The sequence below is a fragment of the Sorghum bicolor genome, chromosome 7 (assembly GCF_000003195.3).
Source record: "Sorghum bicolor cultivar BTx623 chromosome 7, Sorghum_bicolor_NCBIv3, whole genome shotgun sequence".
Classification (NCBI taxonomy): domain Eukaryota; kingdom Viridiplantae; phylum Streptophyta; class Magnoliopsida; order Poales; family Poaceae; genus Sorghum; species Sorghum bicolor.
Genome location: NC_012876.2, coordinates 47,310,252 through 47,382,340, shown reverse-complemented (window position 1 = coordinate 47,382,340; position 72,089 = coordinate 47,310,252). Strand labels below are relative to the sequence as shown.

Genomic DNA, 72,089 nt, shown 5'->3' with positions numbered 1-72,089 from the left:
TTTGTGCTATCGTGGGAAAGAACTTGTTTAAAATGACTTAAGCCGGGCAGAGTTTTGCAAGGTTGTAGTAACTCCGTCTGTGGCAGCTAAGGACCGATCGTTGTACGTCCTCTTGTCATGTTGAACGCATGCCTGACACTTAGTTAGCCGGATAACTCGTTCCGACCGCGAAGCCTAGTAGTATGACTCAGGCCGGAAGACCGGCAAGTATAAAGTGCGCACTACCGGAGGAAGTGCGGTGTGCGGGGGACCATTGGCGTAAGACCAAAGGCAGGTGAGTTAAAAGTCCTGACCTCCCTGGCAGAGTGGTAGCCCTGGGAGTGCGGCGCTGATCGGAGCCGCGATTCCTGAGTCATACCAAAGGTGACCCGCTTGCTCTCCGACGGGGGATGCTTGGGTGAGTGCTAGGAATAACCCTCCAGCTGGATAGGAATCGATTTGAATCGCCGTCTCTCCCAGATAGTGAGAACTTGACAGAGCAGCGACAAACGTAGCATTCAGTAAGTACAATGGTTCTTGATAATGATGTTGACGATAGCAATGAAGAACATATGATGAACTTGATATGGTTATTATTGCTTGCAATAATCAAGTGAAGTGCTTAGTCTAGGTCCTAATCTAGTGATAGGCTATTCATGATTAATATAATGCTTTTACACATGATGTAGTAATCACTTAAGCTTTTGGCAAATGTCAAGTCAAGCCAGCTACACTTTATACTCAGACTTGCATGATCCTTGGTGTCTTCTATGTTTCACTAGACGGGTAAGTCTAGCTGAGTACATCCTCATACTCGGGGTTTATTCCCACCTGTTGTAGATGATATCTTTTATGATGGCTTCTGCAAGACCTATCTCCATCCCACTGGGGATGAGGACTAAACCATTGGGCACGGTGCTCTAACGACTTCGTACCTGTTGCTTTTGATGGATGGCATGAGACTCTGGCAGTAACAAGAACTTATCAAAATGAATGTGTGTTGTAAACTATTTTGCTTCCGCTACTCCAAAAACTTGTGTTGTAATAACTAAGTAACTCCGATGTGGTGTCGCTTCGACGGCAATGAATGACTATGTAACATTCGCTGTGTTATGTTGAACTATTACGATCTTGGTTTGTTGCAAGTTAGTTTGAAGTCCTTCATGATTTCAGTTGACTACCGGGATTATATGGGCTCAAGTGTGGAAACTTGATTGCTAGTCGATCGTTTCTACACTTGAACTCTTATAATTTGGTCGGTTCTATGACACTTTGCTTTCCGAAGGCAGGAGGCCAACCATCGTTCTTCTGTGCAGTTGATTTCAAGTTCTCCGGCATGGTCTGCTGAAGACTGGTCGTAATGCTCGACTCTTGGGGATCCGAAAGCTACGTCGGAGGGGAGCACTGCCTCAGCCCCATAAATCATAAAATAGGGGGATACGCCCGTGTTCCGACTAGGCTGTGTTCGGAGACCCCAGACCACTGCCGGTAGCTCTTTCATCCAGCACCCCGGTGCCCTGTCATTTTCTGTGTACAACCTTTTCTTTAGTGCGTCGATAATCATTCCATTGGCTCGCTCGACTTGACCGTTGGCCCGAGGATGAGCTACCGACACGTACTTTATGACTATGCCTCTGTCATCACAGAAGGCCCAGAATGTAGTGCCGGTGAACTGAGTGCCCAAGTCAGTGATTATGCTATTGGGAACCCCGAATCTATGCATGATTTGATTGAGGAATTCCACAGCCTTCTCAGAAGTGGCTTTGACTAGTGGCATCTACTCGATCCACTTTGAGAACTTGTCGATTAGCGCGAACATGAATTTGAAATTGCCGGGGGCCGGTTTGAATGGCCCGATCATGTCAAGACCCCAACAGGCAAATGGCCAAGACGACGGAATCGTCTGGATCTCATGAGCGGGTACATGGGTCCGCTTGGCGAAGAACTGGCACCCTTCGCAATGCCGGACCAGTTTCTCGGCGTCGGTGACTGCGGTTGGCCAGTAAAAACCTACTCGAAAAGCCTTTCTGACCAGTGTTCTAGAGTCGGCGTGGTTGCCACAGGACCCAGCATGTATGTCATCTAGCAGCTTGACGCCGTCGTCTTGAGTTATGCATTTCAACCAAGACTTCTGAGTTTGTGTTCTGGCGCATAAGCTTACCGTTGACCAGTATATAATTCTGGGAGCGCCGGATAAGACGCTCGTTCTCCGTTTTGTCTTGAAGGCCCAAACCGTCCGAGAGGTACTTAATGAAAGGAGTGCGCCAGTCGTTGTCACTGCTGTCGGATTGGTGTCCCCTATGAGCAGTGTGTCTCGTTGGGTGGCTTGTCAACCAGGTCTGATTCGACGCTGTTGACGGTCCTTAATGCTCACATTTAACCATCAACTAATCATGGAAAAGGATCTAAATGGAACCAACACCTAGACTTAGGGTTTTATCTGACAGAATTCCACGAGTTTTGGTGTTTGTCTATTTCTGCAGGGGGTTATCAGGAAATACGGAGGAAAGGCCCACACGTCGGGTTTACAAAAGATATTAACGTGCTGCGCAATTATCTTACATCTAGAAGACTCCAGAAGCCACGAGACCGAAGCGGAGGCGAAACGGGGCCAGAGACAGGGCGCCCGCCCTGTCCTACTGGGCGCCCGCCCACCTCCTGAGTCCAATCAGGACTCTGCTTTGCGGGAGATCTCCACCGACCTAAAGGATCAAGGACAACCGTTCAATCTAAGTCGGTTTGATCCAACGGCCCATATTCACTTGAAGGGACTATAAAACCAGACCCCCCTGGCCCCTGGAGATCATACCTCTTCTACAGAATCAAAGCTAGGGTTTCAATTATTCATCCAAGTAGAGAGGATCCCTCTAGTTCTTCTAGTTCTACCTCTAGTTCATCTAGATCTAGTTCTAGTTCATCTAGTTCTAGTTCTAGTACCTCTAGTTCTAGTTCTAGTTAGTTCTAGTTGTAATCTAGAAAATAGGGAGAGAGAAGAGGAGAGCGGAGGAGGAGCCGGATCTGTGGGATCTTCCTCAACATTATACTTTTGCAGCATCTGGTTCGTTCTTCATCGTTCTCCAGGTTCTTCAATTCATAATTCCTGAGTTCTTTAATTACTTTTATTTACATTCAAGTTATTTATTGGATTCCCGCTTGCATCAAGTGCTCTAGTCTTTATAACGCTAGAGTAGTAATTAATAGATTAGACGTGGTGTTTAGTCTTGCAATTACCTGGAATTGCACCCAATCCTATGGATTGTTGTGGTAGCCCTAGGGTAGTGACAGCCCTAACGGTCGACGTATTCCACCACGTTCGGATCGGTGTTTGTAGGACCGTAGTCGGAGCTTCCTAGCCCCCTTCTCATCTCTTTCTGTGGTTAGTGTTCTGATGTCCCGATATAGATAATCTTGAAGTAAATCTTGATTCTTAGATCAACTAGAGAACTCTCAGGAAACTTCCTCTCTTCCCACCAAAAAATAATTATATAGTTATCCTTGGGCGATCTTGGATCTTAATTAGTACACTCACGTTCTCTGTGGAAAATCGATACTCTGGAATACTCCCGGGTGAAAGCTACATCGGTATCCGTGCGCTTGCGGATTTTTCTGTTTGCGTTTAAAATACCCAACAGACGCTTGGTGTGAGAATGTCCTGAACAAAAACACCTTGTGGAATCTGGGCCCGGGATGATCCTATCTTTGACAGCGCATCTGCTGCTTGATTCTTGTCCCGGACCACGTGGATGTATTCTATGCCATAAAAATTTGATTCCCACCTCCGGATTTCTTTGCAGTAAAGGTCCATCTTCTCATGAGTCGTGTCCCACTCTTTATTTAACTGGTTGATGACCATGGCAGAGTCACCGTACACGTAAAGGCGCTTGACTCCTAGTTCGACGGCCAGTCGGATGCCGTGCAGGCATGCTTCATACTTGGTGATGTTGTTGGATGCTGGGAAGAGGATACTAAGGATGTAGCATAACTTGTCCTTGTTTGGTGAAATGAAAAGGATTCTAGCGCCAGCTCCATTGATGTTTAAGGACCTGTCGAAGAACATTGATGAGTGATCGAAGACATCTAGAGAGGGTGGTGCATTGAGATCCGCCCATTCCGCGACGAAGTCGACCAGGGCTTTAGACTTGACGGTTGTGCGACTTTGGAAATCCAAAGAAAATGGGCATAATTCCATAGCCCACTTTACAATTCTACCGTTGGCGTCTTTGTTGCGCAAGATGTCCCCCAACGGAAAACTTGTAGTAACTAAAACGCGATGGCCATCGAAGTAGTGCTTCAGCTTCCTGGAGGTGATTAAGATGGCGTAGATTAATTTTTGTACCTGGGGATACCTAGTCTTGGATTCGTTTAGGACTTTGCTTATGAAGTATACTGGTCTCTGGACTTTGTAGACGCGGCCTGGTTCATCCCACTCGACCACGAGCACAGTAGAGACGACCCGATCAGTGGCTGCTATGTAGAGGAGCAGGTCCTCGTTAGGTTGAGGCGCGGTGAGAACAGGTGGTGAACTGAGGAAAGTTTTGAGCTCGGTGAATGCGACGTTGGCCTCTTCTGTCCAAGAGAATTTTTCTGATGCTTTTAGTAGCTTTAAAAAAGGAAGTCCTTTTTCTCCCAGCCTAGAAATATACCGGCTGAGAGCTGCCATGCATCCAGTGAGCTTTTGAACATCTTTTACGTTTCTTGGTGGTCGCATATCGAGCACCGCCTTGACTTTTGAGGGGTTTAGTCGTATGCCGTCACGGCTGACAACGTTGCCGAGCAGTACACCGGAGGGGACCCCAAAGATACATTTTTTGGGGTTAAGCTTCCACTTGTATTTGTTTAGTGCTTTAAACGTACGATCTAAGTTGTCGATCAGGGTGTTGGCGTCCCTGGTTTTGACAACGACGTCGTCAATGTAGGCTTCGACGAGATCGTCACGTATCTCGTCTTGGAGGCACTGCTGAATGGCACATTGATAGGTGGCTTCGTCGTTTTGATCTGGTCATCTTCTTTTAATGAAATCTGGTGGTTACCAGAGTAACAGTCAAGGAAGGAAAGTAACTCGCACCCGGTCGTTGAATCGACCACTTTTTCTATGCGAGCAAGACCAAAATGATCTTTAGGACAGTGTTTATTGAGATTGGTCTAATCAACGCACATTCTCCATTCATTATTCTTTTCTCCTATATGGACCGGATTGGTGAGCCAATCGGGGTGATACACTTCTTTAATAAACCCGGCTGCTAAAAGTCGTGTAATCTCTGTCCTAATAGCTTCCTTTTTGTCACGAGCGAACCGTCGTAGCTTCTGCTTCATTGGTCTTGCGGTCTTCGAGACGTTTAAGGAGTGCTCGATCAGGGTTTGTGGGACGCCGAGCATGTCCGTAGGTTTCCATGCGAAAACGCTTATGTTGTCCCTTAGAAACCTGACGAGCGCGTCTTCCTATTTGGCGTCCAGATTGGCCCCGATGAGAGCTATCTTCTCTGGGCTGCCGTCGACCAGTTGGACTTCCTTGTGGTCCTTGGACTTGGTGCTTTTTCTTGAAGTCTCCTGCTCTGGTAGTTTGAGCTGGTCGGCTGATATTTGAGTTGCTTGTGCTACCGTTTCTGCCATGCGAATCGAGAGGTCGATTGCCTCAGTGATCTTGAACCTTTCCTCTTCGCAGGTGTATGCCGTGTAGACGTTGCCTCTGACGGTCAAAGCGCCATTCTCGGTTGGCATCTTGAGGACCAGTTAAGACTAGTGCAGAACTGCCATGAACTTGGTGAGCGAAGGACAGCCTAGAATTGCATGGTAGGTCCCGTCAAAGTCGGCGACCACGAAGTTGAGAAACTCTGTGCGGAAGTGGTCTGGTATCCCAAACTGGACAGGCAGCATTATGTGGCCGAGGGGTACTGAGGTTTGACCTGGCAGGACACCCTAGAACTGAGCGTCATATGGTTTCAGCTGCGTCGGAGTTAGCTTGAGAGCAGGGAGGCTGTTGCGAAACAGGATGTCGATGGAGCTACCGCCGTCGACGAGCACGCGCTCAAACCTGACGCTGTTGATGCACGGTTCCAGGATCAACGGGAAACACCCTGGTTCTGGGATGGCAGCCCACTGGTCCTGTCTGCTGAAGGAAATTTCTCGGTGTGACCAGGGGGAAATTTAGGGTCGGCGATCAAACCATCGGTGCAGTCCACATTGAGGCAAGCCCTCTTCAAGAGTTTTCTTTCTCGTTTTGACTCGATGGAGACTTTTCCTCCAAAAATGGAGTGTACCACGTCGGTGGGACTGACGTATTGGTGCCAAGGGTCCCTATCCTGGTCATCGTCTTCGTCTTCCTGACTGTGTCTGTCCTATTTCCCGTTTTTTCTTGGCGGCGTCTCTCTAAGCGGCCCGCTGTGTGTCGATGCTTCTGAGGACACGGCATTCTTCCATCGTGTGGTTGGACTTGGGATGGAGTTGGCACGGTCCTTTCAGCGTCTTGTTGTAGTCTTCCTAGTAGTCGCGTCTTCCGTTGGGGTGCTTGACTGTGTTTACCTCGTGATCACCGTCGTGAGGTCGTTTGCCTCTGAAATCGTCACGATTATCACGACGCCTATCCCACCCTTCTCGGTGGTCGCGGTTATCGCCACGGCGGGGATTCCGGTTGTTATATTTATATTTGTTCTTCCTACTATGAATATGACTTTGATCTATTTGATTATATCAGAATTGACTTTATTCCATTTGCTTATGTTCTCAATTATATTGTTCTTAGTCTACTTTGATTATATGCTTAGCGTAATTAGATTAGAATTATGTTTATGCAAAGAATCGTATAGCGCTTACTAATTAGGCTGATTGGTAAGTGATAGATATTGTGTAGGCAAGGTGCCTAGACCGTATTTATCTGCGATTACCCCTCATAGTTCGGAGTTTGAGGTAGATCGCGGGAGTGACAGTCCTATTGAGTCCTTTGTATTCCTTCTCTCTAAGGCTTATAGAGCACCATTATTATAGGGAAGTGATTGCTCTGTTCATGATCTTTCTTGCTAATATCACTATGCATAGATATAACCTTTTCTAGTGATGATGCTAGGTGTACTTGCACTAATCAATGTATGCTTTGACAGTATAGTTAGAATACATAGGATTTATTCTTGTAGACCATCCTAATGCCATGCTATTGCTATGACTTAGAGTACTCTAATTGAGATGATTATCATGCTTATATTATGGCTATGAATTCTTATTTATCATCTGTCACTTATTATTCATATTCATATATTTATCTTATATGACACTTACCCTGCATGAGAGATAGATAAAGACATGGTTAAGGTCTCCTCTGATTACATGCAGTGCTCATTGCTCATTATCCATTGCAAGTGCCTTCCCAGTGATAAAAATATAAATAACAATACCTAGAATACTCCTGGTTAAAATGCTACATCGGTATTATCTGTGCGCTTGCGGATCTTTATTTATTTATTTATTTATTTATTTATTCCTAGAAAAGCATATAGATTTAATACCAGCACTTCTACATCATGTTAGGGATGACAACCTAGCTTAAGTGATTTAAGTAATTTTGTTGTCGTTGTTAGGTGAAAGGATCGAGATGCCCAAGAGGGGGGTGAATTGGGCTTCTCTAAAAATTTAAGCAACCTATAAGCTCCAATTCAACCCCTTGTGCCTAGTGTGACTAGAGAGCTATCGGATAAAAGTTTTACAACCTAGTTCCAATCCTATTCTAGAAAGGCAATTCTAGGAATGTAAAAACTCAAGGTAATTGCACAAGGTAATTGCTAGAAAGTAAAGGAGTAGTGGAAGAAAGTGCTCAGCGATGTTTTGCCGAGGTACCGGAGAGTCGCCACTCTCCACTAGTCCTCATTGGAGCACCCGCGCAAGGGTCTTGCTCCCCCTTGGTCCGCTCAAGGACCAAGTGCTCTCTACGGGCTGATTCTTCGACACTCCGTCGCAGTGAATCGCCCAAAACCGCTCACAAGCTTGATACGAGCCACCCACAAGAACTCCGGGCGGTCTTCGTGCCTCCAATCACCACCAAACCGTCTAGGTGATGGCGATCACCAAGAGTAACAAGCAATGAACTCTCACTTGACCCAAACAAGGCACTAGAGAGTGGTGGATGCACACTTGACTCTTGGAATTCAACTAGAGAAGCATTCTCACAAGAAATCTCTCAAAACTCAATCCTCTCTCGGCTCTTGCATCTCTCTTGATCCACAAAGTGTTTCTCAACTGTTCAAATGGGCAAGAGACCTCCCATGGATGAGGTGGAGGAGTATAAATACACCCCATGAAGCCTAAGGGTCGGCCAACCGTTTTACACTGAAAACTGGGTCACCGGACGCTGTTGATGTTGCACCGGACGCTCTACACCGAGCATCCGGTGACACTCAACGGCTAACTATACTTGCCTCTGACAGGTCACCGGGTGCTACTTCCCAACATTTGGTGCTACCGTCCGGTGCTCGGAGGAACTTTACATCCTCCCTGAGTTTAGGACCGGACGCTACCCGACGAGTCCAGTGCTAGCGTCCGGTGACCTTGGTCACTCTGTGGACCTCCCTGGGTTTAGGACCGAACGCTACTCGGTGCGTCCAGTGCTAGCGTCTGGTGCCTAACCCTAGGCACTCAGCACTCTAACGGCTAACGACCTCACTGGACGCACTCACAGAGTGTCCGGTGCAGCGTCCGGTGCATGCTTAGGCACCCAAACTTCGTCAAAACACGACCGTTCCAAAACAAAGTTTGTTCCTCTCGATCTAAGGACTATCTCTGAGCTGCCTAGTGCTAGGTTTACCAAGTGTGCACCACACCTAAACCTAAATCCTTGCCTAAGTCAAGCTACTAGATCAAAGCCCCTCTTAATAGTACAGTCAAAGGAAAACAAAGTCCTAAACTACTCTAAGTGCCCTTCTTCACAATATGGCACTTAAACCTAGTCTAGTCTTGACGATGTCCAACCATCCTTTGAAAACCGAAACGATTTCCACTATTAAGTAGGCATGTATGTCCCTATTTATCATGTACCTATTACCATGACCTCACTAATGACTTTGCCTCTGCAAAACACTCGTTAGTCACAGTAATCAACATTGTCATTAATCACCGAAATCATTATTGGCCTAGATGATCTTTCAATCTCCCCCTTTTTGGCGATTGATGACAATAACCTTGAGTATGAAAGAAATGAGGTTTTCAAATGACTTGATTTCTATAAGCATGAGACAATAAGAACACAAAAAGATTAGGCATGCTTATATCAACCAAGTCTATCATCCTGCATCCAAATATATGAGATTTATACAACAGGATATAATCACATATGGCTCATAGAACATCGGAGTAAAAACACGGAAGCAAAGTAATATGAGCCAACCACATGACATAAAGATATCACAGATAAGTAGAAGTCATGTCTCACACAAAAAGTATCTCGCAAAGCTAAATAGTATCTCACACAAATATGCATAAAGGTAAACATGATGCATGAAGTAGCACACAAAATATCAAAATCCCTCACTAGCTCTAGCTCCCACTAACTATCATACTCTCAACTCTCTCCCCCTTTGGCATCAAGCGCCAAAAACCTAAGACGAAGGAGGTGGAGGCGGAGCAGTGGAGTCCCTCGGCACGACCTGAAACTGAGTTGCATCATCTGATCCATCGGCCGTCGACTCGGATGAAGTAGAGTGACCCTCGGAAACTGCTGGAGCTGGAGAAGTGGTCCGGGTCTGCTCGGTGGGCTCTAAAGCTTTCACTGGCTACGCTGGCTGCTCAGGAGCTGGCACGAACTCTGTAGCTATGGCTGATGTCTCTGGCTCTGTGGAAGAAGGTGCAAGCTACTCGGACGAAGCCACTGACGACGACAGGCGCTCAATAGTGGTGACTGGGAGCGTAAAAGCTGCAGGAGCCTGCAGAGGTGAAGGCGTAGGGTCACCAGTCAGAGCACTGTACGAAAAGCTGACGTGTTGCCCTGTCGACGAGTCCAACACTAGCTGTGACACTTTAGCTGACTAAGGAGTGAAGCCTGAGCGTAGTGGGGTAAACTGGGGCACCTGCTCAATGCCAGAAGAGATAGCACCCTGAGAGACCTGGTGCTGAGGAGTAGAGAACGGCTGACTTTGAGCAGGGAGCTGAAGCGGTGGCTGGGACTGACCCTGAAAGCCACTGGGCTGTGGCACTAGAGTCGGAGGCCTGACTGACGAGCTGCCTGGAAGCTGAATCTACGGTAACTGAATCCCTAAAGTGGCCATAAGAGCGGCCATCATCGCAGTTTGCTGTGCCTGGAACGCTAGCTGCTACTCCTGGAAGGTCAGAAGCTATCTCTGAAGCTCGTCCTGCCTGGCCTGCATGGCTGCATTGATGGTAGCCTGATCCCTGTCCATCCTAGCCTGCTCCTCAGCTGCCCTCCGCTGATCGGCTCTCATCCCCTCAACAATAGCTAACAGAGCTGGATCTGTGGCACTGGAAGAACCTCCTGCCTCGTGGTTGTGCTGCCTCGGAGGAAGATTTGGCATTGGGAGACAATAATCATCATCTGAGCTATCTAAAGCAAATTTGAACTCCTCCTTGGCCTCAGCATCTGCAAAAGCTCCAATGGCTATGTCCTGCTCCTCCTCTATCTCTGGGACTGCCCTTGAACTGCGGGTAGCCCTAGGTGAAGGTGGTGGCACCTGGCCGCATGGTGCTAGAGGAGGAGGTGGAGCTCGAAGGTCATGATACGCTCTCAACATCTGTCGGGGGTCGTAGTGCGGGAAAACTATGTCAGAGTCTCTCAGCTCTCTCTGAAGGTGAGCTAGAAGAGGCTCAGGCCTAGCATGAAGAATAAGTAGGGTGATCCAATGTGCGTACCGCAACTGACGACGACCCCAGAAGCCCTCTGCTATGGTGTCCTCAATCTCTGACACTATCAAGTCCCACAAGTCAAAAGGCCGCTAAGCAATCAGATGAGCTACCAACCACTGCTGGATCCTGGTGAAGCCGTCTCTATAGCCTGTCCTAGGAAAGAGTCTTCCTCAACACAAAGTCAAGGATCCTAGCTGGGCGTGTCAAATCACCCACGGTTCTGCTGGAACCCTCACCAAAAGGCTGACAGAAGCAAGGAGCCACAAAGTCAACCGGTGGAAGAGCACCACTATGAGGTCATCGAGGGGGCTCAAAGTTCCCGTAGCATAGCTGATGGATCCGGGTGGTAGAAGCTGTCAATCATAGAAACTCTCTAGCCCTCTGAGCTGTCACCCTATAGTCTGTCCCTGCTAGTGCGTAGTGGATGTAGCTATGATCTAGAGCAACCCACACTGAGGCATAGAACTCACGTACCCACACCTCACTGTAGGTACCTGGCAGAGCAAGCAAGTCCGAGAGACCTATCAGATAGGTGAAGTACTGCCTAATGTCAGCACCTACCACGTTCCCTAGCACCTCGAGGTCTAGCACCCTGTGCTCCCTAAACTGGGTCTCTGAATGGACAAATGCCTCATACATATCCTCCTAGACCACTGTGTAGAATCTGGCACTAGCCCTCTGATCCCGGGCTGCTGGAAACCAGGTGGGAAACAGAGCAAACCTCAGTTCCTGGATCTCTCGAGTGGGGGCCTGGGTACAGTCCTTATGTATCCTGACTGGAGCTCGTCGTGGAGCTGGAGTACCACATGTTGGGGTGGAGCGAGCCGACGAGGTGGACTGCCCCTGTGTACCAGTCTGGGAGGCGACCAGGGTATGAGTGCGAGTCGACCTCTGAAGGGGCTGCTCATGCTGCTGAGCCTCTGTCGGGCCCTCTGTCTGGGCCTCTTCCTCAGTCTCTATCTCCTCCTGTGCGGACTCAGTCACGTCTATCCGAACACGCTGACCCCCTAGCATGATAGTGCCAAGTGGAGTCCCGTGTCGTGCCTCAACCTGAAGAACTGCACGCCTCTGTTGTGGCGTGAGATCAGCCCCGATCCTTAGGGCACCTGAGCGTCCACCCCTCTCTACTGCCTCTGCTGCTGCTGCCACTGTCTCGGCCACCTCGGCCTCTCTGTCACCGGCCTTCTTCTTCTTGGTGGCCAGCTTCTTGCCTTTGCCCTTCTCTGCAGCTGAAAAGCGACGGGGAGGATCCCCTCCACCATCACCTCCTAGAGAGCCACCACTGCTAGTTGCCAGACCACTGACGTTTTTGCAATGTGCCATTGCAAGAAACTTACCCTGAACCACTGCCAACAACTAAGCAGGCCTCAATCCGTGCTTGTGGGCTTGGCCTCGAGTTCAACTGACACTGCCAAACTGAGACCACGTGCTACAAGAAATAGAATGGATAGGTTATACATAAGAAAACATAATAGCTAGAGATGAGAAAACCCTATAGATCGCAAGATTAGATAAGGAACGGGCGTGAACTGCTTACGATCCGATGTCGAGATGCGTTCCGGATGAAATATCTCGATCGGAATCCGCCGGAGAACACGAAACGACTCCTCAAGGTGCCATGATGATAGAATGAGGGAAATCGTCGTTAAAACAACAGTTAGATTCGTTCACACATAACCACAAACACCTTGAGGGCAGGGGATTTCAATCTCACCTCAAACCCTAGAAACCTCATGAGATTGGAGATCCAGTGCGAAGAGAGGGAAGGAGAAGGCCTTGGACGTGATCTGGCCGTCGGGAGGGAAGATCCTTGGGGGTAAAACCTTCACCGATGGCAGCGGAGCTCACGGCGACTCGGCTAGGGCACGGCGCTGGTCAAAGTCGCAGGGAGAAGAAAGAAAATTGTCACGCTGAGAAGGACCATGCGCGGGTTATATGTGCTCGCTGAGGGGTCATCGGACGCTCTTAAAGGGGCACCGGACACGTCCGGTGACCATCGGACTAAAACACAGAGAGCTCCGCAAAAATCCCGACCACCGGACGCTGGACGTAGCGTCCGGTGCCTTAGGGCACGCCTGGCAAACCACCGGACGCACCTCAACAGACGCTAGGGAGACACTGTTCCAGCGTCCGGTGAGTGCTGTCTAGCAGACTCACCACATCGGACGCACCGCGGGAACATTCGGTGCATCGTCCGATGCACTCCTGGCCTGATTTTCAACAGAGAACTTCGCCTTACTTTTACCCAACCAAGTTGCAACTTCAAGAAGACTCAAATAAACACAAATTGAAACTGGTATGAGTGACCTCTCTCAAACCCTCAAATTTTCACAAATATTTAGCCTTAGGCATAGTAGTTTTTATGAAAATAGTCAAGTGAAAAGCACCAAGGAGCATCGTGTGGCCATAAAGCTAGGGGTTTAAATCATAATGAGCTTTGAATGCTCCCCCTATCTATGGACGAACACGCAGATGCTAAAGACATAATCAAAAAGAAATGGTAAACAAACAAGCATGCATATGATATGTGGTGCAATGCAATACTTGAAAATGTAAACTAATGCTTGTCAAGTTTGATCCAAGGTTAAGCTTTTTCACGCACACACGGGGGTTATCTTAACCATGTTAGACAAGCCCTACTCACAATTCTTTTTGTATTTTTATTTTGGGTATGCATGATATGCAAAACAAAAGCTATTTACAAGGTCAACACACAACTTCATTTTTTAGTGAAGTTAGAGAGATCAAGCACATTAAGTTCATTTCTCAACATACAAAACCTAGCTTCATCTAGGGGTTTTGTGAAGATATCTGCCAGTTGATTTTCCGTTCCCACATTCTCTAGGGATATATCACCTTTAGCAAGATGATCCCTAAGGAAGTGATGACGGATGTCAATGTGTTTTGTGCGCGTGTGTTGAACCAGGTTGTTTGCAAGTTTTACGGCACTTTCATTGTCACACAACAAAGGTACTTTTTCTAGTACTACTTCATAGTCTAGCAAAGTTTGTTTCATGTAAAGTATTTGTGCACAACAAGCACCGGCGGCAATGTATTCCGCCTCGGCCGTTGACAAAGCAACACTATTTTGTTTCTTTGACATCCAAGAGACAAGTGATCTACCTAGGAAGTGGCACCCTCCGGATGTGCTTTTTCTATCAATGCGGCACCCGGCATAATCGGAATCGGAATAGCCTACAAGTTGGAATCTTGCACCTTTGGGATACCACAAGCCTAGGCAAGGTGTGTATTTTAGATACCTAAGAATTGTCTTGACGGTAATCAAGTGAGATTCCTTAGGCATAGCTTGATATCTAGCACACATACACACACTAAACATGATATCGGGCCTAGATGCGGCGAGGTAGAGTAGACTGCCTATCATGGAACGATAGAGAGTCTTGTCAATTGGGATACCTCCCTCATCCAAGTGGAGATGCCCATTCGATGCCATGGGAGTCTTGATTGGCTTGCAATCCATCATCTTGAATCACTTGAGAAGATCTTGTGTGTACTTCTCTTGAGAGATGAAGACTCCTTCCTTTATTTGCTTGACTTGAAATCGTAGGAAAAATGATAGCTCGCCAATCATGGACATCTCAAACTCCTTGGACATCAAATCACCAAATTCCTTGCAAACATCTTCATTAGTGGAGCCAAAAATAATATCATCAACATAAACTTGGCAAATGAAGATTTCCCCATTCATTTTCTTGGTGAATAGTGTTGTGTCAACTTTTCCAATCTTGAAGCCCTTCTCAATGAGGATGTCCTAAGCCTCTCATACCAAGCTCTAGGAGCTTGCTTGAGTCCATAGAGAGCCTTGGACAACCAGTAGACATGCTTGGGGTACCTAGGGTCTTCAAAACTGGGGGGTTGCTCAACATAGACAAGCTCATTAATATAACCATTTAAAAAAGCACTTTTCACATCCATTTGAAACAACTTGATATCATGACTCGATGCATATGCAAGTAGGATACGGATTGCTTCAAGTCTTGCCACCGGTGCAAAGGTTTCACCGAAGTCAAGACCTTCCACTTGTGGAAAGCCTTTTGCCACGAGGCTTGCCTTGTTGCGCACCACCTTGCCTTGATCATCCTTCTTGTTCCGGAAGACCCACTTTGTACCTATCACTCTTGCATCTTTAGGTCGCTCTTCAAGTGTCCACACATGGTTGCGAGAGAAGTTGTTCTTCAACTCCTCTTGCATGGCAATGATCCAATCCGCATCACGAAGAGCTTCCTCTATAGTCTTTGGTTCATCTTCAAGAGACACAAAAGTGTGATGTTTAATAAATGAAGCATGTCTAGAGCGTGTAGTTACACCACGTGATGGACTCCTGATGATGAGATCGTGAGAGTGATCTTGAAGTAGATGTGATGATCTTCTTGGCGCCACTCGAGGGGTTGCTTGGGAAGCATCAACATCTTATGCTTGTGCCACCGCTTGCTCATGAGTGACTTGAGTGTTTTCATGAGCATCTCTCACATCCTTGTCTTCATCTTGTGGTACATGTGAGGTGGATGGGGGCTCAATGATTTGCACATCATCATCTTCTTTTGGCTTGATGTCTCCCACCGGCATGTTCTTCATGGCATCCCTCAATTGTTCACCACCTACGTCATCAAGATTATCACTTGCTCCTTGGGAGCCATTAGTTTCATCAAATTCAACATCAAATGTTTCTTCAACCATGTTTGTGGCAAGGTTAAAGACCCTATATGCCTTGGACTTTGATGAATAGCCAACCAAGTAGCCAATGTCACATCTTCTTTGGAACTTTCCCAAATGTTGGCGCTTCTTGTAGATATAGCACTTGCACCCAAACACTCTACAGAATGAGACATCGGGCTTCTTCCCATTGAGCAACTCATATGGTGTCTTCTCTAGGAACTTGTGAGGAAAGAGCCGGTTTGATGCATAGGATGCAGTATTGATTGCCTCGGCCCACATCTTCTCTGAAGTGTTGTACTCATCAAGCATTGTTCTTGCCAAGGTGATCAATGTTCGGTTCTTTCTTTCTACAACCCCATTTTGTTGGGTGTGTATGTTGAGGAGAACTCATGTTTGATTCCCACTTCATCACAATACTCTTCAATGTTGGTGTTGTCAAACTCTTTGCCATTATCACTTCTAATCTTCTTGATCTTGATATCAAATTAATTTTGGGCATTCTTTGCAAACTTCATGAATATTGATGCAACTTCAGCCTTGTCTTGCAAGAAGAATGTCCAAGTGTACCGGGAGTAATCATCAACTATGACTAAGCAATATTTGTTGCCTCCAAGACTAGCATATGTGGTTGGTCCAAATAAGTCCATGTGGAGTAGCTCAAGCACTCTTGAAGTAGAGAGATAGGCCTTGGTTGGATGGATGTTTGCAACTTGCTTGCCGGCTTGACATGCACTACAAATCTTGTCCTTTTCAAAAGTCACATCCTTCAAGCCTCTAATCAATTCTTTCTTCATCAACTTCTTGAGTGTGCCCATTCCAACATGAGCTAACATTCTATGCCACAACCACCCAAGGGAGGTCCTGGTGAATAGGCAAGTCTTGACATCAACTTCATCGGATGACAAATCAACTACATATAAGTTGTTGTGTCAGAAGCCTTTGAATACCATTTCATTGTCATCCTCCTTGGTCACTATTACTTCCTTCTTCTTGAATAAACATTCAAAACCAAGATCACAAAGTTGTCCAACCGAGAGCAAATTGAAACTCAATGATTGCACATAGAGCACATTGGTGATGGAGTTGTCATTTGATATAGCCACCTTTCCTAGACCTTTGACCTTGCCTTTTGAATTGTCACCAAATGTGATCTTCTCTTGGTTGTCAACATCTTCATTAAGTGAGGTGAACATCTGGGGATCTCCAGTCATATGTTGAGTGCAACCACTATCAATTACCCAATGTGATCCACCGGTCTTGTAGTTCACCTACACACAAGAGATTAAGCTTGAGATTTAGGGACCCACATTTGCTTAGGGCCCTTGACCTTCTCTACTAGTTGCTTTGGCACCCAAATCTTCTTTGGCCTTTGCTTATTGGGCGGCCCCATAAAGCTAACCTTGACCTTGCCACTCTTGTATTTCCTTACAATGTAGTGAGCATTGAAGGCAAATGGTATAGCATGCTTAGGCAAGGGTGGTGGTAGTGGTGCCTCACACTCATGAGCAAAGTCTCCTTCTTGACCACATTCAAAGCATCTCTTTGGCTTTGGCTTGCTTGGTTGATCATGAGTGGCTAGTGATTTGATGAGCTTTGTTTGATGACCCTTGTAGCCAATCCCACTCTTGTCCATCTTTATGACAGTGTTCATGAATAGCTCACTTTGAAGGTCCTTCCCTTTTGTGAACTTAGCTAACCCCTTGGTTAGATGTTCCTTCTCTTTCTTGAGCTTGCTATTCTCTTGAGTTAGCTTCTTGATGATTGGGTCATTGTTGCTTGCTAACTCATCTAAGATGAAAGACTCATCTTCTTCTTGCTTGTCATACATCAAACCAAGCTTGAGATATTGATTCTCTTCTTTGAGCAACTTGTTCTCATATGCTAGCTTCTTGTCTTGATCAAGTGACTCAATCACAATTGTGTTGTGCTTGGGTTGCTCTTGCAACTCTTTCTTGAGCATGACATTTTCTTCCTTGAGCTTGATAGTGTCCTCATAGCTCTAGGCCACTACCACTTTCTTGCCCTTGCAACTAACACATTTGCTTGTGCTTTCCACAAATAAGTCATCGCAATATGTGGCTACATCAAGCTTAGCAACATGGTTAGTAGCAACATGTGTATCATTGATTGCAAGATCATAACCTATCTCAAGGTTGTCATAGTTTGCTTTTAGAGTTGTTAGCTCTTCCTTCAAAGCTCTATGTCTAGTGATAAGCTCATCATGAACACTCTCAAGTTTATCATGTTTTTCTTTGAGCTCTTTTAAAGAGAGTTTGAGCTCCTTGAGCTTAGTGGTCATGATCTCATTTTGATCTCTAAGCTCATCACTATATTTAAGCTTTGCTAGAAGTGATTCATTTTCAAGTTCAAGTTTTTCATTTTCACTTCTAGTTTTTCTTATGACCTTTGTGTATTTGTTTAGCGATTTTACAAGTTTGTCATAAGATGGTGATTCATATTCACTATCACTCTCACTACTCTCATCCTCACTTTGTACCTTCCGATGACCCTTGGCCATGAGGCATTGTTGTGTAGAGGATGTAGATGGTGGTGATGATGATGGTGATGAAGCATCAATAGCAATGGCGGCAACCTTCTCATCATCACTTTCGTTGCCGGAGGAGTCACCACTTGTGCTTTCAATGTCGGTGAGCCAATCACCAACAATGTAAGCCTTGCCATTCTTCTTCTTGTGGTACTCCTTCTTCTTGCCACCTTTCTTCTTATATTGCTTCTTGTCGTTCTTCTCTTCATCACTTGAATCATCTTGCTCTGTGTTCTTCTTCTTGTACTTGTCCTTCTTGGGCTTTGGACATTGGTGAGCAAGATGACCAAGATCACCACAATTGTAGCAATCCATCTCGGAGATGGGCTTTCTCTTGCTACTTGTGAATAACTTATTCTTCTTAGAGTCAAAGTTGACTCCATTCTTGTTGAGCTTCTTCAACATCTTGGTGGTTCTTCTCACCAAGAGGGCAATGGATGCATCATCATCACTTGAAGTTGATGATTCAACTTCAATCTTCTTGGCTTTGCCCTTGTGAGAAGCTTTGAGGGCCAAGTCCTTCTTTTCCATCTTGGCCGATGAGGAGCCATCTTGGGGGTTTATGTGCATATACATCTCATGAGCATTGATCTTCCCCAATATGGACGTTGGTGTGGTGGTGGAGAGGTCACCTTGATGAAGCACGGTTACTATGTGTCCATATTTCTCAATGGGGAGAACACATAGTATCTTTCTTGCCACATCCGCCACACTAATTTGATTGAGCCCAAGTCCATTGAGCTCCTCTACAATGACATTCAAGCGAGAATACATTTCATTAGCATTTTCTTTAGGAAGCATCTCAAATTTATTAAGCTTGTTCATCACAAGATGAAAAAGCGTTCCTCGCGTTCACTCTTTGATCCCTCGTGGAGTGCACAAAGTTCCTTCCATAGAGCATGGGCGGTTTTGTGGTTCCGAACGCGGTTGAACACCTCTTTGCAAAGAGCTCTAAAGATGTGATTTTTGGCCTTTGCATTCCACTTCTCGTTTTCTTGTTCTTGTGCAGTAAGAAAGGCGTCCTTTGCTGGAGGGGTAAACCCTTCGGTCACGGCTTTTAGGCACTTAGTGTCGCATGCCTCAAGGTATGACTCCATCTGTATTTTCAAATACGGGAAGTCATCCCCGTCGAACATGGGTGGCGGTGCATCCCCGTTAGACATCTTTCTCTAAGTGGTGAAGCTTAAATAATGAGCACTAGGCTCCGATACCAATTGAAAAGATCAAGATGCCCAAGAGGGGGGTGAATTGGGCTTCTCTAAAAATTTAAGCAACCTATAAGCTCTAATTCAACCCCTTGTTCCTAGTGTGACTAGAGAGCTACCCTATCAAAGTTTTGCAACCTAGTTCCAATCCTATTCTAGCAAGGCAATTCTAGGAATGTAAAAACTCAAGGTAATTGCACAAGGTAAATGCTAGAAAGTAAAGGAGTAGTGGAAGAAAGTGCTCAGCGATGTTTTGCCGAGGTATCGGAGAGTTGCCCTCCACTAGTCCTCGTTGGAGCACCCGCGCAAGGGTCTTGCTCCCCCTTGGTCGCGCAAGGACCAAGTGCTTCGGGCTGATTCTTCGACACTCCGTCATGGTGAATCGCCCAAAACCGCTCACAAGCTTGACACGAGCAACCCATAAGAACTCCGGGCAGTCTTCGTGCCTCCAATCACCACCGAACGGTCTAGGTGATGGCGATCACCAAGAGTAACAAGCAATGAACTCTTACTTGACCCAAAGACGGCACTAGAGAGTGGTGGATGCACACTTGACTCTTGGAATTCAACTAGAGAAGGATTCTCACAAGAAATCTCTCAAAACTCAATCCTCTCTAGGCTATTGCTTCTCTCTTGCTCCACAAAGTGTTTCTCAACTGTTCAAATGGGCAAGAGACCTCCCATGGACGAGGTGGAGGAGTATAAATACACCCCACGAAGTCCAAGGGTCGGCCAACCGTTTTACACTGAAAACAGGGTCACCGGACGCTCTGCACCAAGCGTCCGGTGACACTCAACGGCTAACTGTACTTGCCTCTGATAGGTTACCGGACACTACTTCCCAGCGTCCGGTGCTACCGTCCGGTGCTCGAAGGAACTTTACATCCTCCCTGAGTTTTGGATCGGACGCTACCCGGTGAGTCCGGTGCTAGCGTCTGGTGACCTTGGTCACTCTGTGGACCTCCCTAGGTTTAGGACCGAATGCTACCCAGTGCGTCTGGTGCCTAACCCTAGGCACTCAGCACTCTAACGGCTAACGACCTCACCGGACGCGCTCACAGAGCGTCCAGTGCAGCGTTTGGTGCCTGCTTAGGCACCCAAACTTCATCGAAACATGGCCGTTCCAAAATGAAGATTGTTCCTCTCGATCTAAGGACTATCTCTGAGCTGCCTAGTGCTAGGTTTACCAAGTGTGCACCACACCTAAACCTAAAGCCTTGCCTAAGTCAACCTACTAGATCAAAACGCCTCTTAATAGTACGGTCAAAGGAAAACAAAGTCCTAAACTACTCTAAGTGCCCTTCTTCACAATATGGCACTTAGACCTAGTCTAGTATTGACGATGTCCAACCATCCTTTGAAAACCAAAACGATTTCCACTATTAAGTAGGCATGTACATCCCTGTTCATCGAGTACCTATTATCATGACCTCACAAATGACTTTGCCTCTACAAAACACACGTTAGTCACAGTAATCAACATTGTCATTAATCACCGAAATCATTAGGGGCCTAGATGCTCTTTCATTAAGGATAGGTTTAAAAGTCTATTTTTAGTAATTGTGTTAAGAAGTGTCAACAACATTCACAAAACTAGAACACCCCATGAGATCAATATTATAAACAAGGTTCTAGTACCACTTGTGAAACAACTAAAAGTCTAGTTACACTACCTATGCATACTAGTTCTTTATTTCAACAATCAAACCTATAACTAGCATACACCACACAAGCAAGGCATCAGAGAGAAAACTTGTAAAGCTAATGCTAATGCTGGCAAACATATGTGATGCACATCCAAATGCAACAAATAGGTTTACGAGCTTGCTTGCCCTACTTGTGTGCTTCAAAATTTTAATTGATCCCCTTCTTTTATCATGTTAGTCCCCTATCTTTGTACTTCTTTTGTAATTTCTATTCCCCTTTAACAAACCTTTGGGAAATTCTCTCGCCCTTTGTCATTAAAGACCACTAAAGGTGAGCTCCAATTTTAGATAGGTTAGTGAAACCATGCGAAGTGAGATCATTTTCCCAAATTGGTCCAATCTAGATTACTTGCCTAAGATATTTAACTTGGTTTGATCCAAGGACAAGCATTTTCACACCTCCAAATAAGGGTTATCTTGTACCATGTTGAGTTAAACTCTTATAGCTCATATTCTAGATCAAACACACGGATTGCAAGCGCAAAAACATGTCATATGCTACCACTAGATCAAGTCAAGCATAGAAGCAATAGTGGTACCATACAAGCATCAAATTCATTTGATTTTCATGAATGAGCCTAATACATGTAAGGAATGTCTAGATGCACTAAGCAAGCCCTTAGCATAGGATGAATGGCATGTCAAACAATTTTACCTTGCTTTGCTCAAAGGAGAGAGATGTCATATAATGTGGGTGCATCAACACATATTTGAGAAGTCAAGTATGTTCAATTCTTTCCTAAGCTTGCAAAACCTCTTCTCATCAAGTGGTTGGTGAATATATCGGCAAGTTGATCATTGGTGCCTATACTCTCAATGCAGATGTCCCCTTTTTGTTGGTGATCTCTTATGAAGTGATGGTGGACATTTATGTGCTTTGTTCTTGAGTGTTGAACTGGGTTGTTGGTGAGCTTCACGACACTTTCATTGTCACATAGCAATGGCACTTGTTTGAAATTTATTCCAAAATCCTTTAATGTTGCCTTCATCCATAGGATTTATGCACAACAACTACTGGCCGCAATGTATTCTGCTTCGGCAGTTGATAGTGGAACACAATTTTGTTTCTTGGATAACCATGAGACAAGTGAGCTTCCCAATAGTTGACATGTTCCCGATGTGCTTCTTCTTTCAACTTTGCATCCTGCATAGTCCGAATCAGAATATCCAATAAGTTCAAACTTTGCACCTTTGGGATACCACAAACCAACATTTTGTGTATACTTCAAGTACCTCAATATTCTCTTAAATCACTTTCTCTAGGTGAGTCTTGGAATCTTGCACACATGAATACACTAAACATGACATCCGGTCTTGATGTGGTCACATAGAGTAGGCTTCCAATCATAGACCGATACAACTTTTGATCCACCATATTTCCACTTGTATTCCATTTGTTCCCATTGGAGTGCTAATTAATTTTGCATCATCCATACCAAACTTCTTGAGCATGTCTTTTATGTCCTTGCCTTGACTCACAAATGTGCCATTCCTTAATTGCTTGATTTGAAGACCAAGAAAATAACTAAGCTCTCCAATCATTGACATCTCAAATTCATTAGGCATCATGTTTCCAAACACCTCACAAAATTCATGATTGGTTGATCCAAATATGAAATCATCAACATATATTTGCAACACAAACAAGTCCTTGCCAATCTTCTTGGTGAAGAGTGGTGTCAACCTTGCCCATCTTGAAACCTTTAGAGAGTAAGAAATCTCTCAATCTCTCATACCATGCTCTAGGCGCTTGCTTCAAACCATACAATGCCTTTCTTAGCTTGTAAACATGGTTGGATTTCTTGTCATCTTCAAAACTAGGAGGTTGCTCAACATAGACTTCTTCATTGATATAGCCATTGAGAAATGCACTCTTCACATCCATTTAATATTGCTTGATGTTATGTGCACAAGCATAGGCCAACAAGATCCTAATTCCTTCCAATCTTGCAACCGGGGCATATGTTTCACCAAAGTCAAGACCTTCAACTTGAGTATAGCCTTGTGCTACCAATCTTGCTTTGTTCCTTACAACTATCCCATCTTGATCTTGCTTGTTGTGAAAGACCCATCTAGTACCAATGACATTATGATCACTAGGCCTCTCAACTAATTCTCATACTTGATTTCTCTTGAAATTATTAAGCTCTTCATGCATAGCATTAACCCAATCAACATCTCTCAATGCTTCATCAATCTTCTTTGGCCCAATGTCAGACACAAAGGAGAAATGCACACAAAATGATGCTAGTCTTGATCTAGTTTGCACTCCTCTTTGTATGTCACCAATGATATGATCCAATGGATGATCTCTTGCAATATTGGTTGGTTGAAGTATTTGCACTTGATTGCTTGCATTTGGTTGATCTTGAGATGATGTACTAGCTTGTTGATCTTGCACTTGTGTACCGCTTGTACTAGCTAGATTTTGATTATGAGAACCACTAGCTTGCACATTAGAGGTAGGAAGCACTTGATCTTTGTCATCTTCAACATCAATCAGCTCCCTAGGCCTTAAATCACCAATATCCATATTCTTCATTGCATTGGCCAATTGAGTGCCTCTCACATCATCTAGATTCTCATCTTCCTCTTGAGAGCCATTAGTTTCATCAAACTCAACATCATGCACCTCCTCAAGAGTACCACTAGCCAAATTCCAAACTCTATAAGCTTTGCTAGTAGTGGAGTAACCAAGCAAGAAGCCTTCATCACATTTCTTTTCAAATTTGCTCAAGCTAGTGCCTTTCTTCAATATGTAGCATTTGCAACCAAAAACCCAAAAGTATGCAATGTTGGGCTTTCTTCCTTTCTAGAGCTCATATGGTGTCTTTTCCATCATTGGGTGACAATAGAGTTAGTTGCTATAGTAGAAGCTATGTTGATTGTTTCGGACCAAAAGGAATGACTCACACTGTACTCACTCAACATTGATCTTGCCATGTCAATCAAGGTTCTATTCTTCCTCTCAACAAGACCATTTCATTGTGGAGTGTACTTGGCCGAGAATTGATGCCTAATGCCAAAGTCATCACAAAGCTCATCAACTCTTGTATTCTTGAATTCACTTCCATTATCACTTCTTACTTTCTTGATGGTTGTTTCAAATTCATTGTGTATTCTCTTGACAAATGATTTGAAGGTTGCAGAAGCATCACTCTTGTCACTAAGAAATAATCATGTGTATCTTGTGAAATCATCACCCTCCTCGTTCCTCTTCATCGCGAGTCTTTGGTTTCCCTCTCTCGTGACCAGTTTAGGGTTTGAGGTGAGTTGTCTATACCTTGGACTCCAGGTGTTTGGTTTTATGCCAGAATAGATTTGAACATTGTTTTTGACGACGTTCTCATATGTTTCACCTTTGCAGCACCTTGGAGCTTCGTTCCGTGTTGTCCGGTGGACTCTGATCTCATCTCATCAACTGGAACGCGTCTCGTCGCAGGTTGTAAGCCGTTCTCGTCCGTTCTTATCTATTGCTTGTGATCTTTAGGGCTTTCTCTCCTCTAGCTATTATGTGTGCTTATATATACCCTATCTATTCCATCTATTGCAGCACATGGATCTCAATTGGCAGCTTGTTAGTGACAGTCGAACTCGAGGCCAAGCCCGCGACTATGGATTGAGGCCAAGCCTCATGAGTGTCAGTTCACCAGCTTTGGGCAGCATTTCAGGATTGTGTTTGTGAGTTCTTGCAATGGCACGTTGCAAAAACGTTAGTGGTCCGACTGGTGGTAGTGGTGGCACTCCTGGAGGCGATGGGGGAGATGATGTACCCCGTCGGTTCACAGCTGCAGAGAAGGGCAAGGGGAAGAAGGTGCTGACCAAGAAGAGGAAGGGTAGCGACCGAGAGGCAGAAGTTGCCATGGCAGTAGCAGCAGCAGCAGAGGCAGCAGAGGCAGGTGGATGTTCAGGGGCACTTCGGATTGGATCCGATCTCATGCCCGCCCAGAGGCGTGCAGTCCTGCAGGCTGAGCAGCTGCACGGGACTCCACCTGGCACTATCATGCTAGGAGGTCATCCAGTCAGGATTGATGTCCGAGAGCCTGGACAGGAGGAGACAGAGACAGAGGGACAGACGCAGGCAGAGATAGAGTCACAGTCGGAGGAGCAGCCCCTCCGTAGGTCGACTCGCGCTCGTACTCAGGCTGCCTCTAGGTCTGGTATGCAGTGTCAGTCATCTACATCTGCTCGCTCCACTCCAGCTCCCGCACCAGCCTGGATCCACAAGGACTACACTCGAGTACTTACTTGTGAGATCCAGGAGCTGAGGTTCGCGCCCTTCCCCTCTTGGTTTCCAGCTACTAGGGATCAGAGGGCACAGACCAGGTTTCACATTGTGGTTCAGGAGGATATGTACATGGCGTATGTCCATGTTCAGGCTTAGTTCAGAGAGCAGAGTGTTCTGGACCTTGAGGTGCTAGGCAACGTCGTTGGTCCGGATATCAGGCTGTACTTGAGCTACCTACCAGGACTTGTCGGACTTCTCGCTTTACCAGGCACCTACGTGGCGGAGTGGGTGCGAGAGTTCTATACGTCAGTGTGGATTGCACCAGATCATAGCTACATCCACTATGCACTGGCCAGCACTGACTACAGGGTGACTACTCAGTGTGCCAGAGAGACTTGGGGTCTGACAGCCTATCACACTAAGATCCACGAGCTGTGCTACGGCAGTTACGAGCCCCCGCGGCATCCTCACGGTGGTGAGCTTCCTAGAGTGGACTTCATCTCACCGTGCTTCCGTTAGCCTTTCATAGACAATTCCAGCTACTCAGTTGGAGGTCTCACTCGTCCTGCTCGCATCTTGGACTTTGTGATGAGGAAGACTCTTGTTCTGAGGCTAGACTACCGTGACGGATTCACCAGGATTTAGCAGTGGCTAATTGCTCACTTAGTGGCTCAGAGGGAGTTCGACATCTGGGATCTGATTGTGTTAGAGATTGAGGACACCATAGCTAAGGGGTTTAGGGGCCGTCGTCACCTACCATATGCACACTAGATTACTCTTCTGATTCTTCATGCTAGGGCAGACCCTCTTCCATCACACATCTAGAGGGAGCTGACAGAGACAGTGACTATGTTCCCGCACTATGACCCCAGGCAGATGATGAGAACACACGTGGACCTTCATGCTCCAGCACCCCCTCTTGCACCATGTGGCAGAGCTCCACTAGTCTCCTCTAGAGTACTCGCAGTTCAGGAGCAGTACCAGAGACAGAGGAGGAGCAGGACATAGCTATTGGCTCAGTGGCAGATGCAGAGGCCGAGGAGGAGTTCGACTTTGCTACTGATAGTTCTAATGATGACTATCGCCTTCCTATTCAGATCTTCCTCCTAGGCAGCATGACCACGTGGCTGGAGGTTCCTCTACTGCCACTGACCAAGCCCTGCTAGCTATTCTTGAGGGCATGAGAGCGGACCAGCAGAGGGCAGCTGAGGAGCATGCTAAACATGACAGAGAGTAGGTTGCTGTTAATGCAGCCAGGCAGGCTAGGCAGGATGAGCTTCAAAGACAGCTCTCTTCTTCCAGGAGTAGTAGTTAGCATTCCAGGCCCAGCAGACAGCCTTGATGGCAGCTCTCATGGCAGCGACAGGGATCACTGTACCACAGGTGCAGCTTCCATGCACATCCACTGTCACGCCACCGACTCCAGTTTTACAGCCCAATGGGCTTCAGAGTCAGTCTCAGCCTCCGCTCCAGCTCCCTGCTCATAGCCAGCCCGTTTACCACTCCTCAACAACAGGTGTCTCAGGGTGCTATCTCTTCTGTCTTTGAGCAAATGCCTCAGTTTACACCTTTGCACTCATGCTTTACTCCACAGTCTGCCTCTACCTCTCGTTTGGTCTTGGATTCTTTAGCAGGGCAGGATCTGTCATTTTCTTATAGTGCTATGACTGGCATGCCTACTCCACCTCCACAGCAGGCTCCTGCAGCTTTTACACTGCCAGTTACCACTACAGAGCATTTGTCATCGTCTGTGGCTTCATCTGAGCAGCTTGCACCCTCGTCTACTATACCAGAGACCTCAGCGACAGCCACTAAGTTCGTACCAGCTACTTCCACTGGACCTGAGACTCAGACAGTGACCCAGACAGGTACTAAGCACACTGAGCCGACCTAGACTGCTTCACCAGCTCGTCCACAGTTAGAGGGTCAGACAGCTTCGTCAGAGTCCACTGCCGATGGCACTAATGATGATACACCTCAGTTTGATGTAGTGCCACGAGACTCCTCTGCTCCACCTCCACCTTCAGCTTCTTAGGTTTTTGGCGTTTGATGCCAAAGGGGGAGAGAGTAGAGTATGTTAGACTTAGGGGGAGCTAGTGAGTGGGTCTCTTTTGATTCTTTTATGTGCTACACTTCATGCATCCTGTTTATTTCATGCATTTATGAGATACTTTGCTTGTGAGATACTTTATGCTATGGTTGTGAGACATGACTTATGCTTCATGATAATATATTCATGTCATGTGTTTGGCTCATATTGCTTTGCTTCCACGTTTTTACTTTGATATCTTATGAGCCATATGTTTTTATATCCTGTTGTACACATTTCAGATATTTGGATGTAGGATATGAGGCTTGGTTGATATAAGCATGCTTAATCCCTTTTTAATCTTATTGTCTCGTGCTTATGGAAACAAAATCATTTGAAAACCTCACTTCAAACATACTCTAGGTCGTTGTCATCAATCACCAAAAAGGGGGAGACTGAAAGCATCTAGGCCCCTAATGAGTTTCGGTGATTAATGACAATGTTGATTACTATGACTAACGTGTGTTTTGCAGAGGCAAAGTCATTTATGTTAGGTCATGGTAATGGTGATCGATGGACTAGATCGTTCATGCCGACTTAATGGTGGAAATCGTTTTGGTTTTCAAAGGATTGTTGGACATCGGCGGGACTAGACTAGGTCTAGGTGCCATATGGTGAAGAAGGGCACATAGAGTAGTTTAGGACTTTGTTTTTCCTTTGACCGTACTATTAAGGGGGCATTGAGCGGGTAGCTTGACCTAGGCAAGGCTTTAGGTTTAGGTGTGGTGCACACTTGGTAAACCTAGCACTAGGCAGCTCTGAGAAAGTCCTTAGATCGAGAGGAACAAACTTCGTTTTGGAAATATCGCATTTCGATGAAGTTTGGGTGCCTAAACAGGCACCGAACGCTGTGACCGCGTCCAGTGGTGCTGACTCGAGTCAGCAGAGTCTGGGTGCCTAGGGTTAGGCACCAGACGCACGCACCGGACTCGCCGGGGTGCCTCCGGTCCCATACCCAGGGAGGTCTGCACTTGACCATCACACCGGACGCGGGCACCGGGCCCACCACTGTGCGTCCGGTCTCGTACCCAGAGAGGGTTGCAGTTTACCCTCACACCGGACGTGGTCACCAGACCCACTGTGAGTGCGTCCGGTGTGTTGCAGAGGAGGTACAGTTAGCCGTTAATGGGGCACCGGACGTTCTGTGTAGCGCGTCCGGTGCAACATCAAGCGCGTCCGGTGCTCCCGTTTTCTGTGGAATTCGGGTGGCCGGCCCTTGGACTTGATGGGAAGTATTTATACTCCTTCACCTCATCCATGGGAGGACTCTTGCCCATTTGATTAGCTGAGAAACACCTCGTGGTGCAAGAGAGAAGCAATAGCCTAGAGAGGATTGAGAATTGAGTGATATCTTAAGTGAATCCTTCTTTAGTTCAGTTCCAAGAGTTCAAGTCTGCATCCACCACTCTCTAGAGCCTTATTTGGGTCAAGTGAGAGTTCTTTGCTTGTTACTCTTGGTGATCGCCATCACCTAGACAGTTCGGTGGTGATTGGAGACACGAAGACCGTCCGGAGTTCTTGTTGGTGGCTCGTGTCAAGCTTGTGAGCGGTTTTGAGCGATTCACCGCGACGGAGTGTCGAAGAATCAGCCCGTAGAGAGCACTTGGTCCTTGCGCGGACCAAGGGGGAGCAAGACCCTTGCGCGGGTGCTCCAACAAGGACTAGTGGGGAGTGGCGACTCTCCGATACCTCGGCAAAATATCGTCGCGTTCTTCTTGCTCTCCTTTACTTTCTAGCATTTACTTTGAGCTTTTACCTTCATAGAATTGTCATGCTAGAATAGAATTAGAATTATGTTGCAAAAATTTTATCCGGTAGCTCTTTAGAACACACTAGGCACAAGGGGTTGAATTGGAGCTTATAGGTTGCTTAAATTTTTAGAGAAGCCCAATTCACCCCTCTCTTAGGCATCTTGATCCTTTCCGCAATTACTCAATTAGCCCTGCGTGCTATAGATTCAGGAGGCGGAATATGCTAGAATATTTCGCCACTATCACGGGTTATTTCAGTAATGAATCCTAGTTTGGAATCCATGCCCTATATAAAGGGATTATAATTGCTCCTGAGTTAGTTGGAAGCAGTTGTTGATACCTCTTCAGTTCTAGGGTTCTGAGCTCTTTCTCTCCCGTTTGTTTGTCAAGTCACCTGGGCCCCTCGCGGCAAGAGTGGCCTCTACTAATCTCTGCTGTCGGAGGTGCTCCGAGCCCCGCCAACAGATCTCGAGTAAATAAACCACTTAAAAATTTCTTGGACTCGAAGCTCCACTTTCAAAGTTCATAGATCAAGTTGATATATAGGCAACAGAGGCAATAGCTAATGGACCTACGGTGCATAAACTCTTGTAGATTTAAACGTTATATTGATTATTTTGGTACCAAGATGGCTTCAAAAGAAAATGTTATGGATAAAAGGTTACATATTTCACCACTGAATACAATTCTTATATATATTTTTTCTTCATATGCGACTATGTTGAAAAAATTATAAAACTCTGAATATGAGCTATGTAAGGGTGTGAATAATTGCCACGATTTATCCACTAGCTAGTGCAACATATTTTAGAAAACTCATAACTTCTTCATATAACACAATATTTATACATATATTGTAGATACCTAGGAGATCTATAATTTTATAGTTTACAATATTTTCGTATAGAAACATCATGATACACAAATAACCGATCCAATGTTCAGATCTAAATACACATCGTTATATTTTTATCAATTTCTTTATGTATTAAAATTACCTCAAATAAGGTCATGAACTGGAAAGTTGTAGATAATTCTTTTTCTATAATTACTCTCGTATAAACTTTATAGTCTTCCGAGTTAATATATAAAAATTATGCTTTTTTTAAGATGAGCTGATAGGAAAAAAAACGGCAGTAACTACCAACAGTAACCATTCCTGCCGCTGCTGCAGGTAAATCGCATGATCAAATCGGCATGTATCAATCCATCAAAGAAAGAGCAATACAGCTTACCATCACAGACAACAAAAGTTTAAGAATTTAATGGACTAATGATTACATGCATGCTACAGTAACTCATGCGGGAATAGTCAGTTAGCTCCTTCACCTCAATAGTTTCGGACGCGCCAGATGGCCAGATCTAGTTACCAACACGCAGGAAAAACATTCAGTGTTACATTTGCACAGGGGCCGATAGCAGCGCACATAGGTTCAGATGCGTCCCCGCTCTTCAGCATGCATGTCGACGATCCCATTGAAACCTCGGTAACTCGGGCACTTCCAAAACTTCTACAGATCATTTTTTGGTTCATCCTGCAACAAAATTGAGCTTTTGGGTTTACACGACAGAATTTTTTGAACGAAGTGTTGATTACAAATAAGATTTGGCCATAACATGCTCAGAAACAATCATCTTTGGTTCATGCTATATTCATGACAATAGCTAATACTGTTTCAAGAAAACCCTAAAATAGTAACTGTTTACAAACTGAGACTTCCACAGCATCAACAAGGAATGAGAATGGCTAGTGACAGTATCCACTACCAGTAACAATTTTATGAGCCAAGAAATATATGTTGTGCAGTGGTAGAAGGGCCAACCTTCATCTGCAAGTTGGCAGTTACGTCTTTACTCTCACTTTTCAGGTTGTCAGGATCCTCTGTATCAGAGTCATAAGCTCCTCCGCTCCATAATCTGCTGCGCTGAGCTGGCCTCTTATCCATGTCCTCCTCTTTCTACAATGCAAAATACTCAAATGGGCAAACAAGAAAAATGCAAAGAGAGCATAAACAAGGAATTGACAATGGCACGAGAGAAACCTCCTCTGGAGCTTCAGGGTCTGACGGCCTGTCATGGAATTGAGTGCTGGGAACATGTTCTATCTTTGACAGGCTCTCCAATATCATGTTCCTGCAGATTTGAATAGAAAGGTTAACCTGCAGTCAGTACACAGGCAGGAAGACATGCATAGCATCAGATATAGGTGTCCACATTATGCACCATTGAGAAATGGAATTGTAAGAACATGTCAATGAACTGATGTAATATCAATCCATACACAACAGAAGAGAGAATTTCTCAGGAGGCATAGATCACAGGGAAATTCTACCATTCATGGTAATGATGAAGCAGTTACAAGCAGAATATAGAAACTCTGAATTCTCAATGAAATGCATAAGAAAAAAGACATATAAAAAGATAGGATCGATGATCCTACAGTGACTGTGGAGGGCGTAGGGGTATGAGACCGGTGGCCAGGGCTTGAACCCCCAGCAGCAAGTCGGCACCGTGAGGGAGCGAGAGTGAGAGATGCAGGGAGAAGCCCAGCAACAATTCTGTTGCTTTTCTTGATTATTCTCAGGGTAGCTCACGGAATACATTGCCATTAGGCAGCCCAATCACCCCTTAATTATCTCACAATCGCTCTTGCTAAGCTTCTAAATTAGCACCAGCTAATGATGCGCCCTGGATTGCCCTCAATTTGGCGCCAATCTAGCCACTTTCCTGATTTGCTGTGCTTGCCATCTTTGCTCTGCGGTTGAATGTCTTGCCCCACATGACCTCTCTCCCACCTCCGCAAACAGCTCATCCTTGAGCTGGACGTTGGGGTAGACCTCCTTGAAGTTCGGCAGCTGTTCCCATGTAGCATCATTGAGGGCCATGCCATGCCACTGCACCAAAACGTGCCAGACGCCCCGGCGAAGTTGGGAGCTCAGGACGAGCTCCGCAGCAGGTTGCAGACAGCCGTCGTGAATGGGCAGCACCGGCGGTGGTGTGAACAGAGGGTTGCCACGGTGGAAGATGTCGTGGAGCTTGGCACGGTGGTGTGAACAGAGGGTTGCCACGGTGGTGTGAACAGAGAAGCACGACGTGGAAGATGTCGTGGAGCTTGGCACCCTCCAACATTTGAAGACGATAAGACACCTGCCCGAGGAGCTCCAACATTGAGGCGCACTGGGGCTCCAGCTCGTCCTTCTGGAGCTGGGGGTTAGCAGTAGGAGCGAACAGCCACTGGTGCTGCGGATGCAATGGTCATAGGGGCGCACCGGTGGAAGGCTGTGTGGCTCCATGAAGACCGCGCTGCACTGTTGTAGGAGGCGGTCCAATAGTGGTTATTGTGTGCCTGGACGATGGTGCACAACAGTTGTCTCACCAGAATGCCTGGCATTGGTCCTCATAGTCCCAGAGAATGGGGCCCAGACTCCTTGCGGTCGATGCTCATGGCGATGTTGCGAGCGACACAGTCACTGTTGGCCACAGTTGCCCACATGTTGGCACTGGACGAAGTGACCAACTAGAGGCGGCACATGACCTTGGCGTTGATGAAGTTGTGTGTGGAGTCAGAGTCAAGCCACGCAAGGAGGCGGTGGCTATGGACATGGACGTAGAGATGCATGGTGTCCACCGTGTGGATGTTGGCGATCCTGTGGGAGGGACATTACAGGCTGGTTGGCGATGTCCTTGGCTGCCAGCACAACAGCCACATTCTCACCGCGTTGTCATCAATGTAATCTGAGGCCTCCAGGAAACCACACACATACGGCTCATCACAGTTGTAACATAGCCCTTGGCGGTGACGCTTGGCCATCTCAGCCAGGGGTGGTCGGTGCTGCCTGGGCAGCCGAGGCACCTGCAGCAGGGCGCGGCGGGACAGGGACGACCAGAAATAGGTGCTACAGAAGGTGAATGGTGTGCTGGGCTAGCGCCAGTGTCATGGCCTCAGCCCAACGCTCATACGCTCGGGCAAGGTGCATTCCAATTTAAGGTCTCTTGGCTCCCGGAGTTCGACATTGATCAGGATGTGCTCCGCATGACTGCCCACGAACAACTCGGTCGTCTGGGCAGGCGCCAAGTTCGAAGTATAGCAGTGCAGTGCATTGAAGTGCTCGGTATACTATTGGGCCATGGAGGCGAACGGTAGCCGAGCTAGTTTAGCCAGCCGATTGGCGCGGATGGCCAGCCCGAAGCGCAGGTGACATAGGTCCTTGAAGCACTCCCAATGTGGCATGCCCTCATCCTGCTCCAGTGTGTAGTTACCATGAATGGGCAACACCAATGAGATGGTACGACGTGAGACAAACATGATCTGACACAAGGGTGCGCTAGCTTCCAAAAAACCGCTCACACCGATTGAGCCAGTTCAAGGAGTCTTTGGAGTCGTCGAAGGTGGCGAAGTCCAGCTTGTAGAAGCAGGAGAAGCCAGCCCCATCCCCGCACCATGCGCCTGCTCGTTGGGGACACCGATGAATGGCAGCCCAAACAGAAATGTTGTGCCCCCACGGATGGAAACACCACACCCTGCCCGAAAGCAGAGGCACCCGGGGTGGTGAAGGTAGACGTCCATGCCGTGAACATTCTGAGGGAGGGTATTGGGAATGGAAATGAGGGAACTGTATCTGGTGGATGGGCGTTGGCAACGTAGCGAGCACCATGGTTGTGATAGCAGCACCTGGGACGGAGAAGGCCATCGTCCCATAGCCACTGTCGACCATCTACTTCGCTAGGTCCGCCAGGGCCTTCGCCGTGGCGTCGAGCAGCTACACGAGAGGGCCCTTCGGCTGCTTGTCGCCTCCATCTAAGCCTAGCATCTCTGATACGAGATTGACAAAATCGAGGATCCTACTACGGAGGGCACAGGGGTATGAGACTAGTGGCCGGGGCTTGAACCCCTGAAGGCGAGTGGGTGCCGTGAGAGCGTGCATGAGGGAGCGAAAGTTAGAGAGAGGCGCATGGAGAAGCCCAACAACAATTCAGTTGTTTTGCTTGATTATTCTCAGGGTAGCTCACGGAATACATAGCACTTAGGCAGCCCAATCACCTCTTAATTATCTCCCAAACACTCTTGCTAAGCTTGTAAATTAGCACCAGCTAATAATGCACCCAGGATTGCCCTCAATTTGGTGCAATCTAGCCACTTGCCTGATTCGCTGTGCTTGCCATCTTTGCTCTGTGGGTGAATGTCTTGCCCCACATCAAGGTTCGCCTAGGCGGCGACTAGGCGGCGATTAGGCGCGATTAGGCGCTAGGCGAAGCCCGTCGCCTCGACTATGGCCATAGTCGCGCTTCGAGGCGCTGGGCGGCGCGGAATCGGAGCTGTGCGGCGCGGAGGCGCGCTAGGCGGCGCATAGGCGGGCGCGAGCGCGAGCGCGGCAAATTTGGCGCGCCAAATCGGGGAGCGGGAGGATTTCCCGCGCGGCCACGAAACGGAGGCGCAGGAGGAATAGAAGGGAGCGCGGCGCCATTCACTCGTCCCCGAGTCGGATTTGGTCGTCCCCGCCGCCGGTCCTCATCGTCGGGCGACCTCCTTGCAGGTCCTGCTCCTCCTCTTCTCCTCATCTTCACCTCCCCTGCTCCTCCAATCTCTTCCCCTGCTCCTCTCCGAGTCGCCCCCCGCCGGTCCTGCTCCTCCTTCCGCCGGTCCTGCTCCTCCTCTGCTCCTCCCCTGCTCCTCCAGGTTCGTCCCCTGCTCTTCCTCAACTTGCCGCCGCTGCCCTGCTCGTCCTCGACTGGAACCCCTCCCCGCCGGCAACCACAAGTCCCCAAGGTGAGCTCCCTTCCCTCCCATGCTCCTCTCCCAGCTCCTCCCCTGCTCATCTCCCATCTTTGCTCTTTGCTCTTTGTTCAGTAGCATGCACATTAGCTGGTGCTCTTTGCTCTTGTGCTTTCAGCTGTTTCATGTGTCAGTGTGTAATAGACTAATAGGGTGTCAGTATAGTCATATATATAATATATATAATTTATGGCTATATTGCCAAAACGCCTAGGAAAACGCCTAGGAGCGTCTAGGACCGAGTACTCCCGACTAGGCGCTAGGCAATGGGTCAGCGCCCCGATTACGCCTAGCGCCTAGCTGAACTTTGCCCCACATGACAAAACATTACACTCCAAGTGCTCAACAACAAAGCATCTAGAACAAGTTCCAACAAATGGATGTCTTAATGACAGCAAACAGTACACTTACTTTATGTTCTCCAAGTCCTTTGTAGTATTCTGGTTTTCAACACTTTTTGGTTGGATATGAAGAATATAATCAGGGCCAAAGTATTCATAGTAATCATTGTAAGGCAGCTTGTTATCAGGTTCAACTCCAACAGCAACTGCGGTCTGCGTTACAACCCAATTCTATCAGCACTGACATGTGAAATTCGAACACATCTACCACATTCAGCTGAATTTGGAATAAGAGAGAAACAATACCTCATAGCACCAGCAGCGTGCAACGTTTCTGATGGTGTAACCTCCACCACCTAAAACCATCATAGGAACATTGTACGACCTAAGAAACCGGAGGCAGTCAGCATGACCCTTCACAGACAGGTTGAAGCAACCTAACCTGTCTCCAGCCAAAGAGTCAGCTCCGCATTGGAGGACAACCACGTCTGGCTGATAAACCTCCATAACTTTCTTAATGATGCATTGGAACAGATCACGAAAGGTGGCATCATCGATACCATCACTCAGGGGAACATTCAGAGCATAATGCTTCCCCTCGGCAGCCCCAACATCAGTGATATGTCCAGTACCAGGGAAAAAATCCCCATACTTGTGAAAAGAAACTGTCATGACTCGGTTTGTAGTGAAGAAGGCCTCCTCCACGCCATCTCCATGATGGACATCAATGTCTACATATAGCACACGCTGGAACAAAGAGATATCATAGCCATCAGAATTATATAATCAAAGTACATATGTGGCATAGTGTGTATGAATGCTAAAATAAATTATAGACTGAAGAAAAGGTTGACACGAAGCATATACAAAGGAAACCTGATTGTTTCTTAACTATCATATTTGTCGACAATCCCTTCAATTATATTAGTATTTACCTAAAATGCTTACAGATTATGCATAAATCAGTGAGGATATTTCATAAGGAAACATATACCTAAACAGAACAGAATCGTCTTACAGCACTCGAAGTGGCAGAAAACTGGATGAAATATGTATTTACAAGAAACAGACTGAAATGATGGAATAGAATCATAAACCAGTCACCAACAGTCCAGCATAGTGTTTGTGTGATGTGGGGCCATCAGTACAGCCGCCGGCCTCGAACACGAGGTGCAGCACAGGGCCATGAAGAGGCCAGGACGGCTGGTGATTAAGGCCTATGCGTGGCTCAAGAAGTAGGAGAGCAGTCAAGTAGTAATTAGCCGGCTCTAGTTAATGCCTGGCATTAGAATCAAGGAGCTCAGCTCCTATAAGATGTAACCAGCTACTCAGTTATGATCAAGCAATGAAGTGATTATCTCTAACCTCTCATCTCCTGCTATCTCCAATCTCACCCCCCTGCTGTCAGGCGCCAGGCACACCCTGGCGCCCCCATCTCCTACCTCTAGCTACAACCTGCGCAGCCAAGGTCCTCCTGAGCTAGGTGTGGAGGCCCTTGACAACTTGGTATCAGGGGTCCGTCGATCCTCCGGCCACCGTTCTTCCACCTCCACCCCATCGTCCCCCACCCACTCCTCTGCTTCATCAACACCAGCCACGTCTGAAGCCTCCATCGCTGAACTAAGTCGGCAAGTCGCCGAACTGACCAAGGGGATGGCCGCGATGCAGCAGCAGCTGATGACGCTGCGTCAGCAACCACCACCTTCCTCATCAGCATCGGGCGCGCAGCAGTTCGGCGAGAACAGGGGCGATCGACCGCCCCGATTCCAGAAGCTGGATTTCCCCAAGTTCGACGGGAAATCCGACCCGCTGGCGTTCATCAATCGCTGTGAATCATACTTCGTCCAGCAGCGTATCATCGCCGAGGAGCAGGTATGGATGGCATCTTACAACTTGGAAGGCAGCGCGCAAATGTGGTATATCCAGGTGCAGCAGTCGGAAGGCACTCCTTCATGGCGGCGCTTCTCCGAGATTCTCAACCTCCGGTTCCCCCCCCCCCCCCCCCCCCTCCGCTCCAATCCAATGGGGGAGCTGATGGCCTGCAAGCGCACCGGGTCGGTCTCCGACTACCAGGACCGGTTCGAGGCCTTGCTGCCGCACATCGGTCCCTTGGAAGAGGAGCAACGAATCCAGGCGTTCACGGCGGGTCTCGGGCCGCCGCTCAGCCACGACGTCGAGATGCAGAACCCCCAAACACTCATCGTGGCGATGAGTCTGGCGCGCAAGTTGGAGATCCGCGAGCAGAGCACCTCGGCGGTCGCCGCGGCTAGCGCTTCGGCGCCTCGACTCGCGGGCCGTGGGCTCCTGGCGGATCCGGCCCAGCCACTGGCTCTGCCCGCGCCCCCCCAAGTGGGCGGACGGGTCCCTGCGCCGGTCTTCAAAGGCCGCCAGGTGCAGCGGCTCACCCCGACGGAGATGGAAGACCGCCGTCGCCAGGGCCTCTGCTTCAATTGCAACGACAAGTACTCCCGTGGCCAAAACCGAGTCTGCCAGCGCCTCTTCTTCCTGGACCTCACCGAGGAGGAGGATCCCGCAGAACTGGAGCCGCTGGTCAACCTGGAGGACCCCACGATCTCCCTCCTCGCCATCGCCGGGGTCCGCACAAGGGACACGATGCAACTCCACATCAACCTAGGCGGCGTCTCGCTGCTAGCCCTGCTAGACTCCGAATCGACGGATAATTTCGTCGCGGCCGAGGCAGCAGCCCGCACCTCCCTCCGCCTCCAGCTCCACGGCGGTATGAAAGTAACCATGGCTAATGGCGAGCTGGTGCCGTGCCCAGTCGTATACCGTGCAGCGGCGTTCTCCATCGAGGGGACCTCCTTCGTCGCCGACTTCTTCGCACTGCCCCTGGCGGGCTATGATGTGGTACTGGGCACCCAGTGGTTGGCCACCCTAGGGCCTATACTCTGGGATTTCGGCGCCCTGTCTATGACAGTGCAGCACCAGGGGCGCGCCGTCTGCTGGAAAGGCGTCTCCGGTCCGTCTAGACCACGCCTGAAGGCCTGCCTCGACACCGACCCCTAGCCGTGCTCCTAGACCAGTTTGAGTCCATCTTCACCGAGCCATCCGGCATGCCACCGCCACGGTCCCGGGATCACGCCATCACCCTTCTCCCGGGGTCTGCACCAGTCGCTGTCCGCCCGTACCGCTATCCAGCTGCCCACAAAGATGAGCTGGAAAAGCAATGCGCGACCATGATGCAACAAGGGCTGATCCGGCGCAGCTCGTCCGCCTTTTCCTCTCCGGTGCTGCTAGTGAAGAAGGCGGACGGGTCCTGGCGCTTTTGCGTCGATTACAGAGCTCTCAACGCCATCACTGTAAAGGACGCCTTCCCCATTCCGGTCGTCGATGAGCTCCTGGACGAGCTGAACAGCGCCCGATTCTTCTCCAAGTTGGACCTGCGTTCCGGCTATCATCAAGTCCGGATGCAGCCGGGCGACATCGAGAAGACGGCTTTTCAGACTCATGAAGAGCTCTATGAGTTCCTCGTCATGCCCTTCGGCCTCTGCAACGCGCCAGCAACGTTTCAGGCCTTGATGAACGATATCTTGAGGCCCTACTTGCGCCGGTTCGTGCTGGTCTTCTTCGACGACATATTGATATACAGCTAGTCCATGGCAGAGCACCTCGGCCACGTCCGCGCCGTCCTCACACTCCTCCAGCAGCATCGACTCTTCGTCAAGAAGTCCAAGTGCGCCTTTGGCTCCTCCTCCATCGCGTACTTGGGCCATGTTATCTCGGCCAACGGCGTGACCATGGACCCCGCCAAGGTCCAGGCGGTGGAGGACTGGCCAGTACCCCGTTCAGCACGGGCAGTTCGAGGATTCTTGGGGCTGGTGGGTTACTACCGCAAATTTGTCCAAGATTTTGGCTCGATCGCCGCCCCCCTCACTGCCCTTCTCAAATAAGAGGGGTTCTCCTGGTCTGAAGCAGCAGCAGAAGCATTCCAGGCCCTAAAAAAGGTTGTCACTACAGCCCCGATACTGGCGCTGCCCGATTTGACGCTCCAGTTCATCGTGGAGTGCGATGCGTCCACTTACGGGTTCGGGGCTGTACTGCTGCAGGGGACACATCCCATCGCTTTCTTCAGCAGGCCGGCGGCCCCAAGACACCAGTCCCTCGCCGCCTACGAACGAGAATTGATTGGTCTCGTCCTCGCCATCCGCCACTGGAGGCCTTACCTTTGGGGTCGGTGTTTCCTGTTCCGCACTGATCATTACAGCCTTAAGTTCTTACTTGATCAGCGTCTTGCCACCATCCCACAGCATCATTGGGTGGGAAAGCTCCTGGGCTTCGATTTTTCGGTGGAATACAAGGCTGGCTGCTCCAACACCGTGGCCGATGCCCTATCCCGCCATGATACAGAAGAGCTGACTGCCATGGCAATCACTGGGCCCTGTTTCGACTTCATCACACGCCTCCGTCAGGCCAACGAACAGGACCCAGCTTTGATCACCCTCCGCGAAGAGATCCTCAACGACAAACGCTCTGCGCCATGGGCTGTCATTGACGGCCTGGTGGCGTTCCAGGGGCGCCTCTACAAACCTCCAGGCACCCCCCTGCTCCATGAGATCCTGGCGGCTATGCACGACAATGGCCATGAAGGTGTGCAACGCACGCTGCACCGTCTTCGCCAAGACTTCCACTCCCCCAATCTGCGTGCCGTTGTGCAAGACTTCGTGCGTGCTTGTGCAACATGTCAGCGCTACAAATCAGAACACCTTCACCAAGCAGGTCTTTTGCTCCCCCTGCCAGTACCTTCGGCGATTTGGGCAGACATTGGCATTGACTTCGTTGAGGCTTTACCAAAAGTCGGGGGCAAATCTGTTATCTTGACAGTGGTGGACAGATAGAGTAAATACTGTCATTTCATTGCCCTCGCCCACCCTTAATCAGCGGAGTCAGTGGCCCAAGCTTTCTTTTCTGAGATTGTACGTCTTCATGGCATTCCCCAGTCCATCGTATCAGACAGGGACCCGGTGTTCACCTCCATATTCTAGAAAGAACTGATGAAGCTATCTGGAATCAAGCAATCAAGCTGAGGATGACGACTGCATTCCATCCTCAGTCTGATGGCCAAACTGAAGCTGCCAACAAGATCATTGTGATGTATCTCCGCTGCATAACAGGGGACAGGCCACGGCAATGGCTTCGCTGGCTGCCATGGGCAGAATTTGTCTACAACACCGCATTCCAAACTGCGCTAAAGACCACGCCGTTCGCCATCATCTATGGCCGCGATCCACCCTCCATCCGTTCCTATGAACCAGGAGAGTCCCGGGTCCCCGCTGTGGCCAAGAGCATGGCTGCCCGTGACGAACTGCTGGGAGATGCACGCGTGCGCCTGGAACAGGCGCAAGAAGTCTACAACAAGCACTACAACAAGCATCACAGGGAGGTCCACTTCGCGGTGGGTGACTGGGTTTGGCTCCGTCTTCGCCATCGCCACCCAGCGTCACTTCAAGGCACCACCAAGGGCAAGCTGCGCCCCCGCTTCTACGGCCCCTACCGCATCACCGCCATCATCAACGAGGTCGCATACCGACTGGAACTTCCTGCAGGCGCCAAACTGCATGATGTGTTCCACGTCGGCCTCGTCAAGAAATTCGTCGGCACACCTCCATCAGCACCACCAGCTGTGCCTCCTACCCACCACGGCACCACTCAGCCAGTACCAGACCGCGTCACACAAGCAAGACTGGCAAGGGGCATGCGCCAAGTCCTGCTGCACTGGAAGGATGAACCTGCTGCATGAGCAACCTGGGAAGACTTGGAGAATTTCCAGGAGCGCTACCCCACCTTCCAGCTCAAGGACGAGCTGCTGATCGAGGGGGGAGAGATGTGATGTGGGGCCATCAGTACAGCCGCCGGCCTCGAACACGAGGTGCAGCACAGGGCCATGAAGAGGCCAGGACGGCTGGTGATTAAGGCCTATGCGTGGCTCAAGAAGTAGGAGAGCAGTCAAGTAGTAATTAGCCGGCTCTAGTTAATGCCTGGCATTAGAATCAAGGAGCTCAGCTCCTATAAGATGTAACCAGCTACTCAGTTATGATCAAGCAATGAAGTGATTATCTCTAACCTCTCATCTCCTGCTATCTCCAATCTCACCCCCCTGCTGTCAGGCGCCAGGCACACCCTGGCGCCCCCATCTCCTACCTCTAGCTACAACCTGCGCAGCCAAGGTCCTCCTGAGCTAGGTGTGGAGGCCCTTGACAGTTTGCAGTTTAAAAGCAAAAAACCACAATATGAGAGGCATCTATCTTGCACTTAAAATGGTCAAAATATCCACCCTGATGAGCAATAAGCATGTCCCAAAAAAACATTTCATGCCTGTAGACTGATAAAAGTAAAACTATGTCCAGGAAATGTGAATGATATCCAAGTCATTTAGTATCAGGAAACATATATTTCTATTGTTAGAATTAGATTCCCTGGGGGACCACATTCACCATTTATTAAATCTGTAATATACACTCCTATACCAAAATTGGCGCTTCCAAGTTACCAAGCATAAAATTTGAATATATCTTCTGCCATCTCAAGGATAAGCCATCAGCAGACAGAACAGAGCATGCAATGAGTAAATATAATACCTGAGTTTGTTCAAAGTAGGCACAAAATAATAGTTTCAACTTTCAAACAAAGAAATAAAAACTGCTCTCTTTGGCGCTATGACCAAAGGACAGTTTTGAACACAATAGCAGAGTAACCAAAGAAACTTCAACTTGTCGTTTATACCTTTTAAGATGGCTACAAACCCAAATAAAGTTGTGATGACCGCAGAGGCAGTCTAAAATCACACAGAATGTGGTCAAGTTAAACATGCAAGGTTATACACACATACTGGGCCAAGCCCTCACTAATAGCATAAAATAAACATATCCACATACGACACTTCAAAATGGCATACACACCATTGCACAGTTCCTTAGAACTCCTAGATTCAGTGGAAACAAACAGCTTGAATAAAATTTATCCCATGGGGTTACTTTCACACAACAGCGCCCTATAATGGCAGTGGTCGCCAAATTGGGCATCACGACAAACAAAATTCTCTTGCCCCTGTGAAAATTAAAGCCAATTCCAATTCTTGGGGATCACTCATCAAAAAAACAAACCCCAACATCGATGCTTTAAACAGTTACATCCATCTATCAAAAACAATTGAACATTTGCATCAAAATCTAGCAAGCAACAAAATAAACTCTTTCCTCAAGTGACATTAACACTACAACAACCCAAGCAAAGAGTCCAGATTAACCCCAATAGTGGAAACATTCGCTGGATTGGGCATGACGGCAAGCAAAATTCTGTTGCCCCTGTGAACTACAAAGTAATCTCCAGATGAACACCCTACTCCACTGACAAAAACACATCAATGCTTGAAACAACATGAATTGACATCCATCTCACGAGCAATAGTATGTTTTGATAAAAAAAAATATTCCATGCATATCCACTGACAAAAATCAACTCCATTAATCCAATAAATGGTAATGATATCCATGTTGGTAAATATCACCAAACACATCTTTCTATTGTTAGAATTAGATCCTGGGGGACCACATTCACCATGTACTCATCTGAAATACACATCCCTTTACCACAAAAGGTGTTTCCAAGTTCCAAAGCATCAAATCCGTTAAATAAAAAAAATTGCCATCTCAAGGAGAAGCCATCGGCAGAACACAAGTAAGCATGCCTTGTGTAAATATAAGACCTGACATAAGTTCACAATAGGTACAGAAATAACTAGGCATGTGAAAGTAGACATGGTTTCAGCGAAAGTAGAAACGACTTTCTTTGGCAACAGGGCAGTGTTTTTTTTCTCAAATATGCAGGAGGACTTTGTATCATTGCTTTAAGAAGTAGAGAAAATGTTTAAAAGAGACAAATTCACACCACATCTTACTTGTTTAAGGAACACACACGACTGAAACTCAAAAAAAACGCCAACCAGAACAACTAAAACAACTCTGGTGTAACAATTGTAGCAGCATTGGTAGTAGTAAATACGTTTTAAGGCATTGTCATCTGGTTAAACTGTTTGGATATCTCGGTGAGTTTTTGGTGCGAATTGATCCACGGTGGAAAAAAAACTAAAACTACCTTAGGAGGCAGCAGCAAAAGCTGCAAGAAACCTTTTGTACTAGCAACAATGCAGTACTGTTTAGAATAGAGTAATGACAGCAACTTCCACTTGTCATTTTCCTTTTAAGATGTTTATAAATACAAAAAAAATGATGATCACCAGCATATTGTCACATAGAGTCATAGACAATCTAAAATTACAAAAAGAAGGCAGTTAAAGTGAAATATGTGCAGTTGCATACACATACCAGGCTCTAATAGCATAAAGCAATAAACATCTACACATAGGACAACCAAACTTCCTGGAATGCATTACAACAGTTCCTTAAAATAGCTAGTTTCACTGGCAGCAAACAAATACTATCAAATTGATCACATGGGTCTCTGAATTGGGCATCATGACAAACAAAATTTTGCCCCTGCAAAACTCGAAGGCGCCCTACTACCCACAAATCCCCAAATCCTAACAACAACGCCATTAGAAACCATTGAATTCAATATCCAAATCTAGTAACGAATCTATTAAACCCTCCCCTCCAATGATGGAAGTTGAACAACCAAAGCCAAGAGTTGAGATTAGCGCCCCTGTAACCTAAGTGGTTACTGAATTGGGAACGCAAAATCTGTTGCACCTGTGAAACTCAAAGCAATCTCCAGATCAGTGCCCTACTCATCCACTCACAAGAATAACAAATGCCCAACAATCACATGAACCGATCAAAAAATCACTAAAAATTCACATCTAAGTCCAGCAATCAATCTAATAAAACTCTCTCCGAAAACAAAGCCAAGTATCCAAACATTTAATAAATGTAATAAAGTAGTAAAAGTTAAATCAGCACAAACCCTGTGGAACTTGAGGAGCTCGAGGATGGCGAGGACGATGTCGTTGACATAGCAGAAACCGGAGGCCTCGCTCTTCTTGGCGTGGTGGAGGCCGCCAGCCCAGTTGACGGTGATGTCAGCATCCCCGCGGTTGAGCTTGACGGCGGCGCCGATGCTTCCCCCCGCGGAGGCCTGGCAGAAGGGGAAGAGACCGTCGAACACGGGGCAGTCCTCACCGACGTTGAAGCGCTTAACGGCGCGCGGGTCGAGGACACTGGGGTTTCCGGTGGCGGACGCGAGGAAGGCGACGTAGTCGTCGGAGTGGAAGCGGCGGATGTCGGCCTCAGAGGCCGGGTAGGGGCGGGAGAGCTCGAGGAGGCGGTGGAGGCCGTAGTGGACCACCAGCGAGTGCGCCATGCGGATGCGGTGGGGCTTCATCGGGTGACCTTGCCCGTAGTAGTAGTCGCCGATCGACGGCTCGTAGAAATAGCTCACGCGGCGGCGGTGCGCATCCTCCCCGCCCGCCGGAGACGGCAGCGACGCGCCCTCACCGGAGGCCGCCATTTCGCCTGAGATGGTTAAGGTCCTCCCGGAGATGGTTTAAGGTCCGGCAAAGGAGGTTTTTCTTTAGATTTATTAGGGGTTCGGAGGGGCTATTCACAGAAATTTCCATATTTATTAGATCCATACAGCTATAATTTTCAATGTTTTGATTTATGTTATTACAATTTACTTATATTGTAAAAAGCTACCATTACAATTCTCTTATCAATATCATATTCTATATTTCTCATGTACCTGAGCCCATCTACGAACGTATGGATGTTTTTATCCACTATCTCATTGTCAACCGCCCACAACTCTAGACTAACATGGATGTGCTTGCACTCTCTTCATCCTCTCGCTCACTCTGTATCTCATCCTCGAATGACGACATAACCCTAACCCTAGGCGCCCGATCCATAAAGCCATTGTCATCATCACCTACTAGATCCGGATAATAAGGGGCAACCTAATGAGGGGAGCTAGGATAACAGAGTCGACCTCCACGAATTGGTCTAGCCAGTCCTCGCAGAGTGCCCCAGATGCACTGCTTCTTTCATAGGTATTTGGAGCAAGCAACTGGACAATTACAACAACTTCTTTAAGCACTTGGAGAACATCAAGGTGTGGCATTGATGCAACTATGGTTTTATTCTCTACACAACGATTCAACAACTTGTGGCTTCATAGTGTATGAGAAATAGTACCATAAATTGGCAAGAGGATCAGAGGTCCAGAGGATCACTAACTGCATGTAATGAAGAGTGAGCATCACGAACGGCATGTAATTAAGAGTAGCCATTTAACTAAAGTTGATGTTGGTCATGGATCCTCAAGGAAGAACTGGATGAAGTGAAGGAAAATGTAGACAATGTTGTGGACGATCTTTGGAACTTGCTGGAGCAAGTGTAGAAGAAGAAGGAGTATGTTGTATTAGCTGATGTGTAGGTGTGGGTATGGTTCTGTCCAAAATTTGGAAGTGATGTTGTCATGTAATGTTGGAATCATATCGCATTTTGCTCTTTATGTTATGATGTAATATTATTTGAAGTCAATGTGAAATCTAAGTATGCCTGTTTATAAGCCTATTTATCATGTAAATCATAGAAAACATTCACATACACTAATAGAAATTTCAACTGCTATGACGAATTGTTTTCATCACTCAAGATGCCAAATTCGTCATGGTTTTAGTTTCATGACAAATTTATGACAAAATGTGGATCGTCGCAAAAACCTCGTCAAATTTGCAATTCTGTGACAAATTTGGAAATTCATCATACAAGTGCTTTATGCGCGTATCTGCTATAACCAACTGTATTGGAGATGGTTCAAGTACGTGTCAGCTTGTTATTGAATAATATGGTCATCTCTAGTTCTTGCACGTTTCAGGTTCTTAATGGACCAAATGTTGTTCCATATGTCAGTTTTCTATGGCCACATATATCATGTTATGGTTGGATTACGTGTCAATTCTAAATTGGACCATGTGGCATATTTTTGTTGTTCCATGTAGCTGTTTCTTATTCGACCACATGTCATGGTTCTGTCCGTCCACATTTTGTTTATCATTCAACCACGTGGCTTGATGATTTCCTTCCATGTGCCGGGTTTTATTTGCACATGTGTCGTACCTGATCAATTCACGTGTGAAAGGTCCTAATATGGCTAGAGGGGGGGTGAATAGCCTATTTAAAAAATCTACAAACTCACTAGAGCAAGAGGTTAGTAAATAACAAAGCATAGCTTTTTACTCTAGCTCTAATGGGGTGTTTGCAAGTCACCTATCCAACAATTCTAGTTGATATGATCACTAGGCACACAAGAGCTATGTCACTAACACTAGAAAGCTACCTAAAGTTTCTATACAAGTAAGTAAGCTACTTTAGTTTGCGGGAATGTAAAAGAGATGGTTTGATCTTTATACCGCCGCGTAGAGGGGATGAACCAATCAATAATATGAAGTCTAATCACCCGAAGAAATCTAATGAACAATCACAATGGAGACACACAATTTTCTCCCAAGATTCACGTGCTTGCCGGCACGCTACGCCCCCGTTGTGTCGACCAACACTTGGTGGTTCGGCGGCTAAGAGATGTAGCACGAACCTCGTCCCCACTAGGACACCACAAGAACCGACCCACAAGTGAGGTAACTCAATGACACGAGCAATCCACTAGAGTTACCTTTCGGCTCTCCGTAGGGGAAGGTACAAGACCCCTCACAATCACCGAGAGATGGCCATGAACAATCACCAACTCGTGTCAATGCTCCTCCGCTGCTGCAAGCTGTCTAGGTGGCGGCAACCACCAAGAGTAACAAGAAAACCACAGCCAAATCGATCCCCAAGTGCCACTAGATGCAATCACTCAAGCAAATATACTTAGAATCACTCTCAATCTCACAAAGATGTTTAATCTATGAAGGAGATGAGTGGGAGGTGTTTGCTTAGGGTCACAAGGATGTCAAGTATGTTAGAATACCAAGAGAGTAAGCCCTAAGCCGGCCAACACGTATTTATAAGCCCCTTAAGCAAAAAGAGTCGTTGGCTCTTTCACTGGACTGAACACGGGGTCACCGGACGCTAAGGAGGCATCGGACGCTCTACCCTTGTGTCCGGTGCTCCAGAAACAGCCACACGTCCCCCTTTTCACTTTCGCACGTCGATCTCTAATGGTCACCTGCAGAGCACCGGACGTGGTTAAGTTGCCACTGGACGTGTCCGATACTCACCGGATCCGTGCGCAGAGATGTCCGCAGAGAGGCTCGATCACCGAACGTTGAGCACCGGACCGTCCGGTGCTCACCGGTCTTATACCCAGAGAGCAATGCAAAAACGCAGAGCACCGGACTCACATCACTGGACGCGCCAACAGGGTCTAACCTACGTCCGGTGCCTGGCGTTCGGTGCTGTTGGGTATTTTAAACGCAAACAGAAAAATCCGCAAGCGCACGGATACCGATGTAGCTTTCACCCGAGAGTATTCCAGAGTATCGATTTTCCACAGAGAACGTGAGTGTACTAATTAAGATCCAAGATCGCCCAAGGATAACTATATAATTATTTTTGGTGGGAAGAGAGGAAGTTTCCTGAGAGTTCTCTAGTTGATCTAAGAATCAAGAATTACTTCAAGATTATCTATATCGGGACATCAGAGCACTAACCACAGAAAGAGATGAGAAGGGGGCTAGGAAGGTCTGACTACGGTCCTACAAACACCGATCCGAACGTGGTGGAATACGTCGACCATTAGGGCTGTCACTACTCTAGGGCTACCACAATAATCCGTAGGATTGGGTGCAATTCCAGGTAATCGCAAGACTAAACACCACATCTAATCTATTAATTACTACTCTAATGTTTCAAAGACTAGAGCACTTGATGCAAGCGGGAATCCAATAAATAACTTGAATGTAAATAAAAGTAATTAGAGAACTCAGGAGTTATGAGTTGAAGAACCTGGAGAACGATGAAGAACGAACCAGATGTTGCAAAAGTACAATGTTGAGGAAGATCCGACAGATCCGGCTCCTCCTCCGCTCTCCTCTTCTCTCTCCCTATTTTCTAGATTACAACTAGAACTAACTAGAACTAGAACTAGAGGAACTAGAACTAGAACTAGATGAACTAGAGCTAGATCTAGATGAACTAGAGGTAGAACTAGAAGAACTAGAGGGATCCTCTCTACTTGGATGAAGAATTGAAACCCTAGCTGTGATTCTGTAGAAGAGGTATGATCTCCAGGGGCCAGGGGGTCTGGTTTTATAGTCCCTTCAAGTGAATCTGGGCCGTCGGGTCAAACCGACATTAATCGCACGGTTTTCCTTGATCCTTTAGGTCGGTGGAGCATAATCCGCGAAACGTGTCCTGATTGGGCACTGTAGCTGGGCGGGCGCCCAGGAGAGTTGGGCGGGCGCCCTGCCTCCGAGCCCGATTTCCTTCCCGTTCGTTCCCGTGGCTTCTGGAGTCTTCTAGATGATAGAAAATTACGCGACACGTTAATATCTCTATGTAAACCCGACGTGTGGGCCTTTCTTCCATATTTCCTGATAACCCCCTGCAGAAATACACAAACACCAAAACTCGTGGAATTCTGTCAGATAAAACCCTAAGTCTAGGTGTTGGTTGCATTTGGATCCTTTTCCATGATTAATTGATAGTTAATTGTGAGCATTAAGGACCGTCAATAGGTGCCTAACCCTAACAGGGCCAGGCACTAACAGTACACCAGACGCGTAGGCTCAGCGTTCGGTGCCTCCAGGGCCAGCGTCTGGTAAGTGTTTCTCAGCGAGAAACACTCCCACGACTTCTCCAAATGTCCCACCGGTGCAATAGAAAATATGCATTTCATTTTCTCAAAACCGCTGAATCCGAAAACACTTACCAGACGCTGGTGGGCAACAAAATTAATGGAAAGCTCGCATTCCGCCTCCGCCTCGCCCCCGCCCCGCCCCTCTCTGCTCTCGCTCTCCACCGCCACGGCGGCGATCTCTCCCCTCCGGAGAGCTCTCATCACCTGCGGAGGCGATGAGTTTCGTGGCGGACAAGGAGTCGGGCGCCCGTGAGGGCGAATCGCTTCCGACCTCGTCGGCGGAGGTCCTTGCGCGAGATGGGTTGGCCGGATCTCCGGTGATGTCCATCGCGCTGGGCGGCGCGAAGGGGGATACCAATGGGTGGAGAGGACGAGGGATGGCGAATTCCATGGCCGACACAGAGGTGAGCGCTCGTGAGGTCGCACCGCCTCCATCTTCATCGGCGGTGATCCTCGAGCAGGATGGTTCAATCGAATCCCCGAAGTCAACCATGAAGCGTCATGTGGAAGGTACTTCGCCCTGCACCTACACTTACCAAATTTCATCTGAGGAATTGTTGCAATACAAAGAGAAATTTGCTCAGTTACGGCGAGCGGCTCAGTTACGTCGTGCAGCTTAGGCCGTTAGAGAGGATACGGTTGTGGAGAAATCCATGGCTGCTGCTGGGTTTCAAGGGCAATCGATAGAGTTAGATTCGTCGGGTACTTCCAGGAAACAATCAGCAGGTAAATTCCATAGAAAAAATCATTCCTCGTCTCCACCTCTCTTTAGGAGACAAGACTTTCCTAGTCTAGCTGAATCTGTTTCTATCCGGAGGAGGAAGAAGGGACATGGACCACCGTTTGATAAGGATGGTCGAAGTTTTAGTTCTGCTGTTAAGGATGGGAACTTCCCGTTCAGTGAGATCGAAGAAGATGCATTAACATTGAAATTTGCTCCGATCAAACTCTGCTGGCTCAAACGAAGTAATAGCCTGAATAATTTGGGCAGAGGAGTTGCAGAGGTAAATACTCTTTCTGAGAAAGGGCATTTTCGTGAAGAGCGTTGGTTCCGGGCACCGCCTAAGGTGAGACTTGTCGCAGGCATCCTAGGGTCGAGCCCAGGAGTGAGTACACGCGGCGTCCATCTACAAAGTGGTGAGGGAAACAAAGTGGATGACCTTGAGTCGAGGCACCCCACCCTGGACTCTAGTTATCTAGTCCGAGGCGGACTGGATTATCTGGATCAGGCAAACCCTAAAGAACAAAAAGTCCCCAAATCTTCCAACCTCGCTCGATTTGTTGGCCACTTGTGGAAAGGAGCCCCTTCTAAATCCTTTGTGGCGGCGGTGAGGATAGTGACCGCTCCTACGGTCGCTGTCATGCTACCCCGTGGAGATGATCGCGGTGGAGGATTTGGAGCAAATCGAGGTGGATATGGGTATACCCGTGGTGGATTCAACAGAGGAGCCTTCGGCCGTAGTCGGGGAGGTTATGGTGGTAGGGGCTTTGGTCCGAATCGAGGTGGAGGAGGGAGACAGGGGGAAGGAGGCGGACAAATGGATCTCAGGCCAAACTCGTGGAAGCGCAAGGAGGTAACACCAGTTGGAGAAGAGAAATCAAAGTCAAGTGAAGAAGAGAGTATGAGAGAAGATTGACAGAAGCAAAATCAAGACTCGGAGATGTCCAACTGGGAGAAGAATCAAGAGAAGGTGCCAGAAAAACAGAGTGCTTGGGGATCTCAAGGTACTAGTGCAGCTGGTGAGGGGGGTCAGAAAGATTCAGGTAAATCTGTTGGGCCTTCTCATATCAATCCTCAAAATCAGAAGATTGCTTGTGAAAAGTGTGGACTGTTCAATCACAACACTAAAGATTGTAGAAGGAGTACCTGTGAGATCTGTGGGTTTAGCAATCACTCTACTTTTGAATGTAAGAATTGTCTAGCTTGGAACTATGGTCCAAAGCTATGTGCCACCCAAGTTGAGGATCAGAGTTTCTTCTTTATTGATGAATATATTGATTCTAGGGTAGCCAGGGAAAAAGCTTGCACTGTGGTTATGACTGTGGTTACTGGGTCTGTAAATGCTAAGCAGATAGAACATAAGTTCATGAATCTGATTGGTGCAGCATCATGGAGGTGGATTGCTAAGCCAGTAGGGGAGGGCAAGTTCACAATGAGGTTTCCCATAGAAAAAATGGCTCAGGAATGGAGCTTCTTGCAGAATTTGAATATGAGAAATGGGGCTCAAATTAAAATTGAAGCTTGGTCTCCTGTGGGTGCTAAAGGAGTGCTACAGACAGCTTGGTTTAGGGTCAAAAAAATTCCAGCTGATCAGAGATCTATTTTAACCTTGGCTAAAGTAGGAGGGCTAGTAGGAAAAGTCATGGAAATAGATGAGGAATCTCGATTTAGGTATGACTATGTTAGACTGAAAATTGCTTGCAGAGATGTTTCCAAAGTCCCCAAAACTGCAGAAGGGACCTTAGGTCTATACATCTTTGACTTTGAGTTTGAAAGGGAGATCCCTGATGGTAAAGGTGAGAGGATGCTGAAAAGTGGAATTAAGGTTGGTGAGGATGCTCAACCGCCACAAAAAAGGCCAAAAGTGATGAAAAAAATGGGAATAAAAAACCTGATAAAGATTCCATGAGATCAGAAGGTTCTGAACAGGTTCAGGGAGATCAATATGGGAAACAAGCTCAAGCTTTATTCTGGTCAGCTCCTCCTAAGATCTGTTTCAACAGAAGATCTCAAACCAAACTGATGGCCGATGCACAAAAGGCAATATCAGTTCCCAATGATGATGGGGAAATCGACAAAGTTCATATTCCTGATACTTTTGAGGACTCTGATACAGATAGTGATTCTTTTATTAGGAAGATTAAACAACTTACTAATGAGGATGTGGGACAGTCTTCTAAGGAGGGTCAAGGGGATTCCTCTAAGCAGGTTTGGTTTATTCAAACTGATTTGAACATGGTGAAGGACAATGAAATTGGGTTTTCTATGGATCCAATGGGAAAAAATGATGTGCTTTGTGAGGAAAAAGAACTGTTATCTGGTGAGAAGAGACATATGGGGAAAGTTCAATCTCCAGAAATTTTTATGACTGATGATAACATTGTCAATACTCAAGACAGTGTGCAAGAGGAGGAGAACAATCAGATCATCAAAGACAGTAGGCTGAGTGAACAGAATGTAAATGGGTTTGATACTGGTGTTGTGTCTGAACCAAAAGTCTATCAGATTCCAGAGAGAAGAAGGAGTGAAAGATTGAAGAAAGACACTGGATTGACAACTATGGAAAAGTTGGAGAAAGCTGGAGCTAAAAAGAATTTGGAAGGTAACTCAAAAACAACCAACTCCTTTTCTATTCTTTCTGTTGATGATATTATTCATACTACTGCTGATATGGGTATTGTGGTGGATAGTAATAATTTTGCTACTTTTGATCTTATAAATGAATTAGAGAATGCTAGGAATGATTTATATCACAAACAAAATGAGCAAAAAATGAAATCTCAAACTGATGCAGTTGAGATTGAAAAAAAAGTTGAAGGTCAGGTTTTTGAATTAGATTGGTTACATGAGGAATCCTCTGAGACAGAGGATTTTATTTTGGTGGAGTCCAGAAAAAAGAAGAGAGAAAATAGGAAAAAATTAAAAATCTCTCCATTAAAGCAGGGGACTAATCAGGACCAGGAAGTTCCTGGCCTGATAAAGAAGAAGGGAAGGAAGCCTTGTAATGCTCCTGTACCCAAGAATACCAGAATACATAAAAAATCATAATAAAATGCAAGGGCTTATTTGGAATTGTAGGGGCCTCAGAAAAAAGGGGTCGCCACTTTCTTGAAAGATCTCATCTATCAATATGCTTTTCATTTCCTGGGAATTCAGGAAACTATGATTAAAGATTGTGATGAAAAAATTTTGAAAAAATTTGATCCCAATCAGGATTACTTGTGGTTGTATAATTCAGCACATGGTAAATCTGGAGGTATCCTTGTGGGAGTTAGGAAAGAATGGTTTGAAGTTGGCTCATTCCAACAAGGGGATTTTATGTTACAGGTGAATTTGTGGGATAAAGTGGCAAAAATTAAATGGAATCTTCTGATAGTATATGGAGCTGTAACAGAACCGACCAAATTATAAGAGATTAAGCCTAACAGCGACCATTTGCATAGTCAAACCATCAGGCTTAAGCCCATATAATCCCGGTAGTCCGTGAAATCTCGAAGGATTTCAAACCACACATCGTACAACAGCCAAGATCGTAATAAGTTTAGCGGTAGCCATCCATAAATACACCCAGGTTACAACGTTTATAAAATACATCGGAGTACTTAAAGTTATTACAACCCAAGTTCTTCAAGTAGCGGAAGCTTCATAGTTCGAAAATACAACACACGCGCTTAGTCTGATACAGTGCCATAGTTTGGTCATTCCCACCAAAGCAAAAGAAGAGATGGAGTGACCATCGCCCTTGGTCTAGTCATCACCCATGGCTGGGTACAGACAGAGGATGCAATAACCAAAGTACATTTGACCATCTGCAAAACAACATGGGAGTAGAACCCTGAGTACGAGAAGGTACTCAGCTAGACTTACCCGTCATAAACTTAAAATAAAGACTCATCAAAGATCATGAAGGCTATATAGTGGGGTAGCTGACAACCACTTTGCAAAACCGCAGGATTTTATTATCATAACCTACATAAGTCTGTCTTCTTTTAATTTGCTCAAGTTGAAAGTATCATTACCTATCATCTAGGTTTGCACCTGCACTATTACAAGCAAGCATAAGACTATGATAGTACCTCATCATAGCATTTCTTATAACCATTCATCATTATAACCCAAGTGTTCCATAGTCCTTACTACGAGGACAGGGCTCATGTCAAGTGCTCACTATCCAGGAGCGATGGCGATTCGAATCGATTTCTAACCAGCTGGCGAGTTTATTCCCCACACAAACCACACTCACTGATCAAGTGAGCTACAGGTCACCGTATTGCACTATCCAGGACCAATTCGCGGGTTCGACAGGCACCGCCCGTACCCGAGGACCGTTCCGGCGACTGAGGTATCCAAGGTATACCAAGGTTGCGTGCCGCGCCCTCGTCGTTCTCCTCAACCATCACCAATACAGCGCGTACATCGGGCCGATTCCCGGCCCGGATAGTGCTCAGGCTTCGCGGTCGGAACGACTTATCCTTCCAGCTAAATGTGGGGCATGCGTTCAACATGACAAGAGGGCCGTCAACGATCGGTCCTTAATCAACACAGGCAGGGGCACTATGGTCAACCCACTATAAGACCCTGCCCGGTCTCCAGTTACATTCCACACTTGGTTATTCTTTTCCCCAAGCAATCCATGCTTAATCAAGCAGGTAACCACCTATATCTCGCAGGTGACAGGAAATCACCCGACTTCTACCGGACTAAGCAAGCTAAGCATAGACTCCGTGCCTATCTACATAGGACAAGGTAGGTGAACGAGTAAGGGTAACAAGGAGTACATATGCATCAACGGTATCAAGCAATTCCTATCACTTAAATGCAATATAGTAGAACAAGTATAGTGCTTTGTATAAGTTAGCGAGAATAGGGAGATTTAGAATGCTCCGGGGCTTGCCTTTCTCAAATGTGCTGGGTCGGTGATCTGGACACTCCTGCAGTTCCTCTCCGGGTTCCTATGCTTCCGGAGGTTCCCGCTCCTGAATCTCTTCTATAATTATTTTTCAAATGCAACCAGCAACCCACATGATGCTTCAAAGGTACACCAAACCCAACTTATTCCATGCAACCTATATATACAACAATTTATAATTTTCTTTATTCATTTCTAGGCCCATTAAAAATCACATGCAATTCTGTTCATCAATAATTTCCATAAAAATTACAGGAGACTACCAGCTAAGCACAAAGTCTACTGTAAAATTTTCATAATTTTTGGATACTTATTTTGAGCCACAAAAATCACAAGATTAATTCATAGGGTAAGTATAATCACTCTACTGTGTGATATAAGTGTCAAACAACGGATTTCATATTTTTACAATTTGTCTAATATCATAAGAAACACCCACAAAATTTTCCAGATTTATTGCATGATCCAATTAATTATTAAAAATCATAAATCACTACCATGCAAGCATTTAAATTACCATAAATTCATTTATACACCAAATAATATGTAGAAATATTTTTCCAGTGAGTAAACATACATGCAAAGCCCATAAAACAAGTTTCATATTTTTCTGAGTCATATTTTAATTATTGTGCATTTTCCAAGTTTAGCAAAAACATGGATAAAGTATATTCATACAGAAAAGTTACTTAAACATGACATGCAAACATACTAGGCTATAGATCTGGAAACAGGGAACACACCAAAATTTATTTCACAATTTTTGAAGCTATATTCCTCAAGATATGGATTTTTGTATACATAACCCATTTTCTGGAAATACTTTTAAAACGGAAAACAACCTAAAACGCTAAGCGCACCCGGGTTCAAACCCCCGGACTCACTGACAGGTGGGACACGCGGGTCAGATGACCCCACTTGTCATTCACCCCGTGATTCCGCGGCCACGGATCGGCCGGAATCTCGCCGCCGGTGAGGTTTCCGGCGACACCGAGAGCACCTACGGCTTCGCGAGAACGAGACGAGTGCAACCGTACCCTCTTTGGCACCGGACGAGCACCGGAACTACCTCGCCGTCGCGAATGGCGGACGCGGCGGCGCTGCTCGCCGTGGTCCGGCCGTTTCACGGCGGTAGAGCGTAAGCTAACGACGGAAAAAGGTGCGCAAGGCCAAGGCGGATCCAACGCACCTACGAACGTAAGCAGAGACAGAGAGGAGAGGGAGAACCGTACGAGCCGAGAGGTCGCCGGAGCTCCGACTCACTCCGGTGAGCTCTAGCGGGCACGCGGGGCTCACCGAGCGCGGAAGAGCGCAAGCACGCGACGCGGGAGGACGAGGCGGAGCCGGTGGTGGTCGCGAAGAGGAAGGAGAGGGCCGGAGCTGGCCGGGAGAGGAGCTCCGAGCCGTCGGCGGCTATGGCGTGCGGCGGAGCGGCGAGTGCTGCGCGAGAGCGAGCAGAGGGGCGAGAGCGCGAGGTGGAGGGCGCAAATGGGAGCAGGGGCTTCGGCGGACGCGACCGGAGGCTCCTGGTGGCCGACCAGGGCTTCTCCACGCCGTCGCATGCCCGCCACGCGGCGGCCAGGCTCTGCCGGCGCGCCACGGCGGCACGGCGAGGCCGTCCGCGCGCGGACGCGGGCGCGAGCGCGGGGAAGGGGAAGGGGAAGGCGCGGGCGGGCCGGGCCGGCTTCGGCCAGCGGGCCAGAAGTGAGGCCGCGGCCTGCTAGCGCCCCCTTTTCCTTTTTTTTGAATTTCTTTTCTTAAATGCTCTTCCAAATTCATTTTGACCATTTTCCAATCATTTTCACCATTTTCTCCCAAAAGTAAAGTTGTTCCAAAACAAAATTTCTACAACTTTGTTTTAATAAGCAAAACCAAATTCTAAGTAGAATTTGAATTACAAATTAAAACCTAGTTCTAGTTTTTTAAATAAATTCATTTTGGATATTTTGTATAAATTCCATTTCTCAAATTCTATAGCTCCAAAAATTTCACAAAAATGTTCTTAATTCTTCTTACACATAAATCAACCTAGTTTGAATATTTCACATTTTTAGAAGCAAGCATCATATTTTTAGCATATTTAAAACTCATGAAGTGAAGCACATAAAATCATATTTTGAAAAGAAAGACATGCTCATGATGCTTATGCTTGATGGGAATGCTTATGCATGACTTTGATAAGACTAAGTGCATGCTTAACACCTAGGGTGTTACAGCCCTTCCCCCCTTAGGGAAATCTCGTCCCGAGATTTTGGGTTACTAACCATTTCTTATGAAATTTTGGATAAACTGTTTTCAAGTAATCCTCTGTTTCCCAGGTGGCATCCCTATCGTCATGATGACTCCACACCACCTTATATGTTCTAACAATTTTGTTTCGGGTTACTCGCTCCTTGGTATCCACAATCCCCACTGGCTGCTCTTTATACTCCAGGTCTCCTTTTATCTTGATTCCTCGAGGTTCAATTCTTTGTTCAGGTACCTTCAGACATTTCCGCAGTTGCGACACATGGAAGACCGGAAAGATCGAGCTCAACTCTTCAGGTAACTGGATCTTGTAGGCCACTGGGCCTTTCCTCTCCAGCACTTGGTACGGTCCCACATATCTGGGTGCAAGCTTGCTTCGAACTCGGAAACGTTGAACTTTCTTCATTGGCGTAACCTTGAGGTACACATAGTCACCTATATTGAATTCAAGTGGCCTCCTTCTCTTATCGGCATAACTCTTTTGTCGGGATTGTGCTGCTTGCATATGCTGCTGTATGATTTGTACCTTCTTCTCTGCCTCATTCACAAAGTCGATACCATAGTATCTTCTTTCACCCGGTTCAACCCAGTTCAACGGAGTTCTACATCTCCGACCATACAGAGCTTCGAACGGGGCCATCTTGATGCTCTCTTGATAACTGTTATTGTAGGAGAATTCAGCCAGAGGTAGCCATGACTCCCATGATCCCTTGGACGATAGCACACAGGCCCTCAGCATATCTTCCAATACTTGGTTTAGCCTTTCCGTTTGACCTGAAGTCTGGGGATGGTACGCCGTGCTTCTTATCAGACTGGTTCCCAAACTCTTATGCATGCGCTCCCAGAAGTGAGCGGTGAATTGCGGTCCTCTATCTGATATGATGGTCATGGGAATACCATGCAACTTGACAATCTCAGCCATATATATATCCGCATACTCAGGAGGTCGGTAGCGGGTCTTCACAGGAATGAAATGGGCCGATTTGGTCAGTCGATCCATGATTACCCAAATCGAGTCATTCCCCTTCCTTGTTGTTGGTAAACCCGTGATAAAGTCCATACTGACCTCTTCCCATTTCCACTCTGGAACGGATAACGGTTGTAACAGACCTGCAGGCTTCATATGGATGGCCTTAACTCTGCAACACGTGTCGCAACGGGCTACATATGCGGCTATTTCTTTCTTCATCTTGGTCCACCAAAAGTGGGGTCTTAGATCTTGATACATTTTGCTACTGCCAGGATGAATAGAAAGCTTAGAGAGATGAGCTTCATCCATGATGCAATTCTTCAATTCCCGATCTTTCGGAACTACTAACCGATGTTGAAACCACAGTACCCCTTTCTCATCAACTCGAAATTGAGTTTTTGGGTCATCTTTGATCTTCTCTTTGATGTGGAAAATACCCTTGTCTGTTTTCTGTCCTTCAATGACTTGACTCTCAAGTGAACAATTGAGTTGTATGTGACATAAGACCTCAGGATGCATAAGGTTGAACCCATCTTCAAACAACGGTTGAACCACTTGATAGTGCGGTTTACGACTCAACGCATCTGCTACCACATTAGCCTTGCCCGGATGATAGTGAACTTCCAGATCATAGTCCTTGATTAACTCTAACCACCGTCGTTGCCTCATATTTAGCTCGGACTGAGTGAAGATATACTTCAAACTCTTATGTTCGGTATAAATGTGACACTTATTTCCCAGCAGATAATGTCTCCAAATCTTCAAAGCGTGCACTACTACGGCTAACTCGAGGTCGTGCGTTGGGTAGTTGACTTCGTGCTTTCTCAACTGTCGAGAAGCATAAGCTATCACCCTGCAATCTTGCATCAACACACACCCCAGGGCACTCTTCTATGCGTCACAAAACACATCAAACGGATTTTCTATATTAGGTTGTGCCAGAACGGGGGCAGTGGTTAGCAACATTCGCAAGGTGCGGAAGGCTAACTCACACCCTTCCGTCCAGACAAACTTATGATCCTTTTGTAGCAAACTTGTCATTGGCTTAGCAATCTTGGAGAAGTCAGGTATGAAACGACGATAATACCTGGCCAGACCAAGAAAACTTCTAACTTCCGAGACAGAAGTTGGTGCCTTCCAGTCCATAACCTCTTGCACTTTGGATGGATCTACGGCAATCCCTTCTTCAGACAGAATGTGCCCTAGGAAAGGAACTCTCTTTAACCAGAATTCACACTTGCTGAACTTGGCATATAACTGATGCTCTCGTAATTGTGTCAGCACGACTCTCAGATGTTCGGCGTGATCTTGCTCATTTTCTGAATAAACCAGGATATCATCGATAAACACCACAACAAACTTATCCAATTCTGGCATAAAGACCGAATTCATCAGATACATAAAGTATGCAGGAGCATTTGTTAATCCAAAGGACATGACAAGATACTCATACAACCCATATCTGGTGGAAAAAGCAGTCTTCAGGATATCTTGCGGACGAATCTTGATTTGGTGATATCCAGACCTCAAATCTATCTTAGAAAACACTCTTGCCTTGGACAACTGATCAAACAGGATGTCAATCCTTGGTAAAGGATACTTATTCTTAATTGTCACTGCATTGAGTGGACGATAGTCCATGCACATGCGCAATGACTGATCCTTCTTTTTCACAAACAACGCTGGACAACCCCATTCCGACGAGCTTGGCCGGATGAACCCTTTATCCAGTAATTCTTTTAGTTGATTCTTCAACTCAGCGAGTTCGTTTGGTGGCATCCGATACGGCCTTCTAGATATAGGTGCTGTACCCGGTATCAACTCGATTGCAAACTCCACTTCCCTATCTGGGGGAAGTCCTGGTAAATCCTCAGGAAACACATCAGGGAACTCACATACCACGGGTATGTGTTCTAGTGGAACTACTTGTACTGCACATGAAAGACTGGTGAAGTCCAACCATCTGGGTAGCTTGACCTGAAGCACACCCTTCCCTTGTGGGTCTCTGAGGGAAAGAGTTCTATTCCCGGCATCTATAACCGCGCCCCAGTCAGTCATCTTGTTCATTCCAATGATGACATCCAAAACCAGTCCTGGCATGACCACAAGGTTTACACGAAACCTCCGGCCACTGATATCCAAAGTAACTCCTGTTACTGTTTTATTAGTCAACACATCGGCTCCGGTTGAGCTGATGCGATAGCCATAACCTAACTCAGTAACTGACTGATAATGCTTTTGTGCAAATGCTTGGCTCATGAATGAATGCGATGATCCAGAATCAAACAAAACAACTGCGAGATGTTGGTTGACAGGAAACATACCAGCTGTTACCGGTTCTCCTTCTGGGATCTCCTCGATCGAGGTATGGTGCACACGAGCTGGATAGGTTGGCTGCTGCCTCTTGGGGTAGGGACATTCCTTAGCAAAGTGCCCCATCTTGTGGCAGTTATAGCACGGACCCTTGGGCGCATTGTTGACGGCAGGTGCTGCAGCTTGAATTGCCTTTGGCTTGGCAGGAGCTATCGCCACCTTGTACGGCTTCTGCTGTGTTGGATGCCCGGTGTTCCTTCTTTGCGGCGGTCGGAACCTAGCACCTGGGGTAGGAGGACGATACTGTTGTCGCCCTGCCACTGGTGCCCTGGACTGAGATGATCCGGCTTCAAAAGCCCTCTTACGTGACTTGGATGCGCTGTAGTTGTTGTTATTGTTCTCCTGGGTCAGACAGTCACTGATATAGGCATTGAAGGTAGCCCTGGCCCCTGTACCCATGGTCTTTAGCATCTTTGGATTCAAGCCCCTCTAGAAACTAGCAATCTTCTTAGCCTCCGTGTTTACAAACTCAGGGGCATAGCGAGCGAGATTATTGAAAGCATGTAGATACTCCTTTACCGATTTCGTCCCCTGGGACAGCCTCATGAACTCCCCAACCTTCATTTCAGCCACACCCGGAGGAATGTAATTTCCCCGAAAAGCTGTGGTGAAACGGTTCCAGGTAATTGGGATCCCCTCTGGGTAGGTGGTACGGTGATGGGACCACAGCTTTCCCGGCGGGTCCTTGCAACTGATGCGCCGCATACTCAACCTTAAGTTCTTCTGTCATTCGGAGAAGACGAAACTTCTGCTCCATAGTGTTGATCCACTCATCTACTTCGAGCGGTTCCAAAGCCTCTTTGAAGATCGGTGGCTTGGTATCCATGAAGTCCTTGAACGAACTGTACTGGTTGACTTCACGGCCGCCCTGGTTATCCCCACGACGGGTGTTGTCAGCTATGTTGCGCAGAGCCTCTTCCATGTTGCGTTGCATCTGTTCCATGTTGCGTTGGCTCCCCAGAAACTGCGCGAAAAACACGTCCGCGGTGTACGGAGGAGGTGGTGGTGGTGGCGGTGTTGGTACTCTGTCCTCATTCCGTGGAGCCCCACCTCCGGATGTACCTGCTCCAAGGCCCGGATTGCTGTTACCCCCGCCACGTGTTTGCACCATCTGCATACGTCAATGATAAGCAATCGTTAGGAGTTGCCAGCAACAGTAGAAATGTGTAGAATCATGCCACACTGAATTTACTGAGGGAATAAATTCGCACAATAAACAGGGGCACAACAATTCATCATCTACGCACAACATCAAGAACAGATTACTCAACATTCACGCAACAAGATTCGCATACATCCAACTTGCCAGCATACATACACTGGACTTTCAGCATTTACTCATAAAGTCTTACATAGCCCAGATCCAAAAGTACACGACATGCCATGCAACATACAACAACACAAGAAGAAGGGCTAGCTCTAGAGCCCTAGTATCTACTCGCTATGGTCACTGTCCATGCCGGAGCCATCCTCATCCTCATCTCCACTAGCAGCTGCTCTGATCTCGGGATCCGCATCCATCTCGTCCTCAGAGTCTAGCTCTGCTGCTCCAGGCAGGTGGTGAGGGTGGAGCTGGTTATGCAGCTAGTGGATCTCCTCATGCAAGTTCTCATTGTACTCAGCATTAGCTAGCTGCTGCTCTAGCTCTAGCTGTCGGGCCCTCAAAGTGTCCTCCTCGTGCCAGGCTTCATTCCTTTGTCCAAGCACATGGACTAGCATGCGCTCACAGTTCCTATGAGCAGTAGTCACCCTGCCCTCTGCTCTCGCACTGCAAGCATGTCCTGGCTCAGCTCACTGTTCTTCTGGACTGCCTGGTCTCTCTCTCTGGTCACACGGGCCAACTCTGCCTGTAGCCTCTCAACCTCAGAGTCAAACTCACGCTGCAACTGACGCTTCTCATCCTGGACGGTGAGAAGAGACCCGGACAAACGACCCAAACAACGCTCCAGGCCTCCATAGGTCTTCATCAACGCGTACATGGCACTCATAGCTGCACCGTCACTGTGCTGGTCCTCATCCGCAATCCTCTCTAGAGCATTCACCTCGGACTGATCCCACACCGAAGTGTAGGGGTCACCCCGGGGAAACACCCCAGCGAAGGCGTGGGCCAGCTCCTGTGGAAACCTCTCCATGAGGTCTCTCAGAACTGCGAAAGCTGCCCTGCTGGCACCGTGGAAAGGTGTGACACCTCGAGACTCGTACACCCAGCCGCCCCAAGCAGGGTCTCCTCCACTGGTAGGGACAACTGCCTCGATCCCCACCAGGGTCTCGTCACCAAGCGGCTCCTTATCCCAATAGTAGCGAGGCTCCCTTCCTTCGGGATACCCCATCGAACTGAGAACCCTCCAAAGCAAAGTGGGCATCCCAAACTCCTCCTGGAACTTGCTCTTATGTCGCGAGCTCCTAGCTGCCAACGGATGGTGAGGGGCCCGCCCACCAGTGGACTTGCGAGCGGTGAGCCTAGTGCGTGCCATCTGCTGCAAATGGAATACCGTGGGTAAGAGCGAGGATTACCTTTAATTATTTTATTTAGAATTGGGACAGATTAGATTAAGGGGGAAAGTAAGCAATGATATGACATGAACATGATGCATGCACGAACTTACGATCTCACAAACTTAGAAACAAAGGTTAACACTAAGCGGTATATGCGGTGGCACACAACGTTCTCTCATAACGTAACTAGCGTTCTAAGCGAGAACGTGGTTAGGGTACCTGCAGAAAACTCACTTTAGCCCACCCACAGTATGCTAATGCAAAACAAAATTTAAAACTATGCACTTCACATACACTGACACCCGTCCATGCATGTGATGTGTCACTACCCACATCATCGCCCTATTGACGGCATCGCCTCTCAGGACGGAATTCCCAACATGCGGTACTGTTTCCAAGACACACCAAAACATGTGTGCATGACACAGTACCTAGCAACACTCCCCTAGACCGGCAGTGTATCCGATCATGCTCTCACAGCTCCCACTTACCGTGGCGTAGAGGAAAAATGGATCCATACATTACCACTCAAATGAATGGCACTCATACTATTGCACGCCATATGAGCGACGAAATAAAAATATGATGCATTAACCCCCAAGTCAGTACTTAACTAGCCACCTTAGAGTTCTTAACTGGGCATAAAGGATATGACCATGGCACACTAGATAGTTTTCCAAAACTTAGTTTAACACCTTGATCATTATTAATTAATAAAATCCTTTATTAGACCGGTTTAGATTTTGTTTAGAACGTACTTATGAACAGTAACTCGCTAAACCTTGCTCCGATACCAGCTGTAACAGAACCGAACAAATTATAAGAGATTAAGCCTAACAACGACCATTTGCATAGTCAAACCATCAGGCTTAAGCCCATATAATCCCGGTAGTCCGTGAAATCTTGAAGGATTTCAAACCACACATCGTACAACAGCCAAGATCGTAATAAGTTTAGCGGTAGCCATCCATAAATACACCTAGGTTACAACGTTTATAAAATACATCGGAGTACTTAAAGTTATTACAACCCAAGTTCTTCAAGTAGCGGAAGCTTCATAGTTCGAAAATACAACACACGCGCTTAGTCTAATACAGTGCCATAGTTTGGTCATTCCCACCAAAGCAAAAGAAGAGATGGAGTGACCATCGCCCTTGGTCTAGTCATCACCCATGGCTGGGTACAGACAGAGGATGCAATAACCAAAGTACATTTGACCATCTGCAAAACAACATGGGAGTAGAACCCTGAGTACGAGAAGGTACTCAGCTAGACTTACCCGTCATAAAATTAAAATAAAGACTCATCAAGGATAATGAAGGCTATATAGTGGGGTAGCTGACAACCACTTTGCAAAACCGCAGGATTTTATTATAATAACCTACATAAGTCTTTCTTCTTTTAATTTGCTCAAGTTGAAAGTATCATTACCTATCATCTAGGTTTGCACCTGCACTATTACAAGCAAGCATAAGACTATGATAGTACCTCGTCATAGCATTTCTTATAACCATTCATCATTATAACCCAAGTGTTCCATAGTCCTTACTACGAGGACAGGGCTCATGTCAAGTGCTCACTATCCAGGAGCGATGGCGATTCGAATCGATTTCTAACCAGCTGGCGAGTTTATTCCCCACACAAACCACACTCACTGATCAAGTGAGCTATAGGTCACCGTATTGCACTATCCAGGACCAATTCGCAGGTTCGACAGGCACCGCCCGTCCCGAGGACCGTTCCGGCGATCGAGGTATCCAAGGTATACCAAGGTTGCGCGCCGCGCCCTCGTCGTTCTCCTCAACCATCACCAATACAGCGCGTACATCGGGCCGATTCCCGGCCCGGATAGTGCTCAGGCTTCGCGGTCGGAATGACTTATCCTTCCAGCTAAATGTGGGGCATGCATTCAACATGACAAGAGGGCCGTCAACGATCGGTCCTTAATCGACACAGGCAGGGGCACTATGGTCAACCCACTATAAGACCCTGCCCGGTCTCCAGTTACATTCCACACTTGGTTATTCTTTTCCCCAAGCAATCCATGCTTAATCAAGCAGGTAACCACCTATATCTCGCAGGTGACAGGAAATCACCCGACTTCTACCGGACTAAGCAAGCTAAGCATAGACTCCGTGCCTATCTACATAGGACAAGGTAGGTGAACGAGTAAGGGTAACAAGGAGTACATATGCATCAACGGTATCAAGCAATTCCTATCACTTAAATGCAATATAGTAGAACAAGTATAGTGCTTTGTATAAGTTAGCGAGAATAGGGAGATTTAGAATGCTCCGGGGCTTGCCTTTCTCAAATGTGCTGGGTCGGTGATCTGGACACTCCTGCAGTTCCTCTACGGGTTCCTGTGCTTCTGGAGGTTCCCGCTCCTGAATTCCTCTGGCTCCTCGGGTCCCACTTCGTTCTCCTGCAAGCCTGTATGATGCAGGTGTGCTTATGAGTGGAGTGCGAGATGCCCGAGTGGATGCTTGTATGAGAAGGTACTAAAGGAGTCATGACATGATGCATAAGTGATATGCTTGGTCATGCTCATTACAAGGTAGTCAACAACCTCCAAGAGCAATTAACTGAATCAAACATCTATTGCATTCTCTTCTATAATTATTTTTCAAACGCAACCAGCAACCCACATGATGCTTCAAAGATACACCAAACCCAACTTATTCCATCCAACCTATATATACAACAATTTATAATTTTCTTTATTCATTTCTAGGCCCATTAAAAATCACATGCAATTCTGTTCATCCATAATTTCCATAAAAATTACAGGAGACTACCAGCTAAGCATAAAGTCTACTGTAAATTTTTCATAATTTGTGGATACTTAGTTTGAGCCACAAAAATCACAAGATTAATTCATAGGGTAAGTATAATCACTCTACTGTGATATAAGTGTCAAACAATAGATTTCATATTTTTACAATTTGTCTAATATCATAAGAAACACCCACAAAATTTTCCAGATTTATTGCATGATCCAATTAATTATTAAAAATCATAAATCACTGCCATACAAGCATTTAAATTACCATAAATTCATTTATACAGCAAATAATATGTAGAAATATTTTTCCAGTGAGTAAACATACATGCAAAGCCCATAAAACAAGTTTCATATTTTTCTGAGTCATATTTTAATTATTGTGCATTTTCCAAGTTTAGCAAAAACATGGATAAAGTATATTCATACAGAAAAGTTACTTAAACATGACATGCAAACATACTAGGCTATAGATCTGGAAACAGGGAACACACCAAAATTTATTTCACAATTTTTGGAGCTATATTCCTCAAGATATGGATTTTTGAATACATAACCCATTTTCTGGAAATACTTTTAAAACGGAAAACAACCTAAAACGCTAAGCGCACCCGGGTTCAAACCCCCGGACTCACTGACAGGTGGGACACGCGGGTCAGATGACCCCACTTGTCATCCACCCCGTGATTCCGCGGCCACGGATCGGCCGGAATCTTGCCGCCGGTGAGGTTTCCGGCGACACCGAGAGCACCTACGGCTTCGCGAGAACGAGACGAGTCCAACCGTACCCTCTTTGGCACCGGACGAGCACTGGAACTACCTCGCCGTCGCGAATGGCGGACGCGGCGGCGCTGCTCGCCGTGGTCCGGCCGTTTCACGGCGGTAGAGCGTAAGCTAACGACGGAAAAAGGTGCGCAAGTCCAAGGCGGATCCAACGCACCTACGAACGTAAGCAGAGACAGAGAGGAGAGGGAGAACCGTACGAGCCGAGAGGTCGCCGGAGCTCCGACTCACTCCGGTGAGCTCTAGCGGGCACGCGGGGCTCACCGAGCGCGGAAGAGCGCAAGCACGCGACGCGGGAGGACGAGGCGGAGCCGGTGGTGGTCGCGAAGAGGAAGGAGAGGGCCGGAGCTGGCCGGGAGAGGAGCTCCGAGCCGTCGGCGGCTATGGCGTGCGGCGGAGCGGCGAGTGCTGCGCGAGAGCGAGCAGAGGGGCGAGAGCGTGAGGTGGAGGGCGCAAATGGGAGCGGGGGCTTCGGCGGACACGACCGGGGGCTCCTGGTGGCCGACCAGGGCTTCTCCACGCCGTAGCATGCCCGCCACGCGGCGGCCAGGCTCTGCCGGCGCGCCACGGCGGCACAGCGAGGCCGTCCGCGCGCGGACGTGGGCGCGAGCGCGGGGAAGGGGAAGGGGAAGGGGAAGGGGAAGGCGCGGGCGGGCCGGGCCGGCTTCGGCCAGCGGGCCAGAAGTGAGGCCGCGGCCTGCTAGCGCCCCCTTTTCCCTTTTTTTTTGAATTTCTTTTCTTAAATGCTCTTCCAAATTCATTTTGACCATTTTCCAATCATTTTCACCATTTTCTCCCAAAAGTAAAGTTGTTCCAAAACAAAATTTCTACAACTTTGTTTTAATAAGCAAAACCAAATTCTAAGTAGAATTTGAATTACAAATTAAAACCTAGTTCTAGGTTTTTAAATAAATTCATTTTGGATATTTTGTATAAATTCCATTTCTCAAATTCTATAGCTCCAAAAATTTCACAAAAATGTTCTTAATTCTTCTTACACATAAATCAACCTAGTTTGAATATTTCACATTTTTAGAAGCAAGCATCATATTTTTAGCATATTTAAAACTCATGAAATGAAGCACATAAAATCATATTTTGAAAAGAAAGACATGCTCATGATGCTTATGCTTGATGGGAATGCTTATGCATGACTTTGATAAGACTAAGTGCATGCTTAACACCTAGGGTGTTACAGGAGCTGCTCAGGAAGAGCATAAAATGGACTTCTTAGCTGAGCTTTCAGCTTTCTGTACTAGAAATCAGGAACCTTTCCTGGTTGGTGGGGATTTTAATATTATCAGATTTGCAGTAGAAAGGAATAAGCCTGGTGGTACATTGAGATATTCTGATATTTTCAATACCCTTATCAACTTTCATGAACTAAGGGAGCTAGAGATGTCTGGGGGAGTTTTCACTTGGTCAAATAATCAAGCTAACCCTACCTTGGAAAAGCTTGATAGAATCCTTATTTCCAAAGGTTGGGAGGATATCTTTCCTAATGTTTTAGTCAAAAAGCTACCTAGGGAGGTCTCTGATCATAATCCTTTGATTCTTTTCTCTGAATCTATTCCTAATCAGAGATATATTGAATTCAAATTTGATTTGAACTGGTTAAATCATCCTGAGTTTATTCCAAAAGTTAGAAGTATTTGGACTAAACCCTGTAGAGCTAGCACCAGTATAGATAAAATTCAGCAAAAATTGAAGATACTGAAACAGTACTTCAAAGGCTGGGGGTTTAGTCTACAAGGTGATCTTAAAAAACAAAGATGTTCTAACAGTGAGGAGATAAAGAAATTGGAAGCGTTGGAGGAAGTCAATGGGCTTAATGCTGAACTAGCTGAGATCAAAACTAGATTAATTTGTGAAAATTTATTCCTTCTGGATCAAGAGGAAACATACTGGTACAATAGATCTCATGAACAATGGTTGTTGAAAGGAGATAATAATACCAGTTATTTTCACAGAATTGCCAATGGCAGAAAAAGGAAAAACAAAATCATATCTTTTGAATGTGATGGAACTATTATTGAGGGGGATGAGGATCTTTTGCAGCATGCATCTGATTATTATGCTGAGTTGTTTGGACCTGAAATAGAACATAATATACAGATTGATCAAAGTTTGTGGGATGAACTTGATAAGGTGTCTGATCTGGAGAATGAACTGTTATGTAGACCTTTTTGTGAAAGCGAGATTAAAGAATCTTTGTTTCAAATGGAGAAAAATAAAGCAGCTGGTCCAGATAAGATACCAATTGAGTTTTACCAAACATGTTGGGAAATTATAAAAGATGATATTATGCAATTATTTCTAGACTTTCATGAAGGAAAGGTGGACATTAGCAGATTGAATTATGGGGTGATTACTTTGTTACCTAAAGTTAGTGATGCTACAAGAATTCAACAATATAGACCGATTTGTCTACTTAATTGTTTGTACAAGCTGATTACAAAAGTTTTAACTGTGAGATTGGAAAAAATTGCTGAGAAACTTATACATCATAATCAAACTGCTTTTATGAAAGGAAGAAATATCATGAGTGACATTATGATTTTGCATGAAATTTTACATGAAACCAAGAGGATTAAACAGATTGGGGTCATATTAAAATTGGACTTTGAGAAAGCTTATGATAAAGTGAAATGGAGCTTTCTCTTCAAATGCTTTGAGGCTAGAGGTTTTTGTTCTAAATGGTGTGAATGGATTAAAAATGTGGTTTCTGGGGGAACAGTTAGTGTAAAGGTGAACAATCTAGTTGGACGATACATAAAAAGCTACAAAGGAGTGAGACAAGGAGATCCTTTATCTCCTATTTTATTCAATTTTGTGGCTGATGGCTTGACTAGAATGATTCATAAGGCCCAAGCTAATGACCTCTTTCATGGGTTGGTAGATCATATTATAGATAAGGGAGTTGCAGTTTTACAATATGCGGATGATACGATATTGTGTTTGAAACATAACATTGATGATGCAAGAAATTTGAAACTACTGTTGTACATGTATGAACTAATGACTGGCTTGAAAATAAATTTCCTTAAAAGTGAGATTCTTATCATTAATGATGAGGAAAATTGGGCTAGTGTTTATGCTGATCTGTTCAATTGCCAAATTGGAACATTCCCTATAAAATATTTAGGAGTCCCTGTAAGTCCTAGTAGGCTGCATGTGGCTGACTGGCTTCCTTTGGTGGATAAAAATGCTAAAAAGTTGGATGTTTGGCAAGGTGGATCACTGTCGATAGCTGGTAGAACAACTCTTATTAAATCCAGTTTGAACAATGCTCCTATATATCACATGTCCATTTATTTGCTTCCTAAAACAATACTAAGTAGGTTGGACAAGTTGAGAAGGACTTTTTTCTGGCAAGGTGGTGGGACGAAGAAAAAATATCATCTTGTTAGATGGACTAAAATTTGTAAAAGCAAAAAGAAAGGAGGAATTGGAATTAAGGACATTTCTAAAATGAACATTAGCCTCCTGTGTAAATGGCTCTGGAAATTAGAAAAAGAGGATGGGTTGTGGCAACAGATCATTAACTTTAAATATATCAAAAATACCTCAATTTGCACTGTGAAACACAGGCAAAATGACTCTGCTATCTGGACTGATCTGTTGAAAATTAGAGAAATTTATTTGCAAGGAAGAAAAATCATAGTTGGTAATGGTAAATCAATTCTGTTTTGGAGAGATACATGGTTATATGATAAACCGCTACAAATGTTATTTCCTAATCTATTCAAACTTTGTATGCATCAAAATGTGAAAGTATATGAAGTCAGGCAAAACATACAAGTAGTTATCTTTTCAAGGTGGCTGGTGGATAAACTACGGGATGATTGGATCAGCATTGTGGAGGACTTTAGAAAAGTTATTTTCACTGATGCTAAAGATGATATTTCTTGGAAATTTGGTAAGAGTGGCCGGTTCTCTGTTAAATCCTGCTATGATTCTATGACTAGGAATGACTCTGGCATGTATCATAAAAGAATTTGGAAAAGTGCGATACCAGCTAAAATAAAAATATTTTTGTGGCTTATGCTTAACAATGCTGTGTTGACAAAAGATAATATGGTTAAAAGAAAATGGACAGGTGATCCCACCTGTTATTTTTGTGATAAAGCTGAAAATTTATCTCACTTGTTCTTTCAATGTAGTACTGCTAAAGCAGTTTGGGCTATAGTTGCTAAATGTATTGGAGCTGATAATATTCCTTGTTCTTTTGAACAATGTTGGAATTGGTGTGATGTTTGGATACCTACAGGAAAACAGTTTCATGCAATTGGGATTGCGGCAGTTTGTTGGGCTATCTGGAAAGCCCGGAACAGAACATGTTTCGAAGGAAAACTGTTATCAAACCCGATCTCTATTATTTGTCATGATTGTGCTTTAATGAAATACTGGGCAGGTCTTTTCAAGGAGGTAGACAAGGAAGCCTTGGAGAATGGAGTGAACACGATGCTCAAGATAGCTACCTCTCTTCTTGCCAAGAGAAACAGAGAAGGGGAGCTGCTAGTGAGAAACAATGATGAGAACAGCGAAGAAGAAGAGTAGAAGATATCCGGTCAAGTGCCTGAAGAAAGCGGCCAGTCGTGTTGCGGATTGGGTCTACTCTGTTTCCATGTCTTGTAATCTGGCCGGTTTTCTGACTTCCCAGAGTCAAATCGGTGGAGAGTTAGGTTTTAACAACCTTATTTCTTTGGTAGCTTTTGTTATCGTAAGGTCTCTTTGGGCTCTGCCCATTCTGTCTCTCTAAAACTGCTCCAAAGACTTTGTATTTCCGTTAGTGATAATGGAAATGGGGTTTACCTCGGTTTAAAAAAAAGCGCTGAATCCCGCCTCGCAAGTTCGTCGGGAGGGAGAGAGGAACCCAGACCCTCTCTACCTTTCAAACTCCACCTCCTTCTCAAAGTGTGCCAACACCACAATGTGTAAACCAACATGTGCACGTGTGTTAGCATTTTCACAATCATTTTCTTCGAAGGAGTTAAGTTAGCTCGCTAGGTTCTAAATGCATGCTCATGAACAATGACACCTAGTGGCACTTGATAACCGCTTAGCCAAAGAATTCCCATCTTTATAGTACGGCTATCTATACTAAATGTGATCACACCCTCTATGGTGTCTTGATCACCAAAACCCTAAGCAATACCTTTGCCTTGATCTCCATAGAGTTTTGTTTTTCTCTTTCTTCTTTTCCAAGTTGAGCACTTGATCATCTTGTGGTCATTACCATCATCACCATGATCATCACTTGCTCCATCACTTGGCATGTACCAACCTCATTAAGTCTACGCACACTTAGTATAGAGGTTAGTAATAGGGTTTCATCTATTATTCAAAACCAAACTAGGGCTTTCAATCTCCCCCTTTTCGGTAATTGATGACAACCCTTTTTACAAAGATTTTCAATAAAATTTTCTTGGATTCATGTTGCTTGCCCAAGCATTTTACCACGTGCAAAGGTTATGGACAAGTTTCATAAACCCAAATTGGTAGCAATTGCTCCCCCTACATATGTGCTAAGAGTTTTGATTTGAAAGCTTGCACATATGTTTGAATAGGAAATATAGGAGTCAATTTCTACCAAATGATGCTAAGGTGTAAAGAATGGACCTTTGAAGCGTGATACCAATCGGAGTTGCCAATGTACACCATCCTTAGCACCATTAGTAACTAGACATTAACAAAGCTAGAACACCCCGTGAGATCAATAATATAAACAAGGTTCTAGTACCGCTTGTGAAACAAATAGTCGTCTAGTTACACTACCTATGCATGCTAGTTCTTCATTTCATCAATCAAACCTATAACTAGCATACACCACACAAGCAAGGTATCGGAGAGAAAGCTTCTAAAGTTAGTGCGAATGCAAGCAAACATATGTGATGCACAT

The 72,089-nt window shown here is 46.4% G+C and overlaps 1 protein-coding gene across 1 annotated transcript; it reads right to left on the bottom strand.

Moving 5' to 3' along the window:
* Window positions 30,186–44,691, bottom strand: LOC8073075 (histone deacetylase 6). Its single transcript, XM_002444204.2, has 6 exons — window positions 44,071–44,691; window positions 35,437–35,877; window positions 35,201–35,343; window positions 31,059–31,149; window positions 30,840–30,974; window positions 30,186–30,551 (listed from the first exon to the last, which is right to left on the bottom strand). Exons 1-6 carry the CDS (start codon window positions 44,611–44,613, stop codon window positions 30,528–30,530), a joined length of 1,377 nt encoding a protein of 458 aa, XP_002444249.1. The 5' UTR covers window positions 44,614–44,691; the 3' UTR covers window positions 30,186–30,527.

Coding starts and splice junctions, on each gene's coding strand:
- LOC8073075 (XM_002444204.2), bottom strand. CDS start 44,613: ATGGCGGCCTCCGGTGAGGGCGCGTCGCTGCCGTCTCCGGCGGGCGGG. Junction 35,878..44,070: donor AGCTCCTCAAGTTCCACAGG/GTTTGTGCTGAT, acceptor TCTTTGTTCCAG/CGTGTGCTATATGTAGACAT. Junction 30,975..31,058: donor ACCCTGAAGCTCCAGAGGAG/GTTTCTCTCGTG, acceptor TTTGCATTGTAG/AAAGAGGAGGACATGGATAA.